General features: G+C 43.3%; 1 protein-coding gene across 1 annotated transcript; it reads right to left on the bottom strand.

Annotated features, from left to right (window-relative positions):
• Positions 1-33967: 33967 nt before the first annotated feature.
• On the bottom strand, positions 33968-49649 carry LOC149287552 (caspase-8-like). Its single transcript, XM_089492758.1, has 7 exons — positions 49354-49649; positions 43130-43226; positions 41269-41409; positions 40043-40051; positions 35766-35871; positions 34780-35260; positions 33968-34130 (listed from the first exon to the last, which is right to left on the bottom strand). Exons 1-7 carry the CDS (start codon positions 49647-49649, stop codon positions 33968-33970), a joined length of 1293 nt encoding a protein of 430 aa, XP_089348884.1.
• Between the last annotated feature and the right edge of the window lie 22440 nt (positions 49650-72089).

Below are 72089 nucleotides of genomic sequence, written 5' to 3'. Positions count from 1 at the left end.
TAGGCACTAGTGCCAGCCCAGGGCAAGGGCACCCCAGTGCCACTTAGACACTGGGTGCACTGTCAACTCAACAGCACTTACACTACAGTTGATGACAAATTAAATAAAAAAAAAAATTAAATTAATCAAATTATTATTATTAGTTATATTAAGTAGCACTGAAGTGAGGATGAAGTACACTGTGAGAAATGGCAGGCTAAGGCTTACCAGTCTCACACAGAACAGAACAATCTCTCTGTAACGCTCGGATGCAGCACAGCAGTGTTGCCAAAGCAGTCACAGCGAAAAATGAATGGATCTCTCAGGCAAGCTCTAGTCTTATAAAGGCGCCTTCAGAATTCAAAAAACAGCAGCACAGGCATTGGACGAGACCCTTAGCGTGACGTCACAAGAGTGAGCTGATTGGACAGACGAGATCAGCTCACTCCTGTTTGAAATTTTGGCGGCTGCGCGGCAAAAACGAAGACGATCACGAAGAATCTTCGATTCTTCGTGGTTGTGAGTCTTCGTCTTCTCCTACGTTTTGCCGGCACTGTATTCTCTTCGGCGTGTCTTCGGAACGAACAAAAAAACGGCCTCTTCGTGCTCGTTTTCATGTTCGCCCGAAGACGAATGCGCAAGTCTAGTATAAACTGCTTTGTGTGCCCACTATGTAGGAGGTGAGAGTAGGTTCTCACCCTATTGAGAGTGTGCCTTGACGTGGCGGGTGAGCTTAATTATGCTTTGGCCAATTCATATAACCAAAACCTCTCATTTATATTATGTTTATATATTTGTGGCTGCTCCTTCGTCTGGACCTGCTGCAGGGCAGTACAGCAGAGCTTCATCGTCTCTGCGGCTGGCTGCTTCACCTGACCTCTTCTCCACTCCGTCCCAAGGCCCTCTGATGACTTCTGGAACAGCTGCGCAAGCACCTTTTGGCCAGCCTGGTGAGTCCTCAGGGGATACTGGTCCCGCAGGGGTTATGATGGCTGCTCCTTTACATGCTTTACAACAGTCTGTGACAGGGTTAAAGATGTGGCTCCGGGCGGTTCTGGGGTTGCGCCTGCGTCACCAACGGTGGTGTGGCGCCTGTTGCACCTACTGCGCCTGTTGCACCTACTGCGCCTGTTGCACCTGCTGTGCCCGCTGCGGCTACTGTTTCTGTGGGTTCTGTGTCTTCTGGGTCAGAGGTTACCGGGGTGGCTTCATCTGCAGTTTCTGTGCCTGCTTCTGATGTGGTAGCGACAGCCGCTGTGGCTGATCCGGTGCGTCCGTCTGATACTGCGAAGGGGGAGGTGTACGTCTGTTTTGAGGGTCCTTTGGGAGCTCATTTAAAACAGGAAGTGAGGGAAAAAATTTGGAAAGGGGAATATGTGGATATTTTCACCCTTCTGCCGTTGGAGCGTTTTCAGTTGGATAGGTCATCTCAGTCTGATGAGAAAAAGAAAGAGGAAAAGCGGAGGTATCGCCTGATACCTCGAACTTTTCAGAACTGGTTGCAGGCATTTGCTATCCTGGCAAGCGTAATTGGGGAAAAGGCTTCTGACCAATGTTCTCAGCTTTTTTGCTACATGGACAGTATTGGGGAAGCTCACAGAGTCTATGGTGGCTTAGCCTGGCTCCGCTATGACGAACAGTTTCGTCAGCGTAAGGCGGTGCGTTCGTCCATACAGTGGGATCATAAGGACATTGCCTTATGGCTTAAGGTCACAGCTCCTGTTCGGCAGCCCTTTTCAGGGACTGCCGGCGGGGCTAGCTGTTATGGAGTTATTATGCAAATACTGTGACTGTCTGTTTATGGTAATATTGCATTGCCTTGTACTTCCTGTTTCCTGTTCCAACCTCGGACCTGGATGCAGTTATGCAGTTCAACATGATTCCTCAAACCAACAGCTTACTGTGTCTTGATTTCTTTACATGAAACATGGTGTCAGAAGTGGCTAGATTCAGAACTGAGCCTCTTGTTTGGAGCACAGCAGCTTTGGGATACTGCACAGGTTTGTGAATTATAACCTAAGACTGTGCTTTGTGGATTTTCTGACATTTAAGAGCTCAGAGGCTTAAACATGGCAGCCATGAATTGCATACCTCCCCCTGAGGGCATGAGAATCAGTGGGGATTGGAGCAGCAATTGGGATACTTTCAGAGCTGAATTTGAAGATTATTCCCTGGCTACAGGGTTGAATGAGAAATCTGCAGCAGTGCAAGCAGCAACTCTGAGGAGAATCATGGGCAGTGAATGTAGGCATGTGTATAAGCACAATCTGAACCTCACGGTAGGGCAGCAAGAGAATGTTACAGCAATTTTAGATGCACTGGAAGTTTATTTCAAACCTGCTAAAAATGTCATATATGAAAGATATGTGTTTGGATGCTGCAAACAAGAAGAGGGAGAATCTCTTGATAACTTTGTAACACGCTTGAGAGAAAAGGCAGCAACTTGTGAATATGGTACACTAAGGGATGAATTAATAAGGGACAAAATTGTTCTCGGTATAGCTAGTGAGAGCACACGCAGGCGTCTCCTAAGAGAACGTGACTTAACTTTAAACACAGCCATTGAAACGTGCCGTACAGCGGAGCTCACTGACAGGCGTATGAAAGTTATGGACCAGGACAGACAGCAGACCGACAGCATAAATATTGCAATGCAGCGACACCACTGTTATCCGGCTCAACCTGTGAGCGTCTAGGGCTGATACATTTCTCCATCCCTGCAGAGCTCAACGTGATGGACAATCAATTCAAAGGGCCCTTGACAAAACAACTTCTATTACAGGAATTTAGTGATGTTTTTACTGGACCTGTAGAATCTGTACCAGGGGAAGTTCATTTTGACCTTGACGTGAGTGTCCCTCCAGTCCAATGTGCACCACGCAATGTGCCAGTAGCCATTAAGCAGGCAGTTAAGGCACAACTCGACCAGTATGAAGCTGATGGACATATTGCACCGGTGACTGAACCGACTGATTGGATAAGTAACATGGTGATTGTAAAGAAGCCTGATAAGCTAAGAATATGTATCGATCCCAAATTCTTGAATCTGGCACTGAGGCGATCCCACTACATCATGCCAACTCTTGAGGATGTTTTGTACAAGCTGCCTAAGGCACGTCTGTTCACACTTGTTGATGCCCGGGATGCATTTTTACAATGTAAATTGGATGATGCAAGTAGCTACATGACAACCTTCTGGACTCCCTGGGGCAGGAAAAGATGGCTCAAATTGCCTTTTGGAGTATCCGTTGCACCAGAGGTGTATCAACGAAAACAACATGAACTATTGGCTGGACTCAGTGGTATTGAACCAATAGCTGATGACATCCTTGTGGTTGGTTGTGGGGATACAGATGAGGAAGCAGAGCAAGATCATGATGGCAAACTGCTTGACCTGATGAATCGTTGTAGACAGGTGAAACTAAAACTTGGCGTGAAAAAACTGCAGTTCAAGGTCAAAGAGGTCCGCTTCCATGGACACATACTATCCTTGGAGGGTTTGAAGGCTGACCCGGACAAAATCAGAGCCATACTGGATATGCCTCAGCCGGCGAATGTGAAATCCCTGCAGCGCTTCATAGGGTTTGTTACCTACCTAGCAAAATTCCTGCCGCATCTCTCAGAGGTTTGCGAGCCGTTGAGAAGGCTTCTGGACAAGGATGCAGTTTGGCATTGGCTTCCTAAGCATGATAATGCGGTGCAGGAGATCAAACGTTTGGTCACGGATACGCCTGTCCTGAAGTACTATGACGTTACAAAACCTGTAACTATTCAAAGTGACGCAAGCAAAAGTGGACTTGGGTGTTGCCTATTGCAAGCTGACCAGCCTATCGCTTTTGCTTCAAGGGCACTGACCCTTACTGAGCAAAACTACGCACAGATCGAAAAGGAATGTCTGAGTATTGTGTTTGCCTGCCAGCGCTTTCATCACTACCTCTATGGTCGTGACAAGATCACAGCAGAAACTGACCATAAGCCTCTGATATCAATCTTTAAGAAACCACTTTTGTGTGCACCCAAGCGCTTACAGAGCATGTTGCTCACATTACAAAACTATTGCCTAAATGTTGTCTATAAACCTGGACCTGAAATGTACATTAGTGACACTCTTAGCAGAGCTACAGCAGCGGGTGGTACACCTGAGTGTGCACAACACACAGTTTGCAATGTTCAGCTGCACCTGGATGACCTGTCGCAGATTAATCATTCAGACTATTTAAATGTCACAGACCAACGATTGCTTCAGATAAGACAGCACACAGAAGTCGACGAGAGCTTGCAAACACTTAAGTCTGTTGTTCTTTATGGTTGGCCAGATTCGAAAGCAGAGGTGCCATTAATTGTGAGAGAATACTGGACTTTCCGAGATGAAATCGGCATTCAGGATGGCGTACTGTACAAAGGGTCAAGGGTCATCATTCCAAGATCATTAAGATCGGAGATGCTGACACGTATACATGCCAGTCACATTGGTGGAGAAGCATGCTATAGGCAGGCACGAGATACCTTATACTGGCCCAACATGCAGAATGAGATTAGAGACTTTGTTAGTCGTTGTTCAGCATGCAATGAATATGCACAGGCACAACAGAAAGAACCCATGATGTCGCATGTGCTGCCCACCCGGCCTTGGCAAATTGTAAGCATGGATTTATTGAATTATGCAGGGCAAGATCTTCTAGTAATTGTTGATCACTATTCTGACTTTTGGGAGATTGAGCTCCTTCCCGATCTGTCTGCTGAAACTACGATCAAGCGTTGTAAAGCACAGTCTGCACGTCATGGACAGCCGGACAGGGTAATCTCAGATAATGGACCTCAATTTGCATGTGAGCAATTTAGACGGTTCTCTACAGATTGGGGGTTTGAGCATTTTACCTCTTCCCCACGGCACCCGCAAGCTAACGGCAAAGCGGAATCAGCTGTAAAGATAGTAAAGAATCTTTGCAAGAAGGCCAAGTATGATGGAAATGACCCATGGAAAGCCATTCTACATTGGAGGAACACCCCAACCGAAGGCATGGACAGTAGTCCTGCACAGCGCTTGATGTCGAGGAGACTGAAGACTTCACTGCCAGTGGCCAACAAATTACTTGAACCTTGTGTGGTAACAGGTGTACTGGAGAAACTGCGACGGAGGAAACAGCTCTCCAAACTGACATATGATGTCTCTGCCAAAGACTTACCTGAATTAAGTGTTGGAGAGCCAATCCGTATGAAGCCACTCCCTGGTGACAGGACTGGTCGCTGGAGACTGGGTACCTGTGTTCAGAGGGTTGCTCCTCGCTCATATCTTGTGGATGTGGAAGGCAGTCTCTACCGCCGCAATCGAATTGACCTGCGAGTGGCTGAACAACTCACCGAACAAACCTATGAACATCCTGCACGGGACCCTACCGAGGCGCTCAATGCCCCTAGTCCTACTGGACCACGTAAGCAAGGCAGAGACAATACTGCTGTCATATCAGAAGGATACGAGGATGACATAATGCAGCCGCATGTACCAGTATGTTCTTCTGTGCCAAACACACCAGCCAGGAACACTGGCAGCCCCTTATCAACGCCTTTTGGAGCTGAACAGCTTCCCCCAGGCAAAATCCCTGTGGCCCTGCGTAGTGGTCGAGTTTCAAGACCACCAGATAGACTCAATCTGTAGTGTATCTACCTGTAACACAGTATGTTATGTTTTAGACTGTTCAGGATCTGTTTTTGGTTAATTGCTTGCAAATTCTGTATTGAATGCAAAAAAGGGGAGATGTTATGGAGTTATTATGCAAATACTGTGACTGTCTGTTTATGGTAATATTGCATTGCCTTGTACTTCCTGTTTCCTGTTCCAACCTCGGACCTGGATGCAGTTATGCAGTTCAACATGATTCCTCAAACCAACAGCTTACTGTGTCTTGATTTCTTTACATGAAACACTAGCAACTCGTCGCCGGCAGGGCGCAAAAAGGGATATTGCTGGCAGTTCAATGAAGGGCAGTGCAAGTGGGGTACCAGCTGCAGATTTAAGCACGAGTGTTCCGGGTGCTCCGGCTCCCACCCCTGTCTAAATGTTTTAAGAAGGGAAAGGGGTCTGGTTCTGGCTCAAAAGGGGATGACTCCAGTGAAACTAAATGAGATGCTGCCCTGGTTGTCTCGTTACCCTGACAGGACGGCTGCGGGGTTGTTAGAAGCTGGTTTTTCTGAAGGTTTTTTCATTCCGTTTACTGAAGTTTGTGTTTTTGGCGTTCCCAAGAATTTGAAGTCTGCCCTGTCTTTCCCTGATGTCGTGGGGGTAAAATTAGCGAAGGAGGTGGCTCTGGTTCATATGGCGGGCCCTTTCCTTACCCCCCCCTCTACAATTTGCGAGTTTCACCTTTGGGAGTAGTTCCCAAAAAGGAAGCCGGCAAATTTTGGATGATTCATCACCTTTCCTTTCCGAAAGGGGGTTCAGTGAATGATGGAATTGACAAAGAGTTGTGTACCGTCTCATATGCTTCTTTTGACACGGCGTTACACTGGGTTCGGCATTACGGGCGGGGGGCTTTGTTGGCTAAGACCGACATTGACGTCTGCTTTTCGGCTCCTCCCTGTTCATCCGGATTGTTTTCACCTTTTGGGTTGCTGTTGGGATGGGAAATATTTTGTGGATAAGTGTTTGCCTATGGGCTGTTCGATTTCCTGTTTCTACTTTGAAACTTTTAGCTGTTTTTTGGAATGGGTGGTCAGGGAGGAGGCTGGGGTCGCCTCTGTCATCCACTACTTGGATGATTTTCTGTGTGTCGGTTCTGGGGGGTCACAGGTCTGTGCCATGATTTTGTCTACGCTCCAGAGTGTTATGAGGCGTTTTGGGGTTCCCTTGGCCCCAGACAAGACGGAAGGGCCAGTTACTAAGTTAAAGTTTCTAGGGATAGAAATTGATTCTATGGCCATGATTTTCCAGCTCCCTATGGATAAAGTAAATGACTTGCGTTTTTTGGTTGGTCATTTTCGTTCGGTTCGGAAGGTGATTTTGAGGCAGCTCTCTTCTGGGTAAACTTAACTTTGCTTGTCGCATAATCCCGATGGGGCGGGTTTTTTGTAGGCGATTGGCGATGGCCTCAGCCTGGGTTAAGGCCTCTCATCACTTTATCCGGATCACGCATGACTTGCGGGAAGACTTAGCGGTCTGGGACGTGTTTTTATGTCAGGACTCGGGTGATCAGGTCAGGTAGGAGCCCATGCGCAGGGGATACTTGGGGTTCAGTATGTAACCCACGGTGCATGATTATGCAAACAAAGACACCACAAACAGAAATCCAGGTAATGCAGTGTATTTCATGTATATAACAGGACCAGCAAATAAGGGTAATATAGTCTAAGCAAGTAACCGGACGTATGGCAAAATAAAATACAGGTAATAAGTCTTTTGGCAGGGAGCCCGCTTGGAAGGGCGCGACAGACAGAGAGCCCGCTTGGAAGGGCGCGACAGACAGAGAGCCCGCTTGGAAGGGCGCAACAGACAGAGAGCCCGCTTGGAAGGACACACAGCCCGCTTGGAAGGGTACAAAAGGCACACAGCCCACTTGGAAGGACACAAAGCAGGGAGTCCACTTGGAAGGACACAGAGCAGGGAGTCCACTTGGAAGGACACAGAGCAGGGAGTCCACTTGGAAGGACACAGAGCAGGGAGTCCACTTGGAAGGACACAGAGCAGGGAGTCCACGTGGAAGGACACAGAGCAGGGAGTCCACGTGGAAGGACACAATAGCAGGGAGTCCACGTGGAAGGATACAAAGCAGGGAACCAGGAACAGTACAGGTGCAGAGCCGCAGCAGGAAGGTCCATAGACTTCAATACAAAGGCCCTGACTGAAGGGCAGGGCAGGTTCATAAAGGCAGGGTAATCCAGGTAACAAGGCCCAGCTGGATGTAGACTAGGGCTCAACCCAGGTAACAAGGCACACCTGAGTTCTGAGTGCTCCAGAGGGCGGAGGGTGGCCACTAGTGGTTGCAGATGTAAACACCACAGGTATAAAAAAGCCATGGTTCAGGCAGTGAAAAATTGATTCCTGACATTTTAAGTGAATTTAATGGGAGAACCGTTTGGATGGATGAGTTGGTTTCTAATGTGGATCTGGAGTTTTACACGGATGCAGCTGGTGGTGACGGTTATGGGGCTTTCTTGGGGGGTCAGTGGAGTGCCTCTACTTGGCCCACAGATTGGAAGGGGTCTGGTCAGAATCTAGTGTGTTTTGGATGCTTTCCAATAAAGCCTTTCTTCAATTGTTGAACTGCTCCAAATTATGTGAATATAAATGTACGTGCACGGAGAGATAAATAAGACACACGACACACTCTGGGTCAGGTCCAAAATCACTCTGCTTTATTTTGTTTACATTATAGATTATATAGTCCCCGGAAAGAGGGACGTTAGGTTGCATAAAGCTTATTAATTGGTTAATCCTGAAACTAGATATAGCCAGGATGGCGCCTGCGGTTAGTAAAATATAGATAACTGAATACACTGCTACTTGCGTCTCTCACGTATCTGCGTGAGGTGTAACCCTTTATTGGTCGAGGCCAGCTTATATTCATTAAAGCAATAAGCGTTTCTTGCTGATATATAGTGGTTCCATAACAGTCCCCCCTTGAATATATAATGGCCAACTGTCCCTAATCCTGACAGATCCTACCGGACATGATCCCGCATCCTCTTCACCTGCAGTGGCGACAAATTATCCCTACTGGATAAAATCCCGGTTTCAGGTCTTGGACATGTCCCTCGGATCTATATGTCCCTACACGGGACGGGGATTACCGTTGGGGGTGACTATCGAGTCGAATGCTGTTTCATAAGAAGGCGCAAGACTGCTTGGCTCAGTATCATCGTACATGAGCATTAAAGGGGTTGTCAATGGTTACCATACGTCGGATGGATGGGCCAGCATTTGGAGCCAGGGGATTAGGTGGAGGATCTCTTTGAGGCTCTTTCCATTCTGGATTATTTGACAGACTCCGCCTTTTTCTGCCAGAATCATATCTGTGCCATGCGATTCTGAAAAATCATCTGGGTTGCGGCCTCCAATTGATCCGAAAGTCCTTGGAGCGCATCTCGGGCTTTATACTCATCTGGGACCCCCTATTGCATCTATATACACATGGGGGTCGAAGCTTCCCTCGGGGGCTTTTGAGACACTGCGTTTCTTACGGAACAGGGTAGACTGGGCCTCAACAGCTTCTGGCTCTTCCGACATTATAAATAACGGCATTATAACTTTGGCCAGTGCACATTCACCAGTCCAACTACCTTCTAATCTGGTGCGCAGTTTCATGTCTCCACATAGCCAGTAGATGTCTCCCAGAAAATATACTTGATTCTGTGTGGGGGGACCGGTCAAATTGCTGCACAATTACCATTAGAGAATTTACCAAGAAATTTGCCTGTCCCTTTGGTGTTTGAAATACAAATGTAAGTGTCAGAATATATAGTAATTTCTCCGTTGAGCTTGGGAGCCTCGATTAATAGAGGATATTCTCTTTTCCATTTCTCACATTCGGTGAATTTGTTACTGGTATTGGTATAAAAACTCAATAGACATAACAGTGACTGATAGGGCAACTGTAGGGGTACTGTACCAAGATGTGGACGGGCTCTACCACACACATAGCAATTGGACTTATTGTGCTTAATAGCAGAATATTGCATCCACTCGAGCCATAGATTAATATCATTATAACCAGTTTCTATGGCTACAGTATCATCATAAATGGGATTCGCTATAGCTATCATACGTTGAATGGCGCACAGAGCATTATATGGAATTTCCGGTGGTTTCGAAACTGATTGGTTTGATGGTTTACCTTGTGGCTCTTTCCATTCTAAACTATTGTACATATCTTTAAGATAGAAGGGGGCCTTGCCGCTCATAAAACCATATTTGTAAATCCCGAAAATATATTTTCGAGCATCAATTGGCCGGGGATTCTCTATAGTAAGGGTGTATCGTTGGTTATCACCAGTTCCGGTGGATATGAGAGTCATTCGTGAGAGCAATGATTTACCATATTGATCTTTGAGGGTTAGGGCTTCAGGGGGCTTATATCCTCATTTGGTACCTGAATTAGTTATAACAGAGCCCCAATACCTACAGTTGCCCCCCCATTGCCCTCCAACATAGCATATGTACCCAACACATTCTCCTATTTGAACATCACAATACCCGGGGTCAAAATTGTCGGTGGTATCCCCTTCTTGTGTCATCACACCGGTATATACATTGGTGTAGCGTTTAGAAACACAATCTATAATGTGACAAAATTGGAATAAGTATATGGCTACTGGAGTTGTACCAAAAAATGGGAGGACCTGCCTGTCGTGCGTCTCTTGTAATGGCTACCCAACCCCCCTGGTGACTGGTAGCTTGTGTTGGTTTTCCCCATGTATGTTGGAAAATGAATAATAATAATAGTGGGATGCACAGGATATGCATTCTAGGAGTCATTGATTGGAGGGTCGTATCCTTTGACTCTCTTGCAATGCGATGCGTGTATCCAGGTGGGTTTCCCTTCAACTTTTACTGAGATAGAAATTGTTAGTAGCACTTGATAAGGGCTCTCGAATTGCGGTTCCAGAGTGGATCGGACGTGTTTCTTCACAACCACCCACTCCCCAGGCAATAGGGAATGGGTACCTTCGAGGTATTGGGATCTGGAATAGAAGAGAAAACTTGGGCATATATATTAGATCACTGAGTAGTCAAAGCAATAACATATTTTGCAAGTGTTTCATAATTCATTTGCAACTGCTGTGGGAAGTACTGTCCTAGCCTGGGACTACTTCCAAAAAATATTTCATGTGGAGTCAGTTTATATGACGCCTTTGGCGTATGTCTAATAGCAAAAAGTATGATGGGTAGGCACTGTACCCAATTTAGACCAGTCTCTTGTGTCATTTTCAACATTTTTGACTTGATAATGCCATTTAGTCTTTCCACTTTCCCGCTACTCTGGGGTCTGTAGGGAGTGTGAAAAGCAAGATGTGAACCTATAATCTTCCACACTTCTTGGGTGATATTTGCAGTGAATGCAGGTCCCTGGTCGCTTTCTATGACCTCAGGGACCCCGAAGCAACAAATAAATTCTTGAATAAGTTTCTTGGCGGTAGTGGGTGCAGTTTGGTTTCGTACTGGATAGGCCTCTGGCCATCCGGAAAACACATCGACCACTACCAGTACATATTGAAATGTCTGACACATCGGCATTTGAATGTGGTCAATTTGAATCCGTTGGAAAGGGTATTGAGCATTCGGTAAACATTTGGATGGTGTAGGTTCTGATTAAACATGATTAAACATGATTCGGTGGTTCATGCTAGCATCGGGGTGATTCCTGGTGCGATCCAGATTTTGTCGATAATCTCCTTCATAATGGTTTTAGACTGATACGTCGGTCCATGAGCTAGTGATGCGACTAAAGGATATAAAGTCTGGGGTAAACAAAGATATTGGCCTCTGGCCCAGGCTCCCCGCTCATCCTTGGATGCTCCTTCTTGTATCCATTGATTTTGTTCCTTGGTTGAAGCTTGTTGTTGTAATTGAATTAAAATATCCCAGTCTAATTCCATTGGTGCTTCCTTGGTCACCGTCATTAAAGGGACCGCTGAGTCTTCATTGAGGGCTGCTTGCTTGGCTGCACTATCTGCTAAGGCGTTTCCTTTTGCTTCCATAGTGTCAGCCCGTGAGTGTGCCTTAACTTTGATCACTGCAACTTGTTTCGGGAGTAGGGCCGCAGTCATCAAAGCTTCAACTGCTTTCCCGTTCTTGATTGGAGTCCCTGCTGCAGTGATATAATCTCTTGCCTTCCAGATGACTCCAAAATCATGTACAACTCCGAAGGCGTACCTGGAATCCGTATAGATATTTGCGGTAGAATCTTTAGCCATAATGCAGGCCTCGGTGAGGGCAGCTAGTTCAGCCTCCTGAGCTGACTGATCCGGTCGTAGAGCTTTTGCACAGAGTACAGTGGTGTCAGTCGTAACCGCCATTCCCGTATGGAAGCGACCCTTGTCATCGGCATATCTGGAGCCGTCCACAAATAGGGTCCATTCTGGGTTTGAGAGTGGGGTATCCTGTATGTTCGGAGGCGAACCGACTTCCGCTTGCATCATGGTCAGACAATCATGTGGATCGTTCTCCGGTGGTACATCTGAATAATCGACATTTGATGACTGTGTATGCCACAATAGCTGTTCCTGAAAATCTTCTTCTGTGGCTAGATCAATAAAATCCGTAGATGGAATATCAGTATACCCCACCCCTTGGAAGTGGAAGGAGGGCAGCCGGATTGAGAACATTGCATCGTTGAATAGTAACATTGTCGGGCAACAACAGACTCCTTTGGAGACGAAGATGACACTGAGCAGTGAGATGTCTGGGTTGGGTCTGTTGTAAAATAGCTGAGATGTCATGTGGAGCTAGAATTGTCAAAGGATGTGCGAGAACAATATCTGAAGTGACGTCCAGAAGACAACTGGCAGCGTGAATAGCCCTTACACAGGAGGGTGTCACGCGAGCAACTGGGTCCAATCGTTTGGAGTAGAATCCGAGGGGACGATGTCGACCACCGTGCATCTGAGTAAAAACGCCTGTGGCATGGCCTTGCCGTTCTATAACATAGAGACGGAACGGAAGAGAATAGTTCGGAATTCCTAAAGCTGGAGATGAGGCAATCATTTGTTGTAGAGCGTCGAATGAGTCCAGTGCCTCTGGTGTTAAATAAAAAATTGCTGGTAGCTCCCGAGGTATACAGTCATATAGTGGTTGCATTAGAACAGAAGCGTCAGGAATCCAGGGACGACAGTATAAAATGAGACCCAGAAAGGTCTGTAGCTGATATGGAGTTTCTGGCGGAGCCAACTCCAGGATGGCCTTTTTCCGTGCCATTGTAAGGTGTTTACGGCCTTTGGTAATACAATGTCCCAGGAAAATCACTTTTTGAAGGCATAACTGTAGTTTCGATTTGGAGACCTTACAGCCAGCTGTAGCTAGAAAATAGAGTAGGTCCAGGGTAGTTTCTTGACACATGGATGGGTCTGGAGCACAAAGAAGTAGGTCATCCACGTATTGCAGGAGCTCAATTTCCGGGTGAGCGTCTTGCCATGAAAAAAGCACAGAAGACATAGCTTTGCTGAAACTGGACGGGCTGTTTTGAGCTTCTTGTGGCATCACCGTCCAGGTGTATTGCCGACCAGCATGTGTGAATGCAAAAAGATATTGACACGAAGAGTGTAATGGAATGGAGAAAAAGGCATTAGCAAGATCAATTACTGTGAACCAGGATGGAATGCTGGATAGAAAAGTATGTGGATTTGGCACAATAGGGGTATCCAGAACCGTGGCTTCGTTGACAGCGCGTAAATCTTGTACCATCCTGTACACTGGAGGTTGGCCTTTGATCTGCTTCTTTTTGACTGGATACAGCGGAGTATTGCAAGGAGAAGTAGTAGGTATTATTGCACCGGATTCTAGGAGTGCAGCTACTTGAATAGATATTGTATCTAGTTGGGCCACTGAAAAAGGATATTGGGCCTTGTATGGAAGAACGTTAGAATCCTTAAACACAACTTGTACCGGTGGGACGTTGAGACGTCCAATGTCCATAGGCCCAGAGGCCCACAAAATAGCTGGAAGATTGTCAAGCAATTTGTTTAGAAAGTCTGGGGGCTCATCTTGAGGTGGATCATATATTACTGCCATAAGCATACAGGTTTTTTCAGGGGCGAGAGCAGTATTGAGAATGACAGTTCCATTGTCAGTAAAAGAGATATTAGCTTGGATTTTGCTGAGAAAATCCGCTCCTAGAAGATTGAAAGGGCAAGTGGCACTGACCACAAATTGAGCTAGAGTAGATGAAGGCAGATGTATTGAAGAGCTTGTGACGGGTAAGGGGCGTGTGAGTGGGTTGTGTTGAACCACGCCTTCTAACCCACTACAGGGGAGTTGTAATCTCTGATAACCAGGATGGGTGTACATCCGTCTCACAAAGCACGCTACGAGCAGCGCCAGTGTCAACAAGAAATGAGCAAAGTTTTCCGGCTATATCAAGAGTGATCTTAGGAGAAGGGCCGGAAGGAGGGGCGGAGACGGCCATACAAATAGAGTCCCCCTCCTCCATTTGCTCGCCTATTTCCTATGGCTGAGGAGGAGGAAGTGGAGGAGGAGTGTTCTGGTTCTGGTTTTGGTTCTGGGCTTGATAAGCGGTCCACAGATGGCGACTACGGCATACTCTTTTAAGATGAGCGACTTTTCCGCATCCATAGCATTTACGAGGTTGTCGCTGTCCGTCCGTGGCTTCATTAGTGGCGTCGGCTCCGGTCATTACCGCCACAATGGCGGACTTTTTCTTGCTGTTTCCTGCCTCCAATTCTTTAGCAACCTGTATAAGGACTTCGAGTTCCATTGACCTCCATTCCGGGCGGCAAATGGAAAGTACTTTGTTGAGATCAGAACGTAGGCCGTCTACAAAAGCACGACCCAACATACGGAAATGTGCCATTTCTTGGAAGGAGAATCCTAGATCACGAAAATGCTGCTTGATTCTATGGGCAAACTTTTCCACTGACTCTCCTTTTTCTTGGGTTATATCTTGTAAAAATACCATTTGTTCGGACAATCTGTCCTTTGCCCAGATTTCTAATTGTTTGATGAACAGTTGACCCGACTCAGTAGATCTGGGATCACAAGGTGGGAAAGATGGGTCTCGTATCTGGTCGAGAATGAGGCCTGCATAATCTCCTGATTTGGCTTGGACAATACTAACAAGGTCAGACCAAGTACATCCATAGGTGGTCCAGGCTTGTGAGATTTTGCGATAGAATGGCGTTGGGTGTGTATCGGGCTCGGGGAGATCTTTAACAATTGTTGTGGATTAAATGCTACATACTTGGAGCGCGGTTCTGTAGAAGAGAGACCATCCCGTGGAGAACTTTCTGTGGCGAGTCGGGTGGCTTGCACTATAGCCCCGGACATTATCTCGGCAAATTGTGGAGAGAAAGGGTTGTTAGGATTAGTATTTTCCATAGATGGAGGTGGTTGAGGGGCAGACGTACTCGAAGGCTGCTTAGGGTTAGAGTGCCGTGAACGGCGGCGAGGGCCTGGGGAAGATCGTGCGAGTTGACCTGGATCAGACCTGCGTCTTCTTCGTCGGATTGGTCAGTATATGTATCTATTTCTGTGGAAACGAGAACAGGTGGGTGTTTGGGTCTAGACCCTCCTTGGGGTTTAGCTGGTGGTTTTGGTTCAGGCAACTTTTTCCCCTTCATCGGCATAGGATTGAGTCGGGGCAGCTGTTGCGCCCTCGGTCGTATATTTCCTCCCTTTCTGCACTGTCGCCCGGGCCCATCATCATTATCGGGGCAGTAGTGCTGGGTGTAGGTCCCGGGGGTGTAACTACGGGAGGAGCGGGTGGAAATAGTACTGCTTGAGGTTTTTTCTAGTGTTTTGCCTTCCTGGAGTAGTTGGCCTTCCTCAGCCTGGTTGTAAGGTTTGTCTTACCAGAAGGAATCCGATATGCAGGACTGGAACACACTTGCTCAAGAACAGAACACACGCAAGGGGCCTGGAGAGGATAACAGGGCACTTGGTGGTGTAGCTGTAAGCACGAGTGGTCAGAGGGCAACCGTTTAGAAGACCAGGGTCGGGACGCCAGAGGTACACGTAGTCGGGTCGAATAGCCAAGGTCAGGATGCCAGAGGTACACGTAGTCGGGTTGGAGAGCCAAGGTCAGGATGCCAGGGGTACACGTAGTAGCAGGGAGAGCCAGGATCAGGAAACCAGAGAAATACAGGAAGCCGTTTAGCAGACCAGGGTCGGATACCGGGAGAACAGGAACAAGATATATATGAATACAGGATACGGGGGAAGCTCACGTAACACGGACAGAACCAGTATAACTGAGCACTGAGGATACTGTGCTCGAGGTTTAAATAGCCCGGGGGGGCGTTCCCCGACGTCCGGGACGTGATCGCGTCCTGCGTCGCCATAGCGACGCAGCGGAATCCAGCCGGCGGTCCGCTTCATGAATATTCATGAAGCGGCCGCGTGCGCGAGCGGCTGCTTCCAGCTCCAGTCTGCCGTGCCGGCGTTTCTGCCGGGGAGGAGAAGAGGACGGCCGGGAGCTACTTAAGGTAGGTGCCTTACACTGGTGTTGGGCCGGAAGCATAACAGCACCAGTAGATATATTTTCCTTCTTTGTTTCCTCACCGCTTGCCATTATCATAATTGGGACCATATGTCTGGGTGCTGTAGTCTGGGTAGGTAATATAAATGTGCCATCCGGATTAACTACTGGATACAATAACACTGTGGGAATAGATATAGAAGACAACGGAGCCGGAGGTAGGCCAGAATTTTGGCCGTTGTCAGCTAACAAAGATGGCGCCGATGCCTGTACCGGATATAACATAGAAGACGGGGCAGGCAATTGGTGGGGATTTTCCACTGAAGACAGTTGGTGTAGTGCGTCACAAGATGGCGCTGGTGTCTGTGTCAGACACGACACAGTAGCCGGAATAGACAGGGGGCGGGGGGCCTCACAGTACAGACAAGAGCGACGGCTTCTTGACGTCATTGCATTACAGGCTGGGCAGCTCCACCCCTTGTCCGACGACTCGGCGCCATTATAGAGCGGTGGCGTATGAGACATTGGAATTTTACACAGATATCTTGAGTGCTTTTCATCATACATTTTTTCACCATCTAACGATTTAAATTCTTTGCTACAATCTAGCCAGATTTTAACAGTATCTTTCAATCCGTCGTCGTCTAATTTTCCTGCTTTTTCATTTAGGAGGTTTTGCCAGGTGCAAATTGATAAGGTTCCTTCTCTGGGTACTTTATATCGTTTTTCCAACTTAGATAATTGCTTAATGTATCTTTTCCCTCGTCTGTCAGCAACTAATTGGGAGGGCGTACAGAACCCACTTGGAACGCTGTTATCGTTCCCCATTCCGCAACGGTATCGTAACCTTGTCCGCAACCGTCCGAAACCTTCTAATACGAGCGAGGCACACACACTGTAGTAATATTATGCACTGGGGACAGGCGATTGGGCTGTCCAAAATAGTGTTAGTCTTACGGCACCGTCTGGGATCAGAGAAACTGGGTTGATCAGGTGTAGACTTGAAACACTTTACCGATTCCTTCCTACTACAGTGTGCTTGGGACAGGCGACTGGGCTGTCCAAAATAGTGTTAGTCTTACGGCACCGTCTGGGGATCAGAGCAACTGGGTTGATCCGGTGTAGACTTGCAACACTTTACCGATTCCTTCCCACTACCGTGTGCTTGCCAGAAAAGGGAGGCACCACAGTTCAACAAGTGACTACGACAGTATATTTACATGGGGTTCTTTTATTGCCTCTCGAGGGTGCGTCAACCACCTGAGTTCCCTCCTCCGAATACACACGTGAGTAACGAGTGACACACAAGGTAGATAAGAAACGATCTTACCTTGCAACTGGGCTGCAGTCCCAGGGTCCAATCGTCAGCTCACGGCGTGAACTCTCCCCGGGAGGGACTTCCTCGAGCCCCACGTTGGGCGCCAACTGTTTTGGATGCTTTCCAATAAAGCCTTTCTTCAATTGTTGAACTGCTCCAAATTATGTGAATATAAATGTACGTGCACGGAGAGAGAAATAAGACACACGACACACTCTGGGTCAGGTCCAAAATCACTCTGCTTTATTTTGTTTACATTATAGATTATATAGTCCCCGGAAAGAGGGACGTTAGGTTGCATAAAGCTTATTAATTGGTTAATCCTGAAACTAGATATAGCCAGGATGGCGCCTGCGGTTAGTAAAATATAGATAACTGAATACACTGCTGCTTGCGTCTCTCACGTATCTGCGTGAGGTGTAACCCTTTATTGGTCGAGGCCAGCTTATATTCATTAAAGCAATAAGCGTTTCTTGCTGATATATAGTGGTTCCATAACAGTGTTCCTCAAACTTTTTCCGGTGGTCGTGTTGTTTCAGAATAAGCGAGTGCGTTTGCATTGTGACAATTTGGGTGTGGTGATGGCCATTAATAACGTGTCTGCCTCTTCGCCCCCAGTCGTGAAATTGTTACGGCATCTTGTTTTTCGCTGTTTGCAACTTAACATGTTTTTGACGGCAGTCCATATACCCTGTGTTGAGAATTCTATCGCTGATGCTTTGTCTCGACAGCAATGGTCGCAGTTTCGGCAGCTGGCACCTACGGCCCTTCAGGTGGGCTTGCTTTGCCTGTCTTGGCTTTGGACAATGGGGGACGTCGCACCTTGAACCTGATACGTCGGTCGCTGGCTCCCTCTACTTGGACGGCCTATCAGAAGGCTTGGACGTCCTGGGATGCTTTCATGGGGTCCTGCGGAAACCCTTCCTCTGCTGAAGACAAGGTGCTGGTGTTACTGAGGTATTTGGGCAACTCGTTTGAGATAGGGGTGTCGGTTTCCAAGGTGTACCAGTTAGTCTCTGCTCTCTCGTTTCGTTGTAAAATGACGGGGGAGGCTGATTTTTGTAAGGTCTTTGTTGTTCAACAGGCTTTAAAAGGTTTCCGCAAGGGTTTCCGGACGAGGGACTCTCGCCGGCCGGTTACTTTTCAGATCCTGGGCGGGCTTTGCGATGGTTTGGGCGCGCTTTGCAGGGACCCGTATGAGGAAGTCTTGTTTCGTGCTGCTTTCGTGGTGGCCTTCTTTGGGGCCTTACGCATCAGCGAGTTCGTTAGTCCATCGCGAGGGGTCGGTGGTGGTGTGCGCTTTCAGGACGTGTTGGTTGGTGTTGACGTGGTGAGGTTGTTTATTCGGCGGTCCAAAACGGATCAGCTGGGTAAGGGTTTTACAGTCTCCTTGTTTCAGTTGTCCGGATCGTCCTTATGTTCAGTGTTCAGGGGCCATTTTTTGTGCACGCTGATGGTTCCTTTTTATCGCGCTATCAGTTCGTAGCGATATTTCTTATGTGCGGCCTCAGCTCGTCTGATGTTGTTGTTTTTTGCCCCCTCCTTTCTGCTGTGTGTTGTTTTCACCAGTTTTGGTTTGTTTGTTTTTTGCAGATCGTGCCTGCTGCCAGGTGTGGATTTTTGGCCATTCATTTGTCTACTGGGCGGAAAGGAGGGCGGCCGTTCGGGAACGGGGTACTCAATTGGGCCTTTCAGTTGACGGCGCTCAGGTTAGATGGTTCGGTTTTAGGGGCAAGACTTGGGGGGAGATTATTGCCGATTTTTATGCTAGGGTTCAGTCCGATTCTCCTCCGCATGTTTTACTGTTGCACGGAGGTGGTAACGACCTTTGTGGAGTTCCATTGAGGGTTTTAATGCGGAACATTAAATGTGATTTGGTGCGGTTGTGGACACGTTTTCCGGGAATGGTGATGGTGTTGTCCCATATAACTCCTCGGCTTTTTTGGCGCGGTGCCAGGTCCTTGCAGGGGGTTAACAGGGCCAGGGTGAAGGTTAACAAGGCGGTGTCTAGATTTGTGTCCAGGTTTGGGGGTATTGTGGTGCCTCATTCTGACCTGGAGGGTGACAATGTGGCTCTGTTCCGCAAGGATGGTGTTCACTTGACCGACATTGGTTCGGACATATGGTTGTTGGATGTTCGGTGTGGTGTGGAAAAGGCTGTTTCTTTGTGGAGGAGCCAGCACATTCAAGTTGGGTCGGATGCGCTGGCCGTGGCGGGGAACTGAGGTTCCCGTCAGGTTGTTTATGGTTGGTTTATTCATGGTACGTGGTAAAATTGTCGCGGTTTTCATCCGAGGTATGGAATCCGTGGGTATTGGAAGTTCTGGTGGGCCTTTTTTCCATGGGCAGGGTCCCATGGGAAAGGGGGGGCTTTCGTGTTTACACCACGGGCTAGTGCGGTTTTACGGCTCGTGGTTGGTGTACGCGGCAACATGTTAGTGTGAGTTACCTGTGATGAGGTATTGATGTTATGTACTTAGTTGTCGCACGGTCGGTGGTTGTAACCTCCTTGGTTTTAAAAGGGGTTAAATCTGGCGGTTTATACATTAAGATTGGAGGTTACACAAGTTTCAACAAATGTATGTTTTAAAGTTTAAATAAAGTTTTACGTGTCACAGTACTTACCATAAATAAAACTGTGGCCTCTTACACTTTTAACATGACCCACAAATGTATCTAGTGCCTTGATCATGAGGAATTCAGTCTCTGTATATTGCATGCAGTCATGAAGTTAAATATCTGTGTAAACATCACATGCAAACATTTAGAGAATTTCTCAGGGCCTGCCCCATGCTCTGGAATGCCCTTCCTTGTCTTATCCATCTTTCCCCTTGCCTTCATTCTTTCAAAAAAATCCCTTTACACACTCCCACCTATGTTTAGTTTACCTTTCCTAGTCCCTCAGCTGCTTTCAAATAATACTGTAAAAAAAAAAAAAAAAAAAAATTATATATATATATATATATATATATATATAATCTCGTATTTGCCAGAATATAGGCCGCACCCCCCCACTTTAAGTCTTTACCGCCTCCTGCGAGATAGATCTAACGAAAAAAACAGTTGATCTAACCGGATCTAACGAATATCTACCAAAATCCATAAAAAAAAATTCAAAATTTCAGTTGAGGGGGGGCCAGCCCATATGTATACCCACCCACAGCACACAAAATAGGATTGTGAATACCGCCTTCTGCGTGATAGATCTAACGAAAAAAACAGTTGATCTAACCGGATCTAACAAATATCTACCAAAATCCATTAAAAAAAATCCAAATTTCAGTTGAGGGGGGGCCAACTCGTATGTATACCCATCCCCCACACACAAAATAGGATTGTGAATACCGCCTCCTGCGTGATAGATCTAACGAAAAAAACAGTTGATCTAACCGGATCTAACGAATATCTACCAAAATCCATAAAAAAAATTCAACATTTCAGTTGAGGGGGGGCCAGCCCATATGTATACCCACCCACAGCACACAAAATAGGATTGTGAATACCGCCTCCTGCGTGATAGATCTAACGAAAAAAAAGTTGATCTAACCAGATCTAACGAATATCTACCAAAATCCATAAAAAAAATATCAAAATTTCAGTTGAGGGGGGGCCAACTCGTATGTATACCCATCCCCCGCACACAAAATAGGATTGTGAATACCGCCTCCTGCGTGATAGATCTAACGAAAAAAACAGTTGATCTAACCGAATCTAACGAATATCTACCAAAATCCATAAAAAAAATCCAAATTTCAGTTGGGGGGGCCAACTCGTATGTATACCCATCCCCCGCACACAAAATAGGATTGTGAATACCGCCTCCTGCGTGATAGATCTAATGAAAAAAACAGTTGATCTAACCGGATCTAACGAATATCTACCAAAATCCATTAAAAAAATTCAAAATTTCAGTTGAGGGGGGGCCAGCCCATATGTATACCCACCCACAGCACACAAAATAGGATTGTGAATACCGCCTCCTGCGTGATAGATCTAACGGAAAAAACAGTTGATTTAACCGGATCTAACGAATATCTACCAAAATCCATAAAAAAAAATCCAAATTTCAGTTGAGGGGGGGCCAGCCCCCCCCCCATTAAATATGCAATATCTCAGTAATTAGACTAGATCTAACAAAAATGTCTGATCAAACCTGATCTAACGCAGAGCTATCATAATCAGTAACTTTTTGTTGAAATTTTTGTTGAGAGGGGGCTGGCTACGGGTTAGCCCCCCCCTGAAAAATATTGTTAATATTGCCTATTTTAGAGTAGATCTAACGAAAAAAACAGTTGATCAAACCTGATCTAACAAAGATCTAACAAATGCAATGATCTTTTGTAAAAATTCTTAATATGGGGGGGCTAACCTGGGGGAGGTGTGATGGACAGTTCCGTCACACACTCCATCACATATCTCCTTTTTCTGGGGGAGACTGACGTCTGATGAGACCCCAAACGGTTTGGCCCACGAAGTTAGTCTGTATATCTGGACCACCACTGCCAGCCACAAATTGGTACTCCCCAAAACAATTTAACAAAAGAGCAGTACTCACCCAGCCACACTCTGCTTCTCCCAAATAACCTAACTGCCGCTGGGAAGAAGGGCCAAATGTGCCTTCTCCCTGGAGTCCTCTCAGCCACTGGGGAGAAGACAGAGAGGCTGGGGTCCCTTCCATATGGGGTTCTGGGCTGACTGCCCGGCACCTCTGGGCACTGCAGGTGGCGACCGTAGTCCAATCCACCTGCATGGTACAAATGTTTGTATGATCTGCTGTGAGGGGAGGGAAGCCACATGCATCCCCTCCTGTATACTCCATCTGCTGGGGAGAGATGTCGATCTGCCTCTCTCCCATTGCCAACACTTCTGCTGGGGTTACAGGATCCATAGAAATTACCGCCTCTGCGCAACATTGCGGGGTTAAAGCCAATGGAGCTGGGGTCACAGAGGGGAGCGGGCAGAGGCCTGCGGCACTCTGCCCTGAGGACAGCGCTTCAGCTGTATTTGTAAAATCCAGGGGCACCACTAACTCTGGGGCTGCCTGACCAGACCTTCCTTCGTTGCTGTGGTCAGGCTTGAGAACAAGGGGAAGGGGTGGGCAGAGGCCAGCAGTGCTCTGCCTCAATGCCAGCAGTTCAGCTGGGGGATCTGGCTGGGACATGCAGGGGAGGTCTTGGTCAGTTTCTGGGCCATATTGTGGGGAATAGGGCAAAGTGTCTGGGGCGAGGGAAGGGAGTGGGCAGAGGCCAGTTGCGCTCTGCTCGGATGTTTGTGCTTCTGGTGGGGCCACAATAATCACAGAATCCACTGGGGCACACTTCTGAGCACGGTCAAAGAGTTCTCGGTAGGCCTGCTCCAGGATCCATTCTTGGTAAACCAAACAATCGAAATCTGCCCACAAGTCGGGCAGGTAAGAGGGCACATCTGCAAGAATCCCTTCCCTGAACTCCCGGATCTCCTCACACCGATATTTCGATGGGCTCCCAAATTCTCGGTCCTCCTGTAGGCTTTCCATTATCAATCCCGGGCCGCCAAAGTCGTCGCCTTCTAGCATGTAGTCATGCTTCAGCTCTGGACACCACTGCACAGCCTGCCAATACAGGCCCAGTATCCACAATCCACAGTCATTTTAAGTGGAAGCAACTACTCCAACTCAGCCACCAAGTCCTCTTGGGGCTGTTCTCCCAGGTACTGCATTCGCCAATCTAGTTGTAGCACATACCATTCCTTGGAGGATGGGAGGGCTATTCCCCGGACACCCTGGTCCACTCTGAGAGCCTCCATCCAGGCATTTATGTAACTCGCGACTCTGCTGCTCACCAACACGTCCTGTAGTGCTGGAACCATCTTTAGCTTGCTGCTGGTATACCCGCTGGTACACCGTTGGGACGTTTGCAAGGAGGTTCCCGCCGCTGCTGCCAATGTAACGGCTTCACCAAGAGAGCTGTAGTAACTCTCAGAGATCGCCCACATGTATCCTCCTGTTGTCCCCGGAATAACTTCCAGCACCAGCCAGCATGTGCACCTTGGAACCCTGCTATGTGTACCCAATAAGTAGACACAACTACCTTGAATTGAGTACAGCAGGAATGAACAGTTTATTGTTGTAAAACATAGACTGATATAGCCACAGAACCTTATTAACATAAATTAACATTGATAAACAGGTACATGTAGACAACCCAACCTTTAATCCCCTTTAGCTACTGAATCTCCCCTCTGACACGTCAAAGTTTAGCCCTGCCATCTGAATGTCGCAGCTGGAATAGAGATTCATCAGACCAGGTAACATTCTTCCAGTCTTCCATTATCCAATTTTGGTGCGCCTGAGTGGCATCCGGTATGGTCTTCTTCTGCTGTAGCCCAACTGCTTCAAGGTTCGAAGTTTTGTGCGTTCAGAGATGGTATTCTGCATACCTTGATTGTAACGAGTGGTTATACTGTTGCCTGTCATCTCGAAATAGTCTGCCTATTCAACAAGGCATTTTCGTCCACACATTGTCTCTTTTTCGGACCATTCTCTGTAAACCCTAGAGATGGTTGTGCGTGAAAATCCCAGTAGGTCAGCAGTTCCTGATATACTCAGACCAGCCCGTCTGGCATCAACAACCATGCCATGTTCAAACTCCCCTAAATCCCCTTTCTTCCCGATTCTGATGCTTGGTTTGAACTTCAGCAAGTTGTCTTGACCACATCTACATGCCTAAATGCATTGAGTTGCTGCCATGTGACTGGCTGATTAGCTATTTGTGTTTTTGTGTTAATAAGCAATTGAACAGGTGTACATAATAAAGTGGCCAGTGAGTGTTTGTGTGTATATATATATATATATATATATATATATATAAATAAAGAAAAATATGTGTCAACTACCTGACCTATCCGCTGCCTGCAGCAGCTTCCACAGAGGAGAGGGAGACCCCTATGCACCAGCCAGCAGCTTCCACAAAGGAGAGGGAGACCCCCTCTATAAGCCAGCTACCGCTCCAGCCACCCCGGAGGAGAGAAAGACCTCCAAATGCTTCAAAGCGTCCTCTGGTGGTGAATCGGAGAACTACAGGAGCCTAAATTTATAGGCTACGGTCATGCCACATAGAAGATGACATAGAAGGCTTCATAGTGCCTACTCCTCAGTTGGCTGTCAGGGTCCACCCTAGAGTGCCCGGGACTGCTTTTTTAATCCCGCCTGCTCCCGCTGATTTTTTGTCCAATCCCACCCGCTCCCGCAATGTGTGTTCCACTCCTGCAACATGTGTGTCCAATCCCGCCCGCTCCCGCCACATATGTGTTCAATCCCGGGTCGCTCCCACCACATATGTGGTCAATCACCCCTACCTCCTTACCTGAACTGCAGATTTCCCACGCAGTCCCAAAAGGCTGCCTTCGTGTTACTCCCTCACCGCGTCTCTCCTCTTGTTCCGCCCAGGAACACAGCAGAGTCCCGGGAAGTGACGTCACATCACGTGACTCCGCTGTGTTCCTGGGCGGAGCAAGAAAAGAGATGCTGTGAGGGAGTAACACGAAGGCAGCCTTTTGGGACTGCGTGGGAAATCTGCAGTTCAGGTAAGGAGGTAGGCGTGATTGACCACATATGCGGCGGGAGCGCCCGGGATTGACCACATATGTGGCGGGAGCGGGTGGGATTGGACACGGGAAGTGACGTCACATCACGTGACTACGCTGTATTGCTGGGCGGAGCAAGAGACGAGATGCTGTGAGGGAGCAGCGGGAAGGCAGCCTTGCGGGACTGCTCGGGATTACCAGGACCCGCTGGTACAGTGTCTGACCGCCCGCTCCCACCCGCTACACCAGCAAGACCACCTGCGCAATGCAGTCCTCTAGTCCACCCTGCCAGCCTGGACTATGCAATAACTATTTGAACTATTGTCTACCTGCAGCCACTAGTGGCCACCCTTCCCTCTCAGGAGCACCCCTATCCAATTACTTGGGACAGCTGAGCCTTGTTACCTGAGTTTAGCTCTGCACTTTATATACCTGCTCTGCCGTTCAGTCTGGGCCTTTGCATTGTTTGGCTTGGGTCCCTGTTTAGTCTACTTGCAGCCCTTGCCCTTGCCCTTGCCCTTGCATTGTGGTGTGTTTGGGCCCTGATTGTGTTTAAACAGTTGTTTAAGCCAGAGTAATTTATTGCTCTGGTGAAAGAAAAAAGCCTGCAACTATCAATTATGTGTCTGTTAAGGACGGAAGACTAAGGAATTCAATCAAGATTGAAGTTCCTGAGAGAGAGAGAAGGAAGAAAAAGGAACAAAGTATGTTGTAGAGGAGGTGCTAATTAAAACACTTGGACTGGATCTTAAGGACATCTACTGCCTAAAGACCAAGTGAAAGGAACATATGTAGTAACATGACTGAACATCGGTGCCTGTCATAACATCTACAAGAGCCTCAGAGGAAAGAAAGATGACCCTCGATTGGATGGACTCCACGTTGCTGAATGGAGGTGAGGAAATCCCTCTTACTGTTCATATGTATAACCCATACGTGTCTGACGAAGCTATTATAGCCTCGTTATATCTCTATTGCAATAAAGTATCTAGCCCACAGAAGGCACAAGATGAGATGGTTATTTGGAACGGTAAGAGGAGGTTGCTTGTGCAGTTAAAAGAGCACATGGAAGGGGTCGGTGGAATAGTGCATCCCCCCAAGAGTTTCTCCATCGGTAGCAACAGAGTATACTGTTTCTACCCAGGGATGCCATTCCTGTGCAGGAGGTACGGGGGCTATGGGCACACTCAGGCAACCTGCACAGCTGACCCTAGGCCCCTATGCAGGAACTGTGGAGAATGGGGCCACCTCACCGCTAGCTGTGATAAGTCCAAGTTATGCAACGGATGTGGCAAGCCAGACCATGTATATAAGGCCTGTCCCAGCAAGCCCCAGCGGTCCTGGGCAGATATGACTGCTGAACGGCCTGGCAAACTAGATGCAGGTCCAAGTAAGTCCTTCTCTACAGCCGACCTGAAGGAGCCTGTAATGGTGATGCCGCCACTGGATGATCCTGCTGTGCTGGATACAGTGAGATCAGTAATGCCAAGCAGTCAGAAGAAGGAACAGGCTGTTTCGGGTCCAATGGATCCCTCCCCAGTGGTGGGTCCTGCGGATCCCATTGTGTTTTTAAATCCCTGTGCAGGTCCTTCTACCAGCCATGAGAGTCGCATTCCTGTGGGAGACCTTGAGAGCAATCCTGACGACCGAGGTGGAAAGTCCAGCAGTGAGATCTCACCATCAAGTCCGGAACAAGCGTTAACTACAGCTGTTGTAGAGGAGACCGTCCAATCCCTACTATCCATTAACCCTGCGCATACGATTGCTCTGATGGAAGCGGATGTAGAGTATCCCGTTGGTCCAATGCCTAAGAGGGGAGGTCTGACAGTGAATGCTGTTTGGCACCCCTTCTGAGGGCTGAAGTGGAGGTCCTGGGAGACAACGCGGAGGAATCCAAAGTAGAGTTTTCTGGGAGCCCTGGAGATGATGCAGTTGAATCATCAAAGCGGAAGTCAGAGCAAGGAGACCTTCCGGAGTCATCTGTCTGGAAGGTGGCTCGGAACATACAGAGCTGTGCAGATGTTGCTGGGATGGGACTTTCATCATGGATTACAGCAGCACATCGGACTCTGAAGGTGAGAGGGACGTTGATAAAATACACTAATGCTCTCACTGGATCTCACTGTTGCCTCACTTAATGTGAGGAGTCTGACTGCGAGGCCCTGTTTAAGATTAAGTGTGCCTTACTATGTTATGGAACCACTATATATCAGCAAGAAACGCTTATTGCTTTAATGAATATAAGCTGGCCTCGACCAATAAAGGGTTACACCTCACGCAGATACGTGGGAGACGCAAGTAGCAGTGTATTCAATTATCTATGTTTTACTAACCGCAAGCGCCATCCTGACTATATCTAGTTGCAGGAAAGTATCTAACTGTTTTCTGCCTTTCTGCCTATTTCCGCATAGTTTCAGGATTAACCAATTAATAAGCTTTACGTAACCTGACGTCCCTATTTCCGGACACTATATAATCTATAATATAAACAAAATAAAGCAGAGTGATTTTGGACCTGACCCAGAGTGTGTCGTGTGTCTTATTTCTCTCTCCGTGCACGTACATTTATATTCACATAATTTGGAGCAGTTCAACAATTGAAGAAAGGCTTTATTGGAAAGCATCCAAAACAACTATAACAAGTATTGTTTCATGTAGTATAAGTAATAGTAGTATGACAGTGCAAGCTCTTAGTGTATATAAGCCATGTTTAAAAATGATACAGGAAACAACCAAACAGGAAATAAGTGCAGTATCAATGAACCATAGAGTTGCATGTAACCAAAACATAGCATCCAGAACAAGTATCACAAAGGGAGTATCAGTAATGTGAGACTTGCTAAAAGTGAATACAAAACAACCTGCTTTAACTCCTTGTATAAGTCAAAAAGTATGTATGAGCAAAAATGTAGAGACAAAGTACTTTTGTGAACTCCAAGTTGCCCATGAAAGATATCACTGCAATAATAATAAATAAATTCTGGCTCTTTCCAATATCACATCTGTCTGCAGCTGTCTTTAGCTAACATTGATCCAGTTGCAAACCGCATACAAAACACCATATGCTATGGGGTAGACTGTTCTTTCCAACAATACCCAGCTTTCTTCACGGGTTAAGTCCCTCTGTGATATGTCTCAGCTTTCTTCCGCCGGATAGCAGCCCATAACACACAACTAGGGAGCCTCCTATAATACCGTGTGTCTCTATTAATGTTCCCTTCTCTCTAACTGGAGTGAACAGGTCACACAATCCTTTTTTGGTTTCCCTCTGCTGACTTGGTGTCCCTGGAAATTGCAGAAACTATCTCCCACCAGGTAACAGCCGTGACAAACAGGGAGGACTTCTCCACTTACCCCAAGTAACTCTGTTAGCAGCCTATCTACTGCAAACGGAGCATGCAATTCCTTCAATCAACTGGTGAACTTCTTTCATAGTTACATAGGCTGAAAAAAGACATGCGTCCATCAAGTTCAGCCTTTCCTATATCTGTTAATTTGTTGCTGTTGATCCAAAAGAAGACAAAAAAACCCGGTTTCGCTCTTTCCAATTTTGCACTAACCAGGGAAAAAATTCCGTCTTGACCCCAGTCAGATTTCTCCTTGGATCAATAAGCTGTTTCCCCATAATTAAAGATTATATCCCTGAATATTATGTTTCCAGGTATCCATCCAGTTGCAGTTTAAACGTCTGTACAGACTCCGATAAAACTACATCTGCAGGCAGAGAATTCCACATCCTTATTGTCCTTACTGTAAAAAACCCTTTCCTCTGCTTGACGCATGACCACGTGTCCTATGCATAGTCCTGTTTATGAACAGATTTCCACACAATGGTTTGTATTGGCCCCGAATATATTTATATAATGTTATCATATCCCCTCTGAGGCGACGTTTTTCTAAACTAAACAGATTTAAATTAGTTAACCTTTCCTTTATCCCAGTTCTCTTTCACCAGATAACTCCCGAGATCAGGCAACAAGGTAAATAATTTAGCAATACGCCGTTCTCTTCAGCTTTCTCCAGTGTTATTAGGCAGAAGCACAGACAAGCTCTTCTCACCATACTCCTAACTCTGCCTTGGAGTCTTACATAATTTCCTCTCCTCCTGAGTGACCTTGATTGTAGCATCATCTACATGTCTATGGCCCAATGAGGGACCCTGGCCCTCATGTATATTTTAACATAATTTCCTCTCCTCCTGAGTGACCTTGATTTTAGCATCATCTATGGCCCAATAGTGTGTTTGTGTGGTATTTGGTCGGGAACAGTTGCATCTAGTGAAAGTTGTTGGCATCCAGTGGCGGAACTACCGGGGTCGCGACTGCGACCGGGCCCCGGCGGCAGGGGGGCCCAAGCCAAGGGGCCGCCCGAAATCTTTTTTCCGTTTTTTTTTTTTTTTAAATAAGGCAGGGGCGTCCAACATGCGGCCCGCGGGCCAAATGCGGCCCGCGAGACCTCGAGGTGCGGCCCGCGTAAGATCGGCAGCCAGGGAAACCGATCTTACGCGAGCCGCACCTCAAGCCCTGCTACTTACTTGTGGGAGGGTCTTCTGGACTGCACAGAGGAAGCGGAGTTCACGTGACATCCTACTTCCTCTGTGCTTTAGCAGAGAAGGAAGAGGGAGGCCGTGCCCCCTGCTGAAGTCTGTGAGCGGCATCGAGGAGCTGCAGTGCAGGTAAGGGGGTGGGGAGGGTGTTTGAATGAGTGTGTGTGATTGAGGGAATGAATCTGTGAATGAATGATTATGAGTGTGTGTGTGTGTGATGTGTGTGTGATAGCATGGATGTGTAAGTGCTGGAACCTAGGCATGATGGGACTGTGATTGCTGTTAGCAATCACACTCCTATCATGCCAAGTCAGCCAGTACATGCTGAAACCTGGCCAGCTGCCCCCCTTGTGTAGTGATGCTGCCAGCAGTATGGGGTCTGCACTTACAGCCACCCTGTACCAGCATGTACTGGCTGACTTGGCATGATAGGAGTGTGATTGCTAACAGCACTCACAGTCCCATCATGCCTAGGTTCCAGCATTTACTGGATGGATGTGTAAGTGCTGGAACCTAGGCATGATGGGACTGTGATTGCTGTTAGCAATCACACTCCTATCATGCCAAGTCAACCAGTACATGCTGAAACCTAGCTAGCTGCCCCCCTTGTGTAGTGATGCTGCCAGCAGTATGGGGTCTGCACATCACTTACAGCCACCCTGTACCAGCATGTACTGGCTGACTTGGCATGATAGGAGTGTGATTGCTAACAGCAATCACAGCGAGCACAGTCCCATCATGCCTAGGTACCAGCATTTACTGGTTGCCTGGGTATGATAGGAGTGTGATTGCTTTTAGCAATCACACTCCTATCATGCCAAGTCATATTGCTAATTTTGTCCAATTGTGTGTTACCTACTTTTATTAAACATGTGAGTTTTTATTATTATTTTTAAAGGTGGGGGTCATTTTCGGTTTTGGCTAAGTGAACCCTGAATGTTTTGGTCCAGAATTTTCATTTTAGTTCATCCCTAGAATAAATCTAGGGAATCCTGAATTTGTAGTCGCAAAACTTTCAAGGCCCAGAAATCAGTGAGAGGAAGAGTAAAGGTTTTGTGTCATTTTACTTTATTTTAATCTGCATATTTTATTAAAGGCCATTTTTTTGTCACAGTGAAAAATGAGTGCGGCCCGCGCACGTATACAATTCTGATGAAGTGGCCCACTGCAGAAAAAACTTGGACACCCCTGGATTATGCCCTTTGTACATGCGCCCCTTTTTCTTTGATTTTTTTACAGATATGATTCAATATGTAAATTGAATTTGTTGAATTTGTTGAAAAAAAATTGTTGGGTAAAAATCATGTTTTTTTGGGGGGGGGTGAGGGGGTGGGGGGGCCCTTAACAGATTCTCGCACCCGGGCCCTGAGGCGTCTAGTTACGCCCCTGTTGGCATCAATTTTAAATTAAGTGACATAGCATTAGATACCTAGGTTTCTTTAAGGATAAGAGGATAAACAGTACTGCTGTACAGTATGGCCGGAGGCTACGTGTGGTTTGTGGCTAATTTTGTAGTAATAAGAATTGAAACCTCAGATGTAACTGTAACTAAAGCTACTCAAGTGTGTGATGTGGGAAATATACCCACTATTTATTTAATAAACTCTCATGCTTTCAGATCAAGGCTGTAGATATATATTGAATACTGGTTGATGCTCTGGAAGATATTTGCTAGCATTTTAGAGTTTCCTCTATACATTGTTTTTTTCCTAAGAAAATAGAAAAAGACAATGTAAGATTATTGCAGAGCAACCCAGAAATAATATAGTCACCCTTTTCATGCATTCCTAACGTTCTTCAGATATAATTGAGGGCTGGCACTTCACAACTACCTTTGGTCATAGTGCCAAGTATAGTCAAATGGCCCTCTCCACTGTAGATGCAAAGTGTTATTTTTTTTCTCCTGAATCCCATGGACCTGTCTGCAGCCTTTGATACAGTTGACCAAACACTTTTCCTGCAAACTCTTTATTCCCATGGTAACCATGACACAACTCTCTTCTGGCTTAATCCTACCCCCTGGTTTTAAGTGTGATTATTCTTTTAAATGGGTTGCACAGCTTTTAGTACAAAGAAGGGGGGACAATGCTTTTCACTCCACCCACTGGCCAACATTGCTGGGTAATTCCTGAGATTCTGTAATATTTCAGTCCCTCAGCTTTTTTAAAGTGATGGTTCACCACTTGGTATCTATGTATACCTTGGTATGTACGTTATAATGAATAAAAATAATAATGGCATTAAAACAATTATTCTCATAAAAGTATGTATTTCTATCTTACACCAAGCATTTTGTCATGTCCCAGGCACTTCACTGAATTTTTACAATTATTTAATAAAATGTGCAAAGCGTCCATAATTTTTGACAACAATGTAAGTATTTATTTGGTTTCTTTCTTGTGAAAAATGTTTAAAAAAAAAAAATGCAGGATATTTTATAAAAAAACAGGCTATAAAGTTATGTCACTCGGTCTGGACTCAACCCCGTCACACAAACAATTCATTGCTGCCATGTAGTCTTCCTTTCTTACACCTCATGAGGAGCAGTAGCCATTTTGAGCAAAAAAAAACCACAACCCCGTCACACTTAACTCGGTCATGTATGTCATTGTTTTGAGGTTGTAAACTTGTGACAGGGTTGAGTTATTAACCACATTCATAAATCAATTTTCAATAATCACATTGCATAAAGTGAAGGACCCCATGAAAAACTTGATCAGAAATCAGGGAACCTTGGGAATATCTCGTATTCTGTTTTGCCATCTTCGACCTTTTGGGTTACACCTTTCCATGTCTGACCGAGACACATGCCAGTGTAATCTCCATGAGAATCTGAGCTTTGGGACTGACAAGCTGAATCAGCTGAAGGTAAGGGAGACTTCAAATGTGGAGCGATTGGCACAGACACATACTTTGTTTATTTGTAGCTCCAATATCATAAAAATGTGAAGATTATCTTACATTTGTAAGTAATAATTTGTGAAGAGGGACACATGAGCAGTAGGTAGAGGTGTGTTTTATAAAATGTTTTGAGCAAAATCCGTTTTTAAACCAATACTATTTTGGCCGTTATGTGGTTGAGGATAAAATGTGTCCAGATCAGAAAAAAACAGAAAATAAAAAAATGGCTTTAATGCCTGAGGTGGGAAAATATGATTTGTAAGAAGTTTGGTTTGTGCCTAAATATGTGGGATAGTTAGATAATTAATCAAATAAAATACACAATTACAAGTCCATGATCGAACACACACAGACGTACATATCCATGCTCACACACATGTACATATATTATATATATATGTATATATATATATACCATATTTGCTCGATTATAAGCGCTCCGTCATTGAAGCCCCGGCGGAGGTGCCGGCAGCACCGGAGGTTGTCTGTGCGCAACCCCCAAATGTACACTGGCTGCGGGATGTGCACAGACAACATCCACTTCTGCCGGCACTTCCTCTGGCACTTCTATGACTGAGCACCGGCGTCACATGACCTTCCGGTGCTCAGTCATAGAAGCCCCGGCGGAAGTACCAGCCAACAGCAGCGGAGACCTCCACACACAGACCTCCACCGACTCCACCAGGGAATCTGAAGCACGAGGGACAAGTCTAGGGATGCATCGGTAAGTCGGGGCATGTGGGGGGTAAGTAAGAGTGGCATGGGGGCTATAAAGGTTTTCCAGAGGCAGAGTGGCATATAGGGGGTTAAAAGGCATATCAGAGAGGCAGAGCGGCATATAGGGGGTTAAAAGGCATATCTGGGGCAGAGTGGCATATAGGAGGTTAAAAGGCATATCAGGGAGGCAGAGTGGCATATATGGGGTTAAAAGGCATATCTGGGGCAGAGTGGCATATAGGGGGTATAAGGCATATCTGGGGGGCAAGCTGTGCATAACTGGGGCAGAGTGGCATATAAGGCATTTTTATCATAAAAAATCATGTAAATATTTACTTGTGAAACATTTTTCTTATAGGGTAGTCTTATATTCAAGCTTTTTCTTTTTTTCCTAAATTAATATTCAAATTCTGGGGGGTAGTCTTATAATCAGGGTCATCTTATAAATGAACAAATATGGTATATCCCACCTCCAGCCCCAGCTTACCTTTCACTGCTCCTGCAGTTTTTCCTCTGGCTGCTCGCGCACTGTGTGCGAGCAGCCTCGGTTTCACTGTGGGGTCATGTGGCGTTATGTGACCCCAATATGTTCCTATCTCCCCTTGCCCTTTCAAAAAAGTTTAGAAAGGGCCCTTCCGACCTGGAACGCACAGATTTGGAAAGGCATGGGGAGACAGGGGTTGCACCAGGCCACTAGAGGCACGGGTCTGATCGCAGTTGCGACCCCTATAGTTACACCAGTGGGTAGCATCCTCAATCAATATATCCACAATGAGCACCAGTTCATTTATATAGTAGAAATCAGGGTTTTTTAGGCGTATAAGGTGTAGAAGGGGCAGGGAATATAAGCTTCTTTCGTAGGGTATAGGTAGGCTGGGGCATTTGCTTTCTATTTCCTTCTTGATCTTCCTTGAGGCTGACATCATTATTGACTTTTGTGAGAATGGACAAAATATCTTCACCCCTAAAAATATGAGAGATAACAGTTATTGGTCAAAAGTAGAATTAAGAAAACACTTTTAAATTCAGAGGGTAAAGATGTAAAATGAGGCAGCAAACGTAGTTGTGGTCTTTACAAGGTGATCCACATATATAATAATGAATCCAAATAGCCAGGATGTGGGGTATACACAGCTTTGTTTCTTCCTAACACTGAAATTTGAAGTGGAAGAATATATTTGCTTATTAAGGAAAGAAAACCCTTTTTGTTATACTGTGAATCTGTTGTATTTAATTGAATGTAAAAAAGAATAGGCAGCATATTGTGTCCATTCAATCAGGAATGGAGGTAAGACTTGAAACCTCATTTAAAAATAATCACTCTGTGTATATACAAATGTATAGCATTACTCACAATTGATGTAATAACCACATCAGGACATCTTGTAGGATATTTTACAACATTACAGGTTTTCCCCTTAACTATATCTTTAGTAGATGTCCACACATCTGACAGACAAGTTGCTGGCAACTATCTCCACACACTCAGAGTAGTCATCCTACTACTTGATATGCCTGGAATTGTCACATAGGTGATATACCTAACAAGTATTTAGCACCATGTTTACTTAATTAAATTAATGGGGGTTTTACTAGAGTACTAGACTACTAACCTCGGAACCATTTCTGCCAAGTTCTTGCATACTGCTTGAATGTACCACGTTCCATATTTCACATGACGGTAAGAGTAATATCCATCTACTGTTGACATCCCTATTAGTAAATCTGCATCTGTGGGAATTTTTATAACATATTTCCTTGGAGATACACAGGCATCATCTTGTATAGGGTATGAATCCTGGCTTTTTTTTCCTTGACATGCTTGTATAAAAAACAGTTTAGGTTTTCCACATAGGGTTGGGCAATTATTAGGGATGAAATAAGTGATTATATCATTAATTGGTATAGTCACATTGTCGTTTCCCAGAATCATTCCAGATTCACCATGTGTCATGATGCAGCATACAAAGCAGTCTCTCTCACTATGGTCTCTAGAGGCAAAATCCTTCATACATTTATGGATATTTTCTGCTGATTGCTCATTGTGTGTCTCTACTTCTAATCCAAGCCATTGAAATACATTCCTCAGCTCCTCTAAAAAATGCAGAAAAAAGTGTAAATATATATTTAATTTTTAATAAGACTACTTCCTATCTAAAGAAATGTAAGACATAGACTTAATTACAAACATAATAAATGAAAGCAAATTATATGCATATCTAAACTATTTGTGCTCCCCTCCCTTTAGCCAGCCCTAAATCCCCCCTGTGAATATTTATAATAAATCAGGTCCATATTCCATGTGACATGGGAGTCTGATAGCACAGTGCAGGAAGATAAACGCTGACCCTTAAGAGTGGGGATGAAATTTAGGTGCTACATTTTCAGCGGTAATGGCACGGTTCGTAGCAGAATTCTGACACACAGAACACTGGGGCCATAATAACCATTATATGCCCAAACTGAGTTTTTTTAAAAGGTTTGATCTCGTTAGTTTTATCTAACTTACAGAATTGTATTTTGAATTGTTTGTACAACCTTGGGTAAAACTATTATTGGAGTAAGGGACATGCCTGAGCAAATTATATTAAAAATGTACCTTCATCTTTTTCTGTCCCTTGTCTTGAACTGCTGTGCATGAAGTTTAAATTGCTTATGATCAAGCAATAACCTCTGTGCGTGCTATTCATTGCATAAAGATTGTCCTGTGAAAAATAACAATGGATACGTTTTTGTTAATGGCTCTCACCGATCAACCACATTGACTCCTTGCAATTGCAGGCTTGCATATTGTGTAAACACAAGGCTTTCACACCTTTAGGAATTAATGATGGTTCACAGCACCAGGAACCATTTGATGGTGGAACCATATGACAGATTTAGACTAACCTCAGCACTTGTTCCTGGTCTAGCATGTTGGTTGAGTCTGAGCATTTGTATTTTATTTTCAAGGTTTCCAATGTTGTCATCTGCAAAATCAAAAATTGTAGAGTCTAAATGGTGTTTTTCTATAAAATGAATATAAGCAAGGGTTAAGTAAGTACACTTAGTGTAATTAGTGTTAAGTCTTAAGATAAAGCAGGAATGTGGGAACAGCACTCTCAGCTAGAAATAAATTAGTTTTAGTGCTAGATGAAGAGCCTCTAGAGGCCCTAGGTATTTGCATGCACAAACTTGTGCTCGCAGACACACACACCCACAAACCCCCATACTTGTCAAGTAGGTGGCTTCATTCCTCCACTGCAATGAGAACGGCTGCACTTGTACTGTCGACAAAGTGACCACATTCTGCCATTATTCAGCCATTTTACAAGGACACACGTTATTTTCACATGCCTGTGTATATGTTGGTCTGCAACATGTGAAATTAATGTGTCCTGGAAAAATTGCAAAATGTGGTCACCCTAACTGGGGATCATGTTTGTGACCGTGCTAAACTCCTGTCTTATGGCTATAGTAGCCTACTCAGTGGAAGTCTACAGTAGCAGCTGGATTATACATCCATTGGGGCAATAAGTGTGTGCCTAATGGATTATACAGCACTAAGGTTGGTTAAGTGGCCTTATTAAGAATACCTTTTTCATTTTCACTAAAATTGCTCCTAAGAGATAATCTCATTACTGTCTAAAAAATGCGTATTAAAAAAGGTTGTACTTAAACATGAATTCATTAAACATGTAAAAACAATTAATGAAATTACCTACCTTTAGGGGAAGCTGTAGCTCATAAATGGTCCCATTTTGCCATCACTGATTGACTGCTTGAAGGAGCCAATTAGTGGCAAGAAATTATTTCCACTGAAATCCCTGGGTATTAGTTAATTTCTAATGCCCCAAATTTACAAAGCATTTAATATTTTGGTCCCAAACACATAACATTGTGTTCAACAATTTGGTGTCCTGGTATTTTCAGTCTTAAATTGAGATGTGAGTTTGTTGGCATGGCAGATGCCCTTGTTTAATAGAAGCAACCAAACAGCGAGAACAAATGCTGATGTGATGAAAGTAATGTAATGGATGCATATGTTCTCTCTATTTGTACCGTGTTAGCCATAGAAAGAGACAAAGTAAATTTAATAAAGATGATATATTATTTGGCTTACTGACATGTAACAGATTGCAGCTTTTGAGACTATCTAGGTCTCTTCTTCAGGCATTTTGTACATATGCCTGTATATTAGTCAGGTATAATATGTCTGAAGAAGAGACCAAGATAGTCTTGAAAACGTGCTAACCTTTTAATTATGTAAATAGAACTCTAATTCATTATACTGAAGTTCAATGCAAATGGACTCCAATGTGCATTGAAAAGTAGTGAGTGAAATATAAGTGTAAAACTGTTTACAAGTTTTGATTCCCAGGGTTATTAGAATATAACAAGTAAAAGTCTCATATTTTTCAAAAAGACAAAAAAGTTGATTACCTTCTCTTTCAGCTTCTCCACGTACAAGCTGGATATGCTCTCTCACGCTCTCTGTCCTAGTGTCTGAAGTGAAAAATATATATTTTAATTAGACATGGTATACATGCAGTAACTTTCCAGTAAATAAAACAGTAGCATACAATTACCAGGAGGTTTAATTTAACAACATTTACAGGTTATTGTAAAAGCCGTTATTTCTCCATATCGCCCCTATTCACTTATCTATTATCTTATATGTTTGTAACAATTTGGCTGGTCTGTACCATCTCCAAACTTTGTACTGGCTACAGGTTTGAGTCTGAGCTTGAAGAATACGAGAGTTGTCCAGGGGCACTGCAAAGCTGTAAGAATGTAGTTTTTGTGGTCACTTAACATCAGCCACTGAATGCTACCAGGTACAATAAATAATGTTAATTGTTATAACCTTGTGGCATTTGCAGACAAATTGTGATTGGATGACTCAGGACAAGGAGCTGAAGCAACTAAAGAAAGTTAATGTCAACAAAGCTCTGGGGCCTGACGATATTCACCCACGAGTACTCAAGGAGCTAAGTGTGGAAATAAGTGAATCTCTGTTTTTAATCTCCCATGATTATTTTCTTTCAGGAATTGTACCAGAGGATAGGAGGAAGGCAGATGTGGTTCTTATATTCAAAAAGGGTTCAAACTCTTTGCCTGGAAATTATAGACATGTGGGCTTAATTTCTGTGAGTTGAGAAAGTATTTGAAGGGTTATTAGGGGATAATATTCGGAATTCATTGGGAAGAAAAGTGTTATTAGCTAAAATCAGCATGGTTTTATGAAACATAGGTCACACTACTAACGTAATTGCATCCTATGAAGAATTAAGCAGAAGTGCAGATGCAGTGATGCAGTGGATGTATTCCACTTAGATTTTGCCAAGGCGCTTGATACAGTTCCACACAATAGGTTAGTATTCAAACTGAAAGAAATTGGTCTACATGCCAATTCTTGTTCCTGGGTAGAACATTGGCTTATTAATAGAGTACAGAGAGTTGTCATAAATGGTAAATTTCCAAGCTGGACAAAAGTGGTAAGTGGTGTCCCTCAGGGTTCTGTTCTGGGACCATAACATATTTATAAATGATCTTGAAATGGCCATTGAAAGTCATGTTTCTGTGTTTGCAGATGACACTAAACTCTGTAAAGTAATACAGTGCGAGCAGGATATTACTTTGCTGCAGAGGGATTTAGATAGACTGGGGGACTGGGCACACAAATGGCAGATTATACACAAGCAATTTACACCCTAAACGGTAGTGAATTAGGGATAACAACAAATGAGAAGGATTTGGGAATAGTTATACAAACTAGGCAAAAACGTGCAATGTCAGTTGGCAGTTGCTATGGCCAGTAAGGTATTGCCATGTCTAATAAGGGGCATCAATGTGTGGGATAAAAATATAATTTTGCCTCTTTATAAATCAATGGTAAGGCCACACCTTGAATATGCTGTGCAATTTTGGGCACCTATTCTAAAAAAGGATATTATAGCACTGGAAAGGGTGCAGAGGCGGGCTACAAAATTAATAAAAGGAATGGAACACTTTAGTTATGAAGAAAGGTTAACTAATTTATATCTGTTTAGTTTAAAAAAATGGAGCCTCATTCTACAAAAATATTTGGGGCCAATACAAACCATTGTCTGGAAATCTATTCATAAACAGGCTATGCATAGGACACATGGTCACGCATTTAGACTGGAAAAAAAGTGATTTAGTCTAAGGCAAAGGAAAGGGTTTTTTACAGGAAGAACAATAAGGGTGTGGAATTATCTGCCTGCAGAGGTATTTTTATCAGAGTCTGTACAGACATTTAAACAGGAACTGGATGAATACTTGCAAAAACATAATATTCAGGGATATAGTTTTTAAATTATGGGGAAATAGCTTCTTGATCCAAGGCGAGATCTGACTGCCATTCTGGAGTCAAGAAGGAATTTTGGTTTCCTAGTTTGTTGCAAAATTCGAGCTACAAACAGGATTTTTTTTTTTTTTTTTTATCAACAGCAATTAACAGGCTGAACTTGAAGGACACATGTCTCTTTTTTTACCGTATGTTACTATTAAAATAAAAAAATTATAACAAAAAGGGAAAATAAATAATACAAAAAAAGAGAGCACCTGACCACCTGACAGAACAGAAAGTCTACTTAACACGTTTTGCTTTGTCAACTGGGTGCAGTTTGCACAAAGCCCTGTCATATTTGTGTAAAAAATCTATAATTGTAAATATAATTTTCACAACTTGCTTCGAACACCTAATAACACTTAAAGCAATAGAGTATAGTAGCAGAGGAATTCTATTCAACATTTAAGAACAACTGGATTATATATAACAACTGTATTGCAGATATTACAATATTAATGTTTCACATTCAACACTTGGTTTATTTCATATTATCGGAATTTTCATCCTTGATGGACACTTACCTTCATACCCTACAAGAAGAATCACCCATTTGGGTAAATGCCAAATAAAGAAATATGTATACACTGCAGAGCAGAGACTTATTGGAACACCTGCCAAATCTCTATAGATGTGGTACCTTAAACAAGTACTAAACTTGAAACCAGTTCCAGATTAAATCAATATAAATGCTTACCATCATTTGGCCACTGCTTTTCCAGGTGGGACAAAGCCTGTTTTGGGAACACAAAACATAAATGTGAAAAAAAGATGATCCCCCCCCCCATCCTCAAAAGGTGTTTCCCATTTTAATTAATTTAATTTATAACTGTTTTTGTTTTAGGTACTATATCCCTACTATATATCCCTGGTAAAGCCATCCCTACATTGTACCTGAATGGACAATGGTGTTTTTAAATCTTCTGGTTCTATTCTATTTATGTTTGGTTCAGGTATTCCTTGGCTTTGTTGCACTGCTGAAATAAAATGTAAAAAAATAAAATCTGTTAGTATACCAGCATTACAATTCAAACATTTGGAGTAAAATGAAACAGCATGTATTAAGAAATTGGGCCTGAAATATCACTTTTACTAAAACTGCTGTATCAGGAACACCCAGATAACCATGACTCTCTGCAAACAGGGCTTTTTGCAATCAAGAGTTGCAGATTCCAGGCATGTTGTCAGCACCCAGAACCAGCAGACTGCACGCTACAGAAAGAGCATCACCGATGGCAGGTGTATACCTGAGCCACTGACAACAGTGACATGTAGTCTAAACCAATGGCACAAACCAGACCATCTAATAATCTTCAGAGTTTAATCCTCAGAGTTTGAATAGCCAATGTGACATGTTATAAATTAAACCTGATATCTAACACCACTGTAAATTCAATCTACATGCTACCTAAACTCCATTGCAATTCAAATTTAAACTCTGTTCAGAGCTTCTCCACATTGTCAATATGTAAGCTAGCTTTCTGAGGCAAATTCCTACTGAAAACATAAGACACTCATATTAGGACTACTTGCTGAAGCATCATGATGTTTTTAGATTGGTTATTGGACCAATGGCACCAGTGATGTATCCCTTATTGAATAAATGTGTGTACAAAGGAGAGTAAAATGAGATATAAGGGCATCAGTTTAATTTGTCATATTTTAGAATTTGTTAAAAGTCATCATTTAATTAATTTGAATAAAATGGGATGAAAACCATAACAATTATGCACATTAGAAAAATGCACACTATACCTTTCTCATTCTTGTAGTTATCAATTATTTTCAAAACGTCAGGAGAAACCTTTTTGAAGACACCCTCAAGAACTTTCAAGTTATCTTCAGAGATGATTTCCTTTTTTTCCAAATAGCTCAGCAGATCAAGAAATGTCTGAAAAATAATTAAAACTTGTTATTTCTATTTTCATGCTCCTTCCTCATTGTTCATGTCAGCGAATCTAAACATGAATGGGATGGGCATATAGCTGCCCTGAATCTAAGTTAAGACCAAGAGCTAATTAAGGATTTAGTCTTTACATCAGGGAAAGCGGGCAGATTATTATGGGCCAAATCGTACTTATCTGCAGTCAAATTCTATGATGGCATTGATCTGAACATATTTTAACCACGAAGATGATTCTAAAATATTTAAACCGGGATACTATAATTTATCAAGACAAAACAATCAGGCAGAAGTTGCTAGTTGTAACTTAAAAAAGTTACATAAAAAAATGCAGGTATAGATTACTTCACCTTTCACCTCAAAACTACTTATTCATAAAACACACAGGTGTTTGATCTCAATGAATCCTGAATGCAGAAGAAAACCTCCTAATCTGCAGTATCAGTGGGTGTTTAATTTGGGCTGCTGGCTAAGGAATGTACATTCCAGTAAGGGAGGGATGGAGAATGACAATGTCAAACTTTCAATATACATGCATTACAATTCAAATATTTTAGGAGTCTATATAAAATAAATCCAGCATGTATTGGGTCTGGGATATAACTTTAAAAACTGATATTGCTTAAACTAAAACAGAACATCAGTTAAATGAAAATGTAGAATTTGACGACAAATAACCATTCATTCCATCTAGTGTAACCATTATTTCTGCTATGAACATACCTGGGAACTTCTGGGATCCGGTTACATAGAGCCTTCCCTTTTTGTGATGCGGCCAGGACTGCACACTGACGTTGGTGGGCGGCCCCGCTGATGTCGTGGGTGGTTCCGCTGACGGCAGCGGGACCGCCCACCGACATCAGTGTGCAGTCCTGGCTGCGTCCTGGTGTGGCTACAGATTTGGCATTAATAATTGATTTATGAGATTTATATGCTTTTGCAACCTACAGATATCAGTTTATGCAGCCAAGTAAGGCATTAAGAAGAATATATTTTATCCAAACAAATAATTAAATTTGTAAACACATTTTCTGCTATTTATATACACAAATTGAAGAACACTAACATATGCTCATAGCCTGAGCCCCTAGAAAAGAGTACCAGAGGGATTTGGTCTTAAAGAGGGAGTATCCTTACAAAATCTATGCACTTGGGAGGTATAGCTTTGCAATTTATGGTAGGGGTTTACATTGGTCATGATAAAGGTAAGGATTCAAAGGTGATCTTATGTACATGTTAACATTTTGAAACTATATTGTCAGTGACTGGTTTATACATAGCCAACATCAGGCTTGCTTATAAACAGCAACGTATATGTCTATATTACTGATATAATAAACAAATGCATAACTATTTTTCTTTTCCTGCATACATATAACTCTGTTTGTGAAGTCTCCAGATTTGCTTTATTCTCAGGACTGGGAAAGTACTGTTAAACCTTCAGTCCACAGTTCTGCCCCTGATCCCACACCCAGCCACCCACAGCTTTTCCGCCAGCTCTGATTATATCCAATATTGAGAGTTAGGGACAAATATCAAGGGCAGCATTCCTGGGAAAGATAAGTCATTCCGTTTTCCCATATTTTTTTAACATGATGACAGACAGTGCTTGCTTTAAACACATAACTCTCCCTATAAAAAAAAGTGTCTATTCTGGCCATTGAAATGCTTATATTAATAACTCTCTTTCTGTTCCTCTCATGCTTACCCTGCTTTCTTTTTGCTTTTTCTGAATCTCCAGGAGGAACATTATGTCTTTTAGGTCTTCAGTGGTGACATTTTCAGAAATCTCAAACAGCATTCGCCTGTGGTTTGAAAATAAAGGTCGTTTTAATTTAAACAAGAGGGTCCCAACATCCCCATCACTTTTATACTCGAGATTTATTATATTATTTTTAATTATTATTATTATTATTATGTTTGGTGGGATGCCTCAAAATAAATTTTCACCTAGGTCATTGGCTCCCATTCTTTAAAATATACAGGTTTTGGCAGGCCCGGACTGGCCATCGGGCACACAGGGCATTTTCCCGGGCACAGGGCCGGATTGACGTAGGGGCTGATGGAGCTGCAGCTCCAGGCCCCTACCTTAAAATAGGCTCAGTCTGGACCGGACTGACTGGGCCTATGCGGCCGCATTAATGCAGGGCATAAGGGGCACCTGCCCCTTAAGCCCGCAGCAACTGCGACCGGGTCCGCCACTCTAGGGGGCCGGGCAGCCCCAACCAGGGCCGGCCTTAGGGGTGCGCGTTTTTTTTTTTTTGTTTACTTTATTTAACATCCTTCATGTTAAATAAAGTTTGTTTAACTTTATTTAACATGGAGGATGTTAAATAAAGTAAAAAAAAAACAACAAAAAAACCCCGATGTTTTAATTTAAGCCCTGTGCGGCCGCGCACCCCTAAGGCTGGCCCTGGTGGGGGCTGCCCGGCAACAAGGTAAGTAAGGTAAGTAGGGTAAGGGGGGGGGGATGGGTTAGATAGAAAGGGGTAGAGGGGATAGATAGTGAGAGGGGGTACATATTGAGAAATGGGGAAGGGGGTACATAGTGATAAGGGGGAACATAGAAGGGGCAGGTAAGAAGGGGATGGGGAGAGGGTACCCCCTCTCCCCATCCCCTTCTTATCTGCCCCTGTGAATGTGTGAATGCTTACAAGAATGAATGAATAAATGTGTGGATGAATTGTGTGAATGCATATGAGAATTAATTAAAACCCTGATGTTTTGAATTGCTTGAATGATTTGTGAGACTGCATTAATGAATATGTGTTAATGATTTGTGTGAATGAGTGAGTAAGTGTTTGTGTCTATCATGAATGTTTAAGTGATTTGGGGAAATGCAAAGATGGTACATGAAGGGTGGGCTTTAACAATAAATAAATAAATAAAAATGGGCTGCTCAGTCTTAAATGCCCGGGCCTATTTTTTGTCCCAGTCCGGGCCTGGGTTTTGGTAAACGCCAAATTCCATTTCAATAGGGAGATTAAAATACTGGATCATTTTTTAAATTTTTTATTAAAGCTTCAGTGCTTGGGAGGCAGGTAAAGCAAAGTTTTTCCAATACTCCCTTTCTCCCCAGTAACTAACATATGCAATGACACATATATTTACACACACTCTCACAGACATTTACACACTGTTGTTAACACATACACATTCACACACTCTCACCCTAAAACGCATTTACACACTAAAAGACACACTCATGCTAACACACGCTTATACATACCAACTTATGCTAACACTCCTTACACATACTTACACATACAAACTTTTTTAATTGCATTATTGGTCAGAGAAGCATAACCAGACAAGGAAGGCAAAAAATAAATACAGCGGCTACACATGACCAAAAGCTGGACAATGAGGGTAATATCATAGAACGACATGAAGCCATCATACAAAAAAAATCTGCAAACCCAGGCAAGACCCACCCGACCTAGCTAGGACCCCCAACACAGAGGCACGAAAACTAAAACCCAACAATAGGATGAAGACCCCTCAAAACCTGCAGGCAGTACCATTCCATGGTGTTAAATGCAATTGGTGAGCCTCCCTATCTAGGCGACGAACGGCCAAAGAACTGTTTAGCTCTACTCTTCTTGTGAAGGATGGATTCAAGCCAATCCATGTGGAAGATAAATTGTGAACGAGAGAGGGCCATTGCTATTGATGGTGGGTGTAGGGAGATCCACTGAGATAATAAGGTGCGTGATGACTTAGCTCCCATCATACCAGGCCGTGTAACCTGCGGTAACAAGCCAAAAATCGTTTTCTGCTGTGATTTGAAAAGGGATGCCTAGGGTTCTAGAAATATATATGATTGCAAGTCATCCCAGAAGGGAACGATCGAGCTATATGACTATAGGCCATGAAAAAGGTCAGCATCTGACGTTTGGCATTTTGGACAAAGCAAATGCTCAGCAAGGCCCATGGAGAAGCCGAGCTTAGGGGTAACATAGGCCTTATGAAATATCTTTAGAAACATTTCGCTGTAATCTTGAGAAACAAGGGTTTTGGAGTACTTAACATAAGCTTGGAGTACCAAATCAAGAACAGGGAACTCATTACACCAGGATGCCACACCAGCTACCTGCCTATCCCACGCCATCAGGCGCCTAATAGAGTTGTAAATCTTGAGCGGCTTAGAGGAAGACACAAGGGTACAGCAATCCAGCAGATTAACAATATTAGTAGGAGAAAGACCCTGCACATGGTGTGAACATAATTAGGCAGCTGCAAGTAATGTATAGGGTGCATAACGATGGGGTAAAACATATCCCGCAACTGCACAAAAGACAACAATTTGCCCATTTTCTGATTTAAGAAGTCGTTAATAAAATGGCCACTATTTCGGGCTAAACACCTGAAAATCACATCTTCCCTGCCATGCTGGCATTGTGGATTACGTACCAACGGGAGGAATCTGGAAAAACGAAACTTCAAGCCCAAACCGCAACCTGACATGCTCCCATGCCCTTGAAGTATGGTACAACGGAGGATTAGAAGGAAGACCCTCAGGCCAGGAGGATCTGAGAAGATGCAGGAGGGAGGCCAAGGAAACCTCACGCGACAGTTGTTGCTCCAAGCTAGAATCCGCAAACCAAGAACAAGCTAGTATCCAATCAACGGCAAAGCGATAATTAGCTGCCAAGTTATAGTCAGTCAAATTCGGGAGGTTTACCCCACCATTAGAGACCGGCTGTTTGACCATCGCTATTCTGGCTTTTTTATCCTGCCACAAAAATGCAGCAGTAGTTTATTATGATGGGGAGCATCTGGATCGGATAGAGCAATTTTGGAAAGAAGACACCGTCCAATAAAGGAGAGATTGAATTTAGACCACGTTTTAAAGGAACACTCCATTTGACGCAGCAGAGGGACAAAATTGTACAGTTGGGTTGGAATAGAAAGCCCCAAATACCTCAAAACAGGGGAATGCGTCCACTGGAATGATGCCCACGTAGTCTGAGTGGAACGGAGGGGGCCTTGACAGGGATGCAGAGCAGGGCTAGGTCAGGGAGTCAAAGAAAGTTCAGCAGGGAGGGGGAGGAATTGAGGGGGGGTATATAAGGTTGGGGCATAAAGGGGGTTCTGGGCTTTTTGTTGTGCCAGCCTACCCAGTGTGTTTGTCTCACCCTCCCTCCCTTTATTTTGTGATGTTTCATGTGGTTGTGTGACCTTGTTTACTAATTTTCTTTGTTTTGTTTCAGGATTTTGTCACAGCCGGGGGGCGGTAGCTTGCCAGGTTGCCGGGGGGGGGGGGGGGGTGTTATGTGGTTATTGCCACTGGTGTTAAAGTGTCGGTGGGAGGTTCCTGGCTGGGGGGTTGCTGGAACCTCGGGTGGGGGAGGGGCATCATAGTATGCCCTCCCATAAGGTGATGCTTACAGTTCGGCCCCGGTTGGTCCTGGCAAGCTTACGGGTGTTTTATTGTATTTGGGTCATTGCCATGTTAAAGCACCTTTTTTATGTTTACAGGTTGCGTGGCAATGACGTTAATAAATCGGCTGTGGCCTTTATTCATCCCACATTTGGTGTCTGTGTTTTTATTGGGGGTTAACTGGGATAACATAGCCCGAGTATCAAGGCTACCCCTGTCATGAAAAATCGCCACCCCAGCCCTGCCGCGCTTGCTGAACGATGGGAAGCGCCTCCGCCTCCGTTTTAAGACGGTTAACCAAAAATCCGGACGCCCTATGGAACTCGTCAAACAGCTGAAGAAGAGGACGCATTGCTGCCTGGGGGTCAGATAGAAACAACAGGAGGTCATCCGCAAAAGCGGCAACACTCAAATCAGCAGTACCCCCTGGAATTACCTTAAACTCCACAGAGCACTCAATGATACAAATAAAGGGCTCAATTGCCAAATTGAAAAAAAAGCAGAGATAGAGGACACCCCTGACGCGTGCCTCTCCCCAAGGGGAACCAATGAGAATTAATATTATTCACAGTGACCTGCGCCACAGTGCCCTAAATACATGTATAAACGGAAGACCAAAGTGATGGAACGGAAAAATGAACAAGATAGGACCAAGATATTCTATCAAAGGCCTTATCCACATCACAACTAATAACAATGGATTTCTTACTATTCGTTAGTTTAGAGGTCACAATGGCAGCAATCAGGTTTCTAACATTTTGCGTGAAATGACAACCCTTCACAAACCCCGTCTGAGAGGAGGAAGTGATTTTCATTAAAATAGGTTGTAAACGGAAAGCCATTATTTTAGCAAATATTTTAAGATCCTGATTTAATAAGGAAATGGGACAGTATGAGGACAACAGAGTATGATCCCTATGTGGTTTAGAGAGAACTAACCCGTGAGGCCATGAACTCAGTAGGCGGGACTTCACCAGACAGAAATAGGTTATAAACCCCAGCAAGGTGTACCGGTATGTACGTGGACAAAAGCTTATAATACTTGGCACCTAGGCCATCCGGACCCGGGGGTTTAACCATTAGGGAGAGATTTGATCGAAGAGGAGATCTCCAAGGGCGTTATCGGGGCATTAAGAGGCTCCCTATCATCCGGGGACAATTTAGGAATACCAGCCTTTTGAAAAATATGGGAGGTTAAATCAGAATTAGATGAATCCGCCTTATAGAAATCTTCAAGATAAGTAGCAAAAAGCTATGTGATAGAGGTAGGATACGCCAAGACCGGGGGAGAGCCCCCAATCCCACTGTTCGCCCGGGGGGGAACCGCACCAAGACCACAGCTCCTCACCTCCAGTCCAACACACGCGGGCAGGTATGATGTCTCCCAAACACGAGTTGGCTCACAGGCTGATCTCCGCACCATGCACCACGAGGCCCAACACTCCTCCGCGTAGGAGCCGGAGCCCGGCAGCAACACGCAAGACATCTTCGCCGATATCACCGCTGGACCCCTTGAAGCCATATCAGGTAAGTGAATGCAGGTGGTGGCTTAGATGATCCGCAGCACCAACGCAGCTACTTAGATGGAGAGTGGCAGAGTGAAGGAGAGCACTCCCATCCACACTGAAGCAGGCAACACACACTCGGCTCCCGGGGGAAAGGAAAGAAGAGCACAACAGCTCCAATGAACCGACCATCCGACACAGGATAGCAAGCTATCTGCAACAGTGGTAAGATTGCTGTGCTTTTCACGATTTGATAGCGCACATGGAGAAAGATTCCGTTGGCACTCGAGGAGCTTGTCTAAAAAGCCTACACATACACACTTATCCTAACACACACTTCCTTTAAAACATATTTACACATACACATTCATGCTAACATACATACATACATATATATAAATTTACCCCTCGCTCACTCTTACTCCTTACCTTTTTCAGAACCTTTTTTAACAGCTGTTTGTGCACAAACACTGTACACATGTGACCGTGTTACTTTCCTGCCTCCACTAGTGGACCAGTCCAAGGGGGCCAATTGCCTCTCTGCCCTCTGTGCCAGCCTGCCCCTGGCACTAAGGGTCTTTAAACTAGCCCTTATGTAATCTGACTATGCACAGTGGGGCTCATTTAGACTCTGAGCCTAAAGTAAAGATCCAAGGATTTAGGCTAGGACAAGTAACCAGAATAGAAATATGATTATAACAGTAAGGACAATACTGAGACATGCAAACATGCCATTGTTTCATTCCTTGCTCATGATTATACAGTGTCCCTCATTTCTGCTTTTTTAGACATAGCTTTTAAGCACCGCATTGGGTTGAAATGCATGAGCCTAAGCAAAGATAGGAGCATCTTGCAAACAATTCTGTTTGCCAATGGCGTGCAAAAAAATTACACCTATTTATGCCAATATAGAAATGTGTGAGAAGTTATGCAACTGACTTGCATTCCCAGCATTAAATTGATCCTGAAGATAAAATTTGTCCTTAGTGCTTGTAACATTTCAAGCATTATCACTAGGTCCAGTGAGATGTTTTGAAAGCATACCTATACAATGTTGTTTTCCCATGGGTAGGCAGAAGTTCTTGCACAAACACTTTGTTATAGTCAAGAACCTTGAGTAGACAGTGCTGCCCAATGATATACAGAAGCTCAGCCAAAAGAAAGTGATTTTTCTTGTCAATGAATCCATTTTGCATGAGCTGGTCAAAGAGCTCTCTGCCTGACTCAATCTTACTCAGTTTCTTGCTAGATAAGAGATCAATGCAGAGAAATTTAAGAGACTGAACATCTGAATCATCCAGTTCAGAATCAATCTGGTAAAGCAGTTCCACAAATTCCATGGCACCTGCATGGGCCAGTGCCAGTTTTACCTAAACAACAAAACAATAAACATAAAGGTTAGTAGAAAAGTAAAGACAAATATATTCATTTAGAAAAACCATATGACAAACAGTGGTGTAAAATATTACAATAAAGTATAAAAACACAAAACCTTGATTGGAGCAATCCATCCCAACTCCCTCTTGTACCTCAAAACCTGCAACTTGGCCTAGTCTTTCATGATAGTCTTATATTTATCCTATTCATGCTTAAATCCTTGTTTTGTATTAACGTCTAAAACATCTATGTATGGAGTGCATACATACATACATTTATAATAAAAGTAAACAAGAGAAAATGGCACATTTTTACAAGCAATGTTTTCTAAATAATACATTCATTAAATAGAAATTAAAAAAGTAAACATGATAGTACTCATAGCTTTAGTGAAATGTCCCATGAGTATTAGATACATTGTCCCATGCATATTAGATCAATTGATGAAATAAGGCTTCTAGGAGGAGTCATCTTGTCCAGCAGACTATTTATTAGCAATGCATATAATGATATATTGCAGAGCATAAATGTGCCTATTGCGTTCTTGAATGAGGTAACTTCAACCCAACTCCCTATATACAAAAAAAGCACACACACACAACATTTTTTGATTACTGTCTCACCACAACATCACACAAATAACATACAGAAATATAAAATCAATGTTACACAGGCAACACGTTACATAAGCATCCAAAAATTAACTGTATTGGTAAACAAGGTTACGAAACCCCCACACATAAACAATCAATAGCGGGTATAAGTGGTATAAACTTAGTTTGTGCAACTACTGACACCTAAATGCACACCAACCGCATGATCTGCATCACCAGGGCATAAGTCCTTATGGTTTTACTCCTGGTGTAAAAGCCTATCTAAAGACAGTTAACACATGCACCATAACAGTCAACAATAACACTACAAACTGGTTGATGCCAGTAATATAAGACTTCTTGAAAAAATTACTGACTTCCCAACACATCTAGGGCCCTCCCCAGATCAGACTGTACAACCAACATCCAAATATCTGAACCTGTTTCCTCCAGTGAATCCTATCACTTCCACAAATTCCTAATGCCCCCTTTAAATAATTATTGGGCCACACAAATACTGTCTGAGAATTAGCTGCCAAAATGGCAAAAATTTGTCTTCATGTTTCTCACCAGACACGAGGAATCCCGTGTATACTGAGGTGGCAAGACAGTTCTCAGGAAACCATGTCCCACTGCATACCTTGGAAACCAAGCAACTTGACATAATCTTTCTGGGGTCAGTCTCACCATCCGGCATACAAAGTAAAGCCCTGGGACTCACCTAAAGATCCAGAAAAACAAATCCAACTATATACCTTACCCACCAAAAATGGTGTGAGTTCCTATCACCCAATTTACTGACTGACGACACCATCTAGCTGTCTCTGTTGCTGCTTCAATGCAGTAAAAAATAGGTCTTGAAATTATACACAGAGTGACCTAAACCTATAAGTCAACACTGAAACGCAGGAAAACTGAAATTGAGACAAATGAGACTAATCCATGAAAGCCCCAGCTATACTTAAGGCCTGACTCCCAGGTATGAGAGGCAAATGCCCTTACAATATAAAGGTCAGTACCCTATTGGTCTAATTAAGATATCTTAATCTCTTAATCACTCACTACAGATTGATCATGAAACAGCAGTCCCCTTGCACTAAACGGTTTAGGTTCACCTACTAGACAACCTGCAAAGTCCCCCAAAATACAAGAACAAATGTGCACTGAAAAAGCTTAACTTTTCAGAGGCGCAACATACCCCTGCAAGCTGGCACACCAGATCCACCAGCAAAGTATATGAAATGAACCGACTTCTAGGTGGAACACTAGGCCCTACATACCGATTTTAGTGCCTGTCTTAAATGCCAAAGCTGCCATCCAGCAATCAAAAACAGTAATTTTCCTACTATAAAGGTGACCAATACAAAACGTTGACAATTGGTCCTCTCACTCGCTTGGATCACATAGAAAGCCTGGGTGGAAAGGACCTGAGCCAGCTGCAGAGGTTTGCCTTCAATTGCTCTGTGACACGAGTCAGATGGGCCAGATGGTAAAATGATCACAATGTGGACAAGATAGTAAATCAGCAATACTGTTATTCACTTTGGGGACTTAAAAAAACTGTAGGCAGTGCAACACTAAATGCATTAACAACCACAGAACAGGACCAGAGGAAGAAGTAATATTAACTTCCTATACTTAGGATGTGTTTTCATACCAGAACTGAACCTGATTGCTTTCAAAATAGAAACAGTTCAAAATAATGGAAGCCCTGGAAACAATTAGTTGAAGGGTTGCATGACTGGGGCAGTAGAGCCTGACCATGAAGGGTTTAACAATTTAATTAGCAGGATTGTTTAAAGGTGGTAGGGAAGTGAAGCAGAGGTCACCGGATTTGAAAAAAAAGGTATAAAAGGTACATGAATTGAGCACATAACATATTCATTCAGTTAACTAGTTAACCTCGTTGCTGAACGCAACCGCCCGCCCTGTTTATTGGTGGGGGTTCTTCGTGTGTTTTTGTCACAGCCGAGTATTGGCGGTGAAGGGGTGGATAAATAAGGTGTGGGGGGGTCCGGCCTAGTTAATAGAATTGTTCGTTGCTAATGGGGTCACTTCAACGGCTAGCCAGGAGGTGGTGGTACTTATTGGATTAGTACATTGGGGCCTCTGAGCTGGTGTTTTGCGGCTAGGGGGTTAAAAAATATCAGTTGGTTTAGGGCTGGTGCTTAGCCGTGCTTGCCGGTTTGCCGGTCTTTCCCCCAGTTGTGGTATTATGAAAATATATTGATATTTATCCACTCATGTTAATATTTTCATATCTCATGTTAATAAAGCTGTGGCCTTCTCAATCCAACAAAGGTGTCAGTGTTTTTCTTGAACAAATAAAGTTATGGGAAGGAAAATTGGACTTGCCTAAGTCATGCCATACTCCAGGTCAAGGCACTGGCTTCCCAGTGCTCTGGCCAGCACCGAGATCACCTGTTTCCTCTGAAAGGTCCCGAAACCAACAGACCATGAGACATTTTTCTACAGGCATCCTTATTAGACATATCCTACCTCTCATAGAGCTTATCTTGTCAGGGTCACCTAATGTTGCATTACATGGAAACCTGCCTCAGTTATTGTTACAATATTTAGTTATTATTACAATAAGTATTGTAGTTATTCTAGTACTAAGACTAGACCTGCATGGGCTAAAAAGCAATAAACTTCAAACTTAAAATTTCAAAGACAAAATATAGTATCAGGGGCACTGCTCTGTCAGTGACAACAGAAGAGAGGGACTAAGTAAACAGGCAATGCAATAAATTGTTTAAACAAGCCAGCCGTGTTCAGGGTTGTGTAGGTAGATGAATTAGTAGCCACTTATCAGATCTCTGGTCAGACCTTATCTAGAGTATTCTGTACAGTCCTGGAGACTCCTATCTCCTGAAGGATATTGACATTTTGGTGGAAGTCCAGGGGATGGCTGGTAAATTCATGGCTGGTGAATTGTTCTGGATAAAAAATACCAAGAAAGCCTAACGGAACTTAATATATCTAGCTTGTAGAAAAGAAGATTGTCCAGTTCTTCACAGATGTAATGGTATACAGAAATACAGTCTCCAGCATGGTATCACTGGCGTAACTACAGGGGTCGCACCAGTCGGTGAAACAGTCGCTGTCCGCACAGTGTACGAGCTGCCGGAGAGAAAGCAGCAGTGGTGGGATTTATGTATATGTGTTTGTATTTTTGTGTGTATGTGAGCATGGATGTGTAATTGTGTGTGTATAGCATGGATATGTAGGTGTTTGCAGGGCCGGCCGAAGACTTAACGCCGCCTGGGGCGAAGTTTAAAACGCCGCCCCCCCCCCCCCCCCCGCCGACGCCGGGGGGGGGGGGGGGGGGGGGGGGGGGCGGCATTTTAAACTTCGCCGACGGCATAATCTACGACCCCCCCCCGGTACTTACCTTTAAACAGTCCTGCGGCGAGTCTCCCTGCTCTGCCACGGTGCCGGCTTGTAATGCTGAGCGCCGGAAATTGACGTCACTTCCGGCGCTCTGCATTACAAGCCGGCACCGGGACCGAACAGGGAGACTCGCCGCAGAGGAGAGAGAGAGAGGGGCGCCGAGCGGGTAAGCTAAAACCACTCGGTGCCCCTCTCTCTCTCCTCCGCTTCAAAAAAAAAAAAGCGCTTGGGGCGGCAAAGTGCCGCCCCTTCTAAAGTGCCGCCTGGGGCAATTGCCCCAGTCTGCCCCATTATAGGGCCGGCCCTGGGTGTTTGTGTGTTATGTGTATAAGTAGGGTGAGACGGAATTTTAGAATGAATGTGCACCGGCATAATTACCATTTAATTATGACAAACTATTTTGTGTATAAACTTCATTTTACATTATAACATGATTGAGACCTGGTTATGGTTTATATAATGTCAATTTAATCATCTAATGTTTAGTTTTTCTCATTTTCTTTACCCAATTAATAATCATTATGCTTTCCTTCCAAATACACCACTTGCTGAGCCGAGTGATTACTGCCGTGCACACATCAGGAAGCAGTCTAAGAGGAAAGTACAGTCGGCCTAAAACCAAAAGAAAAAGAAAAAACTTTCACAGAAGTCACTATCAAGTGAATAAGAAAAGGCACTCACCTATTAAATGTTCCTTGGATTGTTCAGAGAGTTTGGGTATGATTTTTTTTAAAACAAAAATAAAATTAAAAGCACTATTTCAGAGTTGTCTGTTTCTCTCTGTACTTTAAACTTCCTGTAACTAGACACTTGAAACTCAGCTGGAACTTCCAGGAGTGTTTCTGACATTGTAGGCCCTCCCACATCTACTTGCGTCTACTTGCTTTTACTTTGTAATAGCCACTTCCTAGTTGTAGAAATGACACATAAATGTGCATGCTTGCATCATTGTATATATATATATATCTTTGGGCGTAAAGTGATCTGCCACCTTGGAGTTCTTTCCTTTGCTCAGTAAACTGTAACCTAAACTAACCAAATCTTTAAAATTAAATTCTTAAACTTATTTTATTCCTGCAGGTTATATGCAGAAGAGCAGACAGTATATAATTTGTTTGGTCGGATGGATCTATAACAATTGCAGTATACGCCATTGACTGTGGTAAACAATTTTTACATAATTTAACCTCTTCATGACCAGAGTTATTTTGTATATTTTGTACCGGAACCACCTGAGGTGGGTTTTTTTGTTGTTGTTTTTTTGCAATTTTCCCTGAGTTTGTTCAACCATAATGTGCTTCTGTTAATGTCAGTATTATTATTTTTTATTAAGATAAGTGAGACTCTTTTGTTATAATAGTTTTCAATGTATTATTGAAAAGTTTCCACGGTCATATAAGCATGAAAAAGGAAAACAAAGGTAGGTAATTACAGTTACAGTGTGTAACAAAAGTAAATAATAAAATAACAATACATTGTATGATGTATATACAGTATTTATATGTGTAATTTACAGTATCATTTAGTTGGGAAATAAAATAAAAAGCAGGATTAAAAAACTAATTTTGCATTTCGCCAAGATATCTTAAACCCTTTACTACTGGGAGTTTTAGTCCTCTACATATTTTTACCACTTGTTGGTTTAATCAAGATTCCTCCTTTTCTGTGTTTGATGTGCCCACAAAAATTCTATATATTTTGTTTCAGAAAAATAGGGCTTTCATTTGAAACAATAGAACCATGCAAATAATAATTATTGTGAGTGCTAAAAAAATTGCAAATAATTCATTCAACACAGTAGGTGCCACTGATAGAAGTACCGGTACATCCTAATGGGCTTCTTGGCTCACGTTTTAAGGATGTACCAGTATGTCCTATAGAGGTTAAATGGGTTCAAGCACTACCTAGACAACTGAGGTATTTTTAAAACCTTTTATAGGTAGCGTAGTACAATATACGCTGAATTTACATTTCACTAAATTGAGCAAATGTTCTGGAGCAGCTGCACCACCTTGCTTAAAAGTGCATCGCCCCAAAACATTTGCACAATTTGATGAGTTGTAAATAAAGAAGTTGGTATGTGTGGTATATTTATTATTATTTAAGCTGGAAAGTAGCTGGGTAAAAGTATTTGCTTTTCTTTTGGCCTGCTTTTATTTTACCTAGCATAATTTTTACATGTAAAACATTGATACAAAAGTTATGAAATAATAAGTACATGCCTATATAAAGAAATGGTAGGTAAAAATTTTGGTGTGCACATTTTACAATTATTCTGCTCTTCGGCAGATGTTTTTAGAACCTAGAAACGCCCCTGGTTGCTGGGCAGTCATCCTGAGAAAACACTGAGCTCTTGCATTCTCAGTATTTGTCACCAGTGGAGTGCCCCACTGCCCCAAAAAAGTCAAGTCACCCTGGCCCTGCCACCGCTCTAAGTAGAGCCTTGACACTTAAGCCCTTAAGGACAATAGGTTGGCCTTAAACCCATTAAGGATAAAGCACTGTGAGCCTGTACATGTGAAGGCTTTTTCATGAGGGGGTTAATCATTTCTGAATGCAGTGTCTTGCTGTTCTTGTAAATAAAATTTGACAGCAGGGTGCAGCAAAGCAAAATTTCTAAATAAAAAATCAGAACTGGATGACCTCCTGGTAGTCATGGAATGAAAAAAGCCTGTGAACGTTTTTAGATGTCATAAAACTGAAGCTTTATTGCGTATATCAATATCAAATTAACAAAAAGAAGAACATAACATCATGTATAGGGGAATAATATCTTAAAATGTTTTACTATGTATCTCGGGGCCTTCCTGCAGGCATATAATCATACCTGGGTACATCCAGGGTCCAACTACTCATAGCCCTCTCTTTTGGGGCTATGGATGGGCAGTCGTGCTCTCGCGACCTAGAGTTTCTCTGTGGTGACCCGAGAAGAGTTAGTTTACCCGGAGCCTCCTGACAAAACCTATACAGCTCCCAGTTGTGCACATAATGAATTGTAAACCCTTTGAGCTCTGTGGTTGGGACAAAGTTAACACCATATGCTGACACCCACCAACCATACATCAACATGCTCAATAGCATGCCTAAAGGTTGATGGGGGGTCACTCATCAGGGGGGTGCCTGGTGGCACCTAATGTTGTCCCACAGCTTATGGGCGGACTTGGCACAGGCAGGCTGTTTCAGGGGCAGACTTGGCACAGGTAGGTTGTTTCAGTGGCAGAAGTGGCAGAGGCAGGCTGCTTCAGGGGCAGAGTTAACACAGACAGGCTGCTTCTGCAGCAAAGGTGGTTTCAGCGCAAAGGTGGCACAGGCAGACTGTTTGAGCAGCAGAGGAGGCACAGGCAGGCTGTTTCAGGGACAGAGGCTTACCACGTCAATGTCTGGCTTGGTGTATAGTAATAGGGGTTATGCTGCACTACCGTCAATGTCTGGCTTATTGCATAGTGGTGGGAATTACATTGTACCATATATATATTCATTTTTTTGAGTGTGTGTGGGTGGGGTTCCACATACAGTATCCGGCCCGGGTGCTAAATACTCTAGGTACTGCCCCTGCTAACAGTATACTGTCTCACACACATGCGAACATCACACAGTAACAGCTTACATGTCTCTCTACCACAGGTCTCCTGCTTCTCCTGCTTTCCTTCTCTTGGTCACCCAATCTAACAGCTTTCTGTATGGCACCTCTCAGCTTTACCACTGAAAGTAAAAAAAAAATATGTGAAATCATAGAAATCATAAGCATTAGGTCTAGTTGGCTTGTGGGAGTTTTGTTTTCTATTGAAACAGAGCTGCAAGGCGAATCCCGAGCCTCTGTGATCCTGACAAGTGCAAAACGTCTAAGTGGAGTTAACTGCCAGGAAGGCATACTACTAAAGATAACTAATGTAACTCTGTTGTCCACTGTTTTTGCTTTTGTGGTGAAGAGAGCAAAGTTTTTGTAATAAAGAAAAGATATGGAAAAAAATGAAATCTCATGTATCTATTTGCTTTCAGTTTGACCCCTTGATGATAATTGATGGTCCAGGCACGTCACACAAAAACATTGTTAGCAACAATTGACATGTATGATTTGATGGGGTAAATTGAACTGGCCAGGTTTAACAATGTCCCAATTAACACAGGGGGAAGGATGACCACATGTCAAATTGCCAATTTGAAAAACTTCCCAAACAGCCAGGCAAAACCATGCATGGGTGGTATTACTGTACTCAAGAGATGTTACTGAACACATGTTGGGGTGTTGTGTGACAGTGACGTATACCAGGACAGGCAGTTGTTGCTGAAATTTTTCTTGGTCTACCTGACCTTGGCTTAGTGTCAAGAGATCCTCAAATTTCCACTTCTTAATAAGTGATTCAAAAGTACTGACTGGTATTTTCAAAGCTTTGGATATCGTTTTATATCCCTTTCCATCTTTATAAAGTTCCATTACCTTGTTACACAAGTATTTTGCAAAAAGTCCACTAGGGGGCGCTCGTGTGTTCCATTCAATGAAAAATAAAACAGAAAAAAATTATATAAAGTGTAGAAGTATAAAAAAGTGTACTGTGCCCTGCGTATCGCAGATTTCCCACTCACAGTGTGTTGGTATTGTTCAGTACATCATGGCGCTGGTCTTGGGATCCATATACGTGAGTGTATGCCGAGGAAAAAACAGAAAAGCATCCAATAGTGTATTATGTATAACACTGCATACGCAACAAATGGAGATATACTTACACTTAAACAAGTGTCTGGATGCCCGTAATGTCTGGTGATGATCCGGTTGTATCCGTATGTTTTTCTATTTGATGGGTCCAACGATCAAATATCAATGTGTGTGTGGTGTATCAAAACAACCACTATCCACATAGAAAATATATTAAAAAAGAAATATTTATTTTCAATTAACAACCAGCTTGATCCATATTGGGTACAGCTGTAAAAGTATTTAAAAGTTTTAAAAGTACTGGTACAGATAAAAAATATAGTAAAAAGTCCTAAAAAGTTAACTCAACGCGTTTCACCATATAGGCTTCATCAGGAGTATTGTCTTCTTTCTAATGGAGGTCTTTTTAAATGTTTTGGCGCCATCTGCTTGCCGTCCGTGTTATGGCGTCTGACGTCAGCTAGATAATTGCTTCCGGATTCCAATCATTCATTCGTGTGCCGGGGTCACTGCCTTCAATGAAGCTTGATCCACGGTCAATGGAGCTTGGTTGCCAATCGGAAGATTCGTTGGACCGGAGGATGAAAGGTAAGTGTAAGAGCAGTGTTTGTATCTTCATGCAGTTGTATTTTGATTGTAATTGTGTTTTTATATTCTAGGTGCCCGTGCAGGAAGAATATCACGATCGGTGTTGATACGGATATATCTACTGCCAGTAGGGGGAACCGTAAATACTATGAAGAGGAGACAATTTCAAGGACAAATGGGGGACTAGGGGCATACAGTAACATTAATTAAAAAGGATGATATTAAAGTGATAGAAACAAAACAAATGAACAAAACAGAAAATAAATGAATGAATGTAAAATGAAATGAAATAAAATGAACAAAAAATTAATATATAAGTTGATGTATGAGTATGTAATCTAATGTGCTGCTATATCTATTTAATTAAACTGAATTAAGAGATGGTGATGAAATGATAAATCGGTTTGGAACAACAATCCATATGGTGCAAACCTGGTGCTCTGGAAAAGATATATCGATGACATTCTGATTATCTGGAAAGGGACGGAGGACAAATTACAAGGATTCATAAAATATATAAACGATAATAACTTTAATCTCAAATTTACCTCCAACATCCAAACCACCCAAATCGAATTTTTGGATGTGGAATTATTCATAGAAAATAATCAAATTTTATCTAGAAACTATACTAAGCCCACAGACAGAAATAGCTATATCCATTACACCAGCTGCCACCATCCACAGTGGCTTAACAATATCCCCAAAGGCCAATTTACACGAATTAGGAGAAACTGCTCGAAAGATGATGACTTTATGAAAAAAGCAGATGAAATAACAAAAAAATTCATTGATAAAGAATATCCCATAGGAACCTTAAGGAGTAGTTTACTACAAGCCCAAGGAATAAATAGGGAACACCTTCTTGACCCCAAAAATAAAAAATCAGACTCAAAGAAGGACTATAGTTTTTCCTTCTTCACAAAATACAATACCCACGCTAACCAGATAAAAAGAATACTTAATAGACATTGGCATGTACTAAAAAATGATGAGATTTTGGGGACGGTCCTACCAAATAAGCCACAAATTATTTTTAAAAAAACGGGTTCCCTAAAAACTATGCTTGCGCCCAGTATACTCCCCAAACCAAAGTTAGATACATCTCTACATACATTTCTAGGTACAAAACCAAACGGTTTTCATAAGTGTGGCCACTGTAAAATGTGTGGCCCACTTCCCAGAAAGACCGAACATTTCACAGGACATAAAACAGGCTTAATATATACCATCAAACACTTCATTAATTGTTCCACCAAAAATGTTATATATTTACTCCAGTGCGGCTGTGGCTTGCAATACGTGGGAATGACAACAAGACCCCTAAAAGAGAGAATTTTAGAACATCTGGGCAACATCAGAAACAAAAACCTCAAACACAGCGTCCCAAGGCACTGTAATGCTTGCCCCCTATTTTCACTAGACACATTTATAATTATAGGCATAGATTGGGTACCCAAAAATTGGAGGGGAGGAAATACAACAGAGAACCTTATTAAAAAAGAGACAGAGTGGATATTTAAACTAAAAACCTTTAAAAGTGGGGGATTGAATATGGAGCTAGATATTCTAGCTCACATCTAGATATTATCCTATACATTATAAATACTCCTTTCTAAAAATAACGAGCCTCAAGCATTTTTTCCATTTATTCAGTTTATTTTATGTAAGAAATAGATACAGTAACATATAATATCTTCAGTTTACTTCATTTCATTCCATTCCACATTCATTTATTTATTGGGGTTTTTTTTTTGTTTTTTTTTTTTTATTTATTTCTTATCATTTCATCACCATCTCTTAATTCAGTTTAATTAAATAGATATAGCAGCACATTAGATTACATACTCATACATCAACTTATATATTAATTTTTTGTTCATTTTATTTCATTTCATTTTACATTCATTCATTTATTTTCTGTTTTTTTTTCATTTGTTTTGTTTCTATCACTTTAATATCATCCTTTTTAATTAATGTTACTGTATACCCCTAGTCCCCCATTTGTCCTTGAAATTGTCTCCTCTTCATAGTATTTACGGTTCCCCCTACTGGCAGTAGATATATCCGTATCAACACCGATCGTGATATTCTTCCTGCACGGGCACCTAGAATATAAAAACACAATTACAATCAAAGTACAACTGCATGAAGATACAAACACTGCTCTTACACTTACCTTTCATCCTCCGGTCCAACGAATCTTCCGATTGGCAACCAAGCTCCATTGACCGTGGATCAAGCTTCATTGAAGGCAGTGACCCCGGCACACGAATGAATGATTGGAATCCGGAAGCAATTATCTAGCTGACGTCAGACGCCATAACACGGACGGCAAGCAGATGGCGCCAAAACATTTAAAAAGACCTCCATTAGAAAGAAGACAATACTCCTGATGAAGCCTATATGGTGAAACGCGTTGAGTTAACTTTTTAGGACTTTTTACTATATTTTTTATCTGTACCAGTACTTTTAAAACTTTTAAATACTTTTACAGCTGTACCCAATATGGATCAAGCTGGTTGTTAATTGAAAATAAATATTTCTTTTTTAATATATTTTCTATGTGGATAGTGGTTGTTTTGATACACCACACACACATTGATATTTGATCGTTGGACCCATCAAATAGAAAAACATACGGATACAACCGGATCATCACCAGACATTACAGGCATCTAGATACTTGTATATCTCCATTTGTTGCGTATGCAGTGTTATACATAATACACTATTGGATGCTTTTCTGTTTTTTCCTCGGCATACACTCAAGTATATGGATCCCAAGACCAGCGCCATGATGTACTGAACAATACCAACACACTGTGAGTGGGAAATCTGCGATACGCAGGGCACAGTACACTTTTTTATACTTCTACACTATATATAATTTTTTTCTGTTTTATTTTTCATTGAATGGAACACACGAGCGCCCCCTAGTGGACTTTTTGCAGTATTACTTCAACACCTGGAGAGTGTTGCTTAAGGGTTGCAGCTGTGGTTCCAGACACGAAAGGAAAGTCATTATTGCCGATTATTTCTATTATTCACTATCTTACTCCCTATACTGGTTTTTCTCACTCTTTCTATACATACACAAGTATTTTGACAAGGAAAATTACAATTACAGGGAAATTAACCTTTAATTGCTATTTTAACCTGTGTGTTTGTCACCTTGTGTGTCTGTAACAAGGCCAAACATTCAAGAGTATGTAAACTATTGATCAGGTCCATTTGGTGATATCTGTTATCATTATGATTTAAAGGTTAGCCAAACAACTGTGTGATAATAAATGGCTTCATATGATAACTAGCCTTTCAGTCGTATTTTCAAAATCAATGCCAACATTTCACAATTTCTACCAGGGTACGCAAATTTTTCAGCACAACTGTATTGTATGGTCTGCCCATGCTCCACTATTTCTAGAAATTAGAAGCAATTCACACTATTCTACCAGATCTAACTGAAGAATTACTTAAAGAGGTACAAAGCTTTCTGGATCTAAATGCTAATCATCTGATCTAAGAAGCTACACCTTGGTCTTCTTTATATGCACTATAAGAGGCTACTTAATCACATTGTAGTCGCCAAGGGCTCCCATTGTGCTCCTCCAACTGAAATGCTGCCAGTGGCACTGGATAGGCAGGGCCGGTTGGGAAGATCATAGCTCTTCTGCTAACTGGCCCAAAAAAAGAAGGTGTGAGGTCTGTTTATGCAGACCTATGTCTCCCCAAGGGAGCCTCTTGAAGCGAACCAGCTATTAATGTTGAGCCCCGGCATATGACGTAATGCGACGTAATATTTCAAGACACAGCACTGTGCAGTGCGATGGAGCAGTGAGACTGGAGCCTGTACAAACAGACCTTGCACTCACACCACAGATCTGGAAAAGGGGACATATAGATGGTGAGGCACAGAGACAAGAGATTAGGAAAAGATGGAGAGATAATGAATAAAAGGAGAGATAGGGAGAAAGAAGAGAGATAGAGAAAGTAGAGGGATAATGAGATATGAGAAGGAAGGATAAGAGAAAGGATAAATAGAAGTGGTAGATATACCAAGGAAAGGGACACTGAGAAAAGGGGGAGATAAAGACAAAGAGGATAGATGAGATAATGGGAAGAGGAAAAGAAAATTCTTGAAAAAGAATAGCAAAACTTTTACTGATCTATACATTTCTTTAGCCAAAAGGAAATCCCTTACTAAATTAAATCCTTCTTCTTTTCTTGTTAATTGGATTAAGGAAATTTAGTCTAAAATTAAAATTACATTTGTAGAAAAAAAACAAAAAGAAAAATCCAATTGTTAAAACAAAAAATTATATTACAGTAACAATCGAGCTGATAAAACCCTTACCAACAAATTAAAGTTCAGAAATTAAATAAATATAGTGAACAGAATATTTGCTAATGACTCTACTTTTGCCAGCTCAAATTAGTGAAGCTTTTAAAAATTATTACAGCTTGTTCTATAGTTTAGATCATAAACATAATTTTCTAGTCCATCTGAATCTTAAGAAGCTTTCTCTAGTCAAAACTAGTCAACTTTAATAAACCATTTTCAAAAATAGAAGGGAAAATACTATACAAATTTTAAATGTTTTTTTGTCAACTTTTAGAGCCTCTAGTGTCTCCAGTTTTGCTTCAGTTTATATTGTATATTGTATATTGTTCAATGATATAATAAAATGGAAGAATTTTCCAACTGAGATGCTCCAAGCAGCTAAATACCCGCTGAGAACACATGGGGGAAGGTTTAAGTTTGGGAGAGATGTTGAATTCCTGGAGAGACTCCTTCCCTGCCCAGTCCCCTCTTATGTCTATTACTTGGACCCTGAGCACTCCAGCAGTACCTCACGATTGATGCAGCTGCCTTGGGATCACCCTAAAATAGTGCCTCTTTGTTGGGCGGGCATTGCTGGCCTTAGAACTGTATAGAGGCTCCAGGGTGTCTGGTAATTGATGGGATTATACTCCTGATCTAAATATGTTTAATATCTGTACTGTTGCCAATCAAATATTGATTTTCAAATAGTAGCTTTGGTTTAAATTTTTTTGTAGTTTTCTTTTTTAGTTTTTTTATATATTCACATCATTCAGTTTATTCACATCATTCAGTTTCTATTTCTCCTTTTTTATTATATTTAAATATAATCAATTAATTACATCAAGTGGTCTAATAATATTTATTAGATAAATGATTAATGAGTGTTGTGTAATATTGGGGGTTTTTTTCTCGCTCCTGGCTCTATATCCTTACTCACATATTATATGAGAGATTGACCCGTGTAGTTCTTCATTCTGATGTGGAAATGTACTATGTATTCGTGGAACCAAGGGGTTTATCTCTGTATTTTGAATAGTTTGGGGCATTTAATAATCCTCGACATGGATTTGGTTTTTGTAAATGATTGCGATTATGTGGTACGAATTAGGTAGAGCTTGACGACCATAATTAGAACAAATAATTTGGACAATGGATGAGTTGATTACGTTAAATGTGTAGGGACTTAATTCCCCCCCCCCAAAAGATTTTCCCTGGGCGATTATTATTATTTGTTTTATTTATTATTTGTCCAAGGAACATATTGATGTTTGCTGTATTCAAGAAACACATACAGTATGAGGGGAGTGGATATCTTTAGGCTGAATAACAAAACATATACAGTGATAGAACACCCATCTCTTGCAAAAACAAAACTCAAAAAACATGGGGTAGAAATCTTGAATTCAAATAATATCAAGGTTGAGGTAATATATAAACAGAGCAATTTATTTGGTAGATTTTTTTGGGTAGATTATATGCTCCAAATTCAAGACAAATACATTTTGTAAATGGCACTTTAAAGAAGATAAAGGAATATATCCAAGGAACATTTCTGTGCCTTGGGTATTTTAACTGTGCAATTGATCGAGAATGGGATATTATTATTGGTATATTATATGATATATGGAGGACTATAAGGCCGTTAGATAAAGACTTACATTTTATTCACATAGACACCAATCATTCTCTAGGATCCTGACAAGAGCTGAATCTGTTAAAATTCAGCTCGAAAATCGAAATAGGAAACGTGGCATGGTCTGACCACGACCCAGTGTGCCTTAAAATTAATAGAAAGTATAATAAAGGAGAGCATACAAGTGTGTTATAAGGGGACATCTAATTAAGAAAGCGGCCCATAATAGAATAAAGGAAAAAGATGTCTGACTTTTACATTTGAGTAATTTAAAAAGAAAATGTGTGGATTCTCCAGATGCCAATGCCATTTCTGAGATTATTAAAATAAAAAAAAAAATCTAAGAACAATCTATCATCAAGGCAAATAATTACCGTATTTGCTCGAGCAAAGTATTTTCAGAGCAAATAACCATTGTCTTATATTCGAGGTTGTCTTCTAATCAGACCTCAAATAGAGGTCTGACTACAAGACTAAGATCCAGATCCCCCGCAGCGCTGCAGGGGACCTGGATCCTCCTGTCTGGCAGCCTCTTCTGTTGCCGGCACTTCCTCTGGGGGTTCTATGCTGGAGCGCCGGTGCTACACCATAGAAGCCCCGGCAGAAGTGCCAGCAGGAGCAGAGGTTGCCTGAGCGCATCCCGCAGCCGGTGAACATTTGTGGGATGTGTGCAGACAACCTCCGCTGTTGCCGGCACTTCCTTCGGGGCTACTATGACAGAGCACTGGCGTGACATGACCTTCCGGTGCTCAGTCATAGAATCCCCGGCGTAAGTACTGGCCAGCAGCAGCGGAGGTTGACCTAAATTACAACAAAGCCAGGGAAGGCGTTTGAAGAGTGTTACTCCAGGACAATTTTAAAATAGATATCATGCTAAACAGATAGATACCCCATTTAACGAGAGTGAAGTATATAGATCTATTAAGGCATTGAAAACAAATAAGGCTCTTGGGCCTGATGGCTTTACAGCATTATTCTATAAATAATTGATAAAACAATTTACACCACAGTTAACGTATACTTTTAATGAGATTAGAGAATGTGAGGGTTTCCTAACTGGTATGCTGGAGGCAGTTATATTACCAATCCCAAAACTGGGTAAGGATAATATGAAAACAACAGATTTCAACCGATTTCTTTGATAAACATCGATACGAAGATATATTCAGCCATATTGGCTGACAATTAAAACCCGTCTGTCCGTTCTTAATTCATGATGATCAAACAGGATTTGTAAAGGGATGCCAATCTAACGATAATGGACAGAAAATCTGGTGGAGTACGTTTCAACTGATAAAATTCCTTCACTGTTCTTGTCCCTGGACACTGAAAAGGCCTTTGACAGAGTCGGATGGATCTTCCTTGAGGAAGTTTTACGTTGCTATGGCTTCGGGGAGGATTTCACCGGCTCTGTTATGGCCCTATATGCTAAGCCAATTGCTAGAGTAGTAGGTCAAGGGATAAGCTCAAATTGGTTTGGGATAACTAATGGTACTAGACAGGTGCCCTGTGGCACCTTTGCCATTGGCATCCAAGATAAGGAACGATGTAGATATTAACCCCTTCAATCCCAAGGGTTTTTGGTACCTCAAGTCCCAGAGCAATTTTGCCATTTTTGCGGTATGTCGGTTTAGCGATCATTCTCCTTTCCTGTGAATATCCATGTAAACTATATATTGTGTTTTCAAGGAGAGATAGAGCTTTCTTTTGATACCATAGTTGGATGATTAGCTGAAAATGTAGAATGCGGAACTTAGTAAAAACTAGCGACAATTAGAAAAAACCCTAATATTTTTTAAATTTTCCCTCTGAATCCTCACAAAATTAGGTAAAGTGATGGAAAATCCCCTCCAAGTTTATCAATTCAGGTGTCCTGATTTCAGAAATACCTAATTTATATAGATTTTCCATACTTTCCCAGCACCAGGGACCATACTATAAGGTGTACATTTTTTGTATAATTTTTATGCCTATGGCTTAACGGGTTTGGGGGTTGTGAACAGGGCAGGAGGGTTATACTGGCTAGATGTTATGCTAGGGCAATGGGATGTAAGGTTTTTTTATTTTTTTAGGATTATTATTTTTTTATATATTTTTTTATTTTATTTATTTTTATTTTTTATATATTTTTTTTTACACAAAAATGGTTAGAGGTCCTCTTAGGGACCTCCTGAACATGCCAGTGATGTCACAATAACATCACTTAGCTCACATTATTTTTTAATTATTATTATTTATATTATTATTTTAATTATTTTTTTAATTATTATTTTTTAAATGAATAAACGGTTTTTTTCTGCTTCTCTGTTTCAGGACGGGAGGGGGGAGTGAGAGACATGGTTTCTCACTCCCCTCCCCGCGATCCCCCTGCACCGATCACACTGTGATCTCTATGCAGGTCCTCGCAGACGTGCATAGAGATCGCAGCGTCTGTGCCTCATCAGAGGACAGGATATACCCTGCAGGGGATATCCTGTCCTCTGATGAACTTCCGGGTTACGTCAGCAGTGACGCAACCCGGAAGGGAATACCCGATTGCGCGATCGGGCATTTTAAAATGTAACAGCTTTCCGGCTTTCATGCCGGAAGCTGTTACATCAGATCGGAGAGCAGAAAGCCGGCGTTTTTTGAACGTCCCGGTACGTCCATGGGGGATTGAAGGGGTTAATTTATCCATCCAGTCTGAATCTGGTCGGCATACCTGGCCCTAGCACGTACATTTCCCCTAGGTAGCCGCACGTCCAGCTTGTTACCCTACGGTCGTGGGGGTCCCACCTCGGCTCACATCTCGCATGGCTCTGTCCAGGTGGTCTTCACTCCCTCCCTCTTCTCTGCTACTGTGTTTTCTCATAGTGACCGCAGTTTATCCATTTGTTTTCTCCCAGCCGTAATTAACATCTCTTAATTTCAAGATTTGGACCGGGGTAGCAATCAGTCCTTTAGGGCCTGGACTATTCCCAAGCTTGCAGCGGAGTTACAGAAACAGGGGATAGCTTACCCAGCCATGGCCAGAAAGGCTGAACTATTCAGACTTTTGTTTCCCACTATGGCACAAGCCTCAACTTCAGAGGCTGTGTCTCTGCAGTCCGTTAATACCTCGCTAGTCCAGATTCATAAAGTGTTGAATTCTCTCTCTCTACCTCTATGCTTCAGCTTCAACAACGTACAGAAGCGTTGGAGAGAATGAACACCGGTAGTCGTATACTGGCCGCCCATGTCGCACAGCCTGGTCCTGGTCAACAGCCGGCAGCCCCTCTGCCTTTAGGTACGGGCCCCACTAACCCTGCTGTCACCCCGGCTCATTTTGTCATGGCTAGTATTAGGAGGGATATCTTGGAAGGCAAAGATGTTAACCTTGCTTCTCTTTTGATTACCACGCATGATGTCGCGGACAATAAGTCATATATTTGCGGGGATGTGTCAGTGGTTCTTAAGTCTAAGGATTTCAGGTTGAACAGGAAACTCTCTATCCCAGAGTTTGTGCTGGCGTTATTTAGGGATATAATCTGCTCGGTGCACCCGTATAGGAGAGAAAAGCTGGACCTCTATTTGTACAATGTGGTAGATTTGGGTAACAAGTACGGAGGTTCATGTTTTTATGATTATCACTGTTCCTTTTCGGCCAAATCGGCGGCGGCTCTCTCCCAGTTCCAGTGCATTACTAATTGGGCTGTGCTTGATATGGAGCTGTTTTGTAGACACTTTGTGGGGATTAAGGCCCCGCTTTGCTCCAATGGCCAGTCTTCAGCTCACACCACTAACTGGTGCCCTACAGCTGCTCTGGCAGCTTCTACCAGCTTGGATAGGGGAGGGGCGCAGCTTCAGCCATCCTCTTCAGCGACACCACAGGTGGATAAGTTGGGCAGGCCCATTCGTTTTTTAGGGAAGGCAATAATTTTAGCCTTGTAGTATGCAATTATGCACAGTGTCAGTTGCTTCACGTGTGTTTCATTTGCTATAAGGCGCACCCTAAAACTGCCTGTACTATTAAGCAGCAGCAAAGCTGACTGAGCCGGGGCAATGTGGACCAGTTAGCTAGGTATCTCCAGGGTCACCCATCTCAGCAGCTACGAGCTTTTTTAATCACAGTTTCACTTCAGATTTTCATACGGGTCTTATCGCCGTTCCCCAGTCCCCGTTTGAATGGCGGTCGATGCCCTCTCCCAAGCTAATTTCCGTATTTTCTTTTTACAGAATCCAGCAGCAGACCCCTTACCCACGCCTGCACCGCACTTCTCCCAGCTCACCATGGATTGAAAGTGCGTTGAGTAGGGGTCATGCTTTTTCCCCACCCACCCTCGCCTTATCTTAATTCTCATTACTTGGGTATGCCCTCTTTTTGGCGTGCCGTCCATCAAGATCACGGCACACCTCAGATCTTGTAGGCGTTTCGTCAGTCTCACTATTCTCGCTCATCACACATTAGTCCCAGATGCCGCACACAAATATATATATAAAAAATGAGTCAATTAGGACTGTCATCTAGACATGTGCACAGCATCCAAAATCACTTCAGACTAAATTTTTGTTTTGTTTTTGCTGCATTCGTTGTCTGGCAACGTTTTGGATAAAATACAGGAGCCTTTTTTAATTCAGAAAGATATTTGGGGGCTTTCCCAAAAGGGGAATGTCCCTGACACTTTCTAAAAAAGGTTCCCCCCAGAGTACTGGGCCTGGGCAGGCAGACACTGGCAGACGGTAGGCACATGCAGTCCCATGGAGCATGACTGAATTTCCACAATATTATGAAAATTAAAAAAATGTTCCCCCAGAGTAAGGACAGTCAAAGAAGTGCAGCACCAGAAGTAGTAGAACACTGGGCCTGAGCAGACAGGCACTGGCAGATGATAGGAACATTTTCACCACAATATTATAGAAATTTTTACAAAAAAGTTCCCCCAGAAAAAGGTCAGAAGTGTAACACCTACCTGTCCGGCCGGGGTCCCACGGCGTCCCTCGCGCACGTCCCCCTCGTGTATTGACGTGCGCTCTACACGCACACGAGGGGGCGTGCGTATTGAGCAGGCACGCCTCCCGGTTCCTGACAGCTCTGTTCGGGCTGCCGCAGCATATCAGCGGCGATCGGAAAACCGATCCGCCGCTACATGCTAGCGGTACCCGACCAGCACCTCATCTGCCTGTGTGGCACTGCCGCGTCGCTCGCGGCAGCAACACAGGCAGAGAGGAACTCGTAGTTTACCGCCGCGGGCATGCCGGCGGCGATCAAGTGTTTGATCGCCGCTGCATGTCCACGGAGATGGTTTTACCTTCCCTGCCTGTGTGGCACTGCCGCGTCGCTCGCGGCAGCAACACAGGCAGAGAGGATCTCGTTGGGTACCGCCGCGGGCATGCCGACGGCGATCAAGTGTTTGATCGCCGCTGCATGTCCACGGAGGTTGTTTTCCTCCCCTGCCTGTGTGGCTCCTCCGTGTCCTTCACGGAGGTAACACAGGCAGGAAGTTTTGTTTGTTGTTGCCATCACGACGACGCTAATTGCGCCGGTCGCGATGACGTCATCTTACCTGCTCTCCCGCCATTGGTTCTATTTAAACCTTCCTGGTTCCTTGTTTCCTTGCCCGTTCAACGAGTCCATGTTAATGTTCTCTGGGTGCTCCTGTTTATTGATTGATCTCCACGTGTACCAGACCTCGGCTTTGTTATTTGACCTTGATCCTGCGCTGCCTGTCCCGACCTCGGCTTTGTCATTTGAACCTGATCCTCTGCTGCCTGCCCCGACCCCGGCTATTGTATTTACCACGCTCCTGTGCTGCCTGTCTCGATCCCGGCTTGTTTTTCGGAGACATTCCTGCATCGTGGGTCCACCTCCTGTGGTGCCTGATCCAGCGTAACAAGAAGTGGAGCAGCAGTAGTAGTAGTAGAGCACTGGGCCTGGGCAGACAGGCACTGGCATCACTAGACCTCACTCATCAGTTTGAATATTGAGTGCTGGGTAGCCTAATTTAGGAAGATTGACTTTCAAGAAAGCCATCTGCTCAACCAGTTCTGGGGGAAGCTTTATTGCCTGGAGGTTGAGTATGTTACCATAGAGAAAACCTCACTGTAAACATGAGTCGTTGGCATGAAAGCAACTGTTGGTCCACAGAAAAGAGAAGCTTTGCCAGACAACAGCTTTCTGGTCCCAATAATAGAGAGGGTCAGTTCCAGGAAGTAGTGGCAGTTCCTCAAGATAGGCTTCCACCATTGAGGTACTACTCAAATGGCTGATGCTTTGGTGGGTCTAGTGCAAAGGATTGGGAATAGGACATGTGGCTGGCACTACTGCCACGGCTGCTGAGAATTTCTATTTCCAACTCCTGCATCTCTCCTTTGCTTAGCATGCTTATTTTGTGCTGCATCTTACACAACTTTTAAAAGTTGCCACAGCTTGCTACCCCTCTTTGCCCTGGAGAGTGCTTATGGTAGTGGTAGTTCCAAGGGCGGTTGTAGTTGCACTGGTAGTTGTGGTTTTCTCTTCGCCCTGGATCCTGACCCCTCAGTGAATCCTTGGTTGTAATTTTGACTAAAACCACACCTTACTTTGGTAGGTGGAGTGGACAAGATTTTAGCACTAGTAGTAGATTCAGGATGTCCGTAGGTATGGCTGCTGCTGACCCATGGTAGGGTAGTTCAACTAATGACTCCAAGCAAGAAGAGTTCTGCCTACATGGGACTGGTATACCGGTGGTCGCCTGACTGCTACTTTTTGGTACATGCCTGCCACCAGCTCTGCCCAACCCATAATCACCAACAAAACAAACCCCTAACGAAACAAACTTACAGCGCTCTCCTCATATTTGTAGGCCATTACCAGCTAATACCAATAACCAACTGTCAGCCTCATTAGAACCTCTCTTACCTTCCATTTTAACCCTTTCCTGCACAGACGCAGCAGCCTCTTTTTATAACAATACACTTTCCTCATCCCTCGACAGCATAGCTCCAATTACTAAATGTTACCCCCAACAATTGAAACGCCAAACGTGGCATACCAAAACCACACGGTTTCTTCAGAAGTGCTGCTGTACGGCTGAACGCTACTTCTGAAAATCCAAATCCAGCAAAGACTTTACTCAATATAAATTGATGCTTCTCACCTATAACTCTGCCCTCTCTCTCGCCAAACAGCTCTACTTCTTCACTCTCATATCCTCCCTTTCTTCCAACCCGTGATGCCTTTTTTCTCCAACTCCCTTTTCTGTCCCTCCATACCCACAC

This window comes from Sceloporus occidentalis, unplaced genomic scaffold, assembly GCF_023333645.1.
Source record: "Sceloporus occidentalis isolate IW3139 unplaced genomic scaffold, rSceOcc1.0.p SCAF_59, whole genome shotgun sequence".
Taxonomy (NCBI): Eukaryota; Metazoa; Chordata; class Lepidosauria; order Squamata; family Phrynosomatidae; genus Sceloporus; species Sceloporus occidentalis.
Note: the sequence above shows the minus strand (reverse complement) of the source record. Positions and strands in the feature narration are given on the sequence as shown.

Coding starts and splice junctions, on each gene's coding strand:
- LOC149287552 (XM_089492758.1), bottom strand. CDS start 49,649: ATGGAATTTGTGGAACTGCTTTACCAGATTGATTCTGAACTGGATGAT. Junction 43,227..49,353: donor GGGAAAACAACATTGTATAG/GTATGCTTTCAA, acceptor TTCAAACCACAG/GCGAATGCTGTTTGAGATTT. Junction 41,410..43,129: donor AAAAGCAAAAAGAAAGCAGG/GTAAGCATGAGA, acceptor ATTATTTTTCAG/ACATTTCTTGATCTGCTGAG.